Below are 72,089 nucleotides of genomic sequence, written 5' to 3' on the forward strand. Positions count from 1 at the left end.
AGAAAATAGGTGGGAAATGTGGAGGAAGATGTGAGGATTAATAATATGTAAAAAATTTTAGGTTTGATGGATGAATTTGAGGAGATCTTGAAAAAGAAGTGAGTTTGAAGGTGTAAAAATGGAGGTTTTAGAGAGAGAAAGTAATGGAGAAGAAGATGAAGTAAGAAGAAAATGAGGAAAGAAAGAAGAAGAAAATTATAAGGGACGGCCAAAAATAGGCGCGCCCGATCGGGCGGATAAATTTGAATTCCAGAATTGGAGTTGCGCGCCCGATCGGGCGAGCTCCGCCCGATCGGGCGTGAACACGAACGAAAAATTCGCCCTATGGTTCGCCCGATCGGGCGAGCTTCGCCCGACATATCTTTTCCTTCACTCGATTTACGCCCGATCAGGCAACCTCGCCCGATCGGGCGAAATTTGCTCGAGTTTGTGACTGAACTTGCGCGCCTTTTCAATATCATGTACCTCATTACCTAAATCCTCTAACTAATGTAGATAGGGAAGTAGGAAAGAGCCTTTTCAATATCCTGTACCTCATTAACCCAAATGCTTGCATTGTCGCTAGATAAATTCCCGCAGAGAACTTCCTCTAAGGGATCCTTCGCAAGAACCTGTGGCAAGCTATCATCACAAATATCGTCCATTACATCAATTATATCAATGTAACAACAATTTTCCTCTAGCATAGGCCCTTTCAAAACCTTCCCTAAATTGAATATAACATTATCGTCACCTACAGAAAGGGTTAGTTTACCATTTTTTACATCAATAATCGCTCCTGCAGTATGGAGGAAAGGCCTACCTAATATAATGGGTATTTGTGTGTCCTCTGCCATGTCTAAAACAACAAAATCAACAGGAATAAAAAATTTACCAACTCTGACAGGTACGTCCTCTAAAATACCTAAGGGGTATTTTACCGAACGATCTGCCATTTGCAAAGTTATATTAGTAACTTTTAATTCTCCCATATTTAATTTAGCGCAGACAGACGATGGCATGACACTGACACTAGCACCCAAATCACACAAAGCTTTGTCAATAAAAACATTCCCAATGTGACAAGGGATAGAAAAACTACCGGGATCCTTTAATTTAGGAGGGGATTTGTTTTGCAATAGAGCGCTACACTCCTCTGTGAAAGCTACAGTTTCTACTTCATTAAAGGCCCTTTTCCTAGTCAGAATGTCTTTCATAAATTTAGCATAAGCAGGCACTTGAGTGATTAAATCAGTGAAAGGAACTGTTACCTGCAGGTTTTTCACAACCTCTAGAAACTTACCGAATTGTTTATCAAGCTTATTCTTCAGTTGTCTATTAGGGAATGGAAGCTTGATAACTGGGCTCTGCACATCTCCTCCTTTATCCTGCGATTTACCCTGCACAGAAACATTAGTAGGGTTAGTATCTATTTGTAGCCCTGCAGGGCTAGCAGGATTAGCGTTTGGTATAGAGGAATCTAGATTAGGAACTGGTCTATCTTCCTTTGGCATAGGAGGTCCATCATAATGTGAACCACTCCGTAGAGTGATTGCGTTGGCATGATCTGTAGGATGGATAGGTTGTGCTGGTAGAGCTCCGTGCTGACAGGATTGTAGGGTAGATGAAAGTTGTGCAATTTGATTGTCCATGATTTATTATGGGCTAGGAGAGAATCAATTTGCGCATCCCTACTCTCCATGTGCTTTTGCATATTGGCAAGTATTGCTCTAATTTCTGTCATGGCAGGGTCGGAAGATGATGAGGGTGATGCTTGGCTTTTCTGGCCGGAATTAGGATGATAATATTTTTGCTGTGGTGGGGTTTGCTGTTGTGGTTGTTGTGGAGGTGGAGGATTTTGTACATTAATTGGTGCTCCGGTACGAAAGATAAGGATGATTTTTATAACCGGCATTGTAGGAATTGGAATAGGGGTTATTCTGCCTATAAGTTTGAAAGGCATTAACTTGTTCCATAGAGCTCCTACAATCTTGCTCCCAATGACCTACAATTCCACAATTTTCACAAAAAGCTTCATGGTTAGCAACAGCAGAAACATTAGCTACAGAGTTAAGAGCAGCAGTAAGATTATCTAATTTTTGACAAATAGATGTTAATTGAGCTTGTAAAAAGGATACGGAATCAACATTATGTTTTCCTTTATTGGCAAACCCTCTCGGATTCTCATATTGGGAATTGTGTATTGCCATGTCTTCGATAACCTGTCCTGCATCATCCACATTTAAATTCATAAACCTCCCACTAACTGCCGAATCTAACACTGATCTAGAAGAATTTCCAAGTCCATTATAAAATGCTTGGATCAATTGCCATTGTGCTAGATTGTGGTGGGGGCACTCTCTCTGTAGATCTTTGAACCTCTCCCAAGCCTCATATAATGTTTCATCGGCCTCTTGAGCGAAGTTCTGAATAGCACTCCTTAGCACCGCTGTTCTCTCTGCAGGATAATATTTAATATAGAAATTCAAAGCAAGAGTTTCCCAGTCAATAATACCAAGTGCAGTTCTATTCAAACCATTAAACCATAATTTTGCTTTGCCACATAATGAAAAGGGAAAAAGAATCTCCCTGATTTGGTCTTCCGTGACCCCGGCTTGTCTAATGGTGTTACAATATTGGCAGAAATCTGCGATGTGAAGATTAGGATCTTCACCCTTAGCTCCGCTGAACTGCTTCCTCTCTATCATAGTGATAAATTGGGGCTTGATCTCAAATTGAACTCCATCTAGAGCCGGAGTGGAAGTAAGGTGCGGGAAATCTGTGAGCTTTGGTTGCAAGTAGTCACTGAGTTTCTTCTGGGCCGTCATCTCTGATCCTGAATCTGAAGAAATATCTGTGTCACTAGAATCAGAGGGAGGATCGCGGTGATTATTGTTATTATCACCAGAATCCGCCAGGATTTGCTTGTAGAGATTTTTCTGTCTATGGAAGGAACGTTCGATCTCAGGATCGAATGGAATGTAACCTGATCTGGAACACCTGGGCATAAACAAAAACTAGAAGCAAATATGAGAATTGTCTCAAAGAACTAACGTTCTCTGAGGAAAACAAGGGATAATCTAGATTACAAAAATATAATCAGAAAACAAAAATAAAACCGTTTCCCCGGCAACGGCGCTAAATTTTGACAAGGTAAAGTCGTATCCCCTAATCAAAAATAATTACCTAAATCCTCTAACTAAGGTAGATAGGGAAGTAGGGTCGAACTCCACAGGGAAACAGGTCTTTTTACTCCTAATTAATTAATATAATCTAAATTATCTAAGTAACCAATATTATTATGAATAAAATCTAAACTACGGAGAATAAGGTCGAAGGAAATAAAGTAGGGAGAAATTCAAATATTAAAAGGCCTAGGGCATAGGTTTTCTAATAAACAATATTCCAGGGCAAATCATAATAAGCAATCATCAAGCATTGGTTAATCAGATTATAAAGGGCTTTCGCTACGTATTATAACCACAGAGTTAATTTACCGGTATTAAATCTCATCTGTCGAATCTCGACTTAACCATTTATAAATTAATCCGCCTATTGAAACTAAGCCTAAACATCAATTCTCATCTATCGAATCTCGAATTAATATTGCTAGACTCATACAATTAAATCTGGCCAAACCTAATTGCATAGCATTAAAACAATCAATAGGAAATCAACCAAGCATTGATAATTAACAATCACAAAATTACCCCTTCATATCATTTATTAGATCCCCATAAACCCTAGAAATTAAACTACTCACAAATCATCATGACTTAACTAATCAAGCAATTAAATAAAAGCATAATCAAGAAAACAAATAAAATAGCTGAAATTAAAAGAGAAGAAATTGTTACCAAAAATAAATCTGGAATTAAAGGAAAAATTAAGAACAAAAGTTGAGAGAGAATTTAAGAGAGAGAAAAATACTAAGTAGAGAGAGAAAGTCTAAGAAAGAAGGTAAAATAATAATTCCGTACAAAATCGTATTTAAACGTTTCCTAAAACAAGAATTAAAACTAAACTTAATCAGGTCTTCCAGAAACGCGCGCCCGATCGGGCGAAGGGCCGCCCGATCGGGCCTGCCTTTTTCTTCGCGTTCCTACCCAGCAGCATCGCCCGATCGTGCTAGGTGCTCGCACGATCGGGCGCGCCTCAGCACGCTCAGCCTAATAGTCCTGCCGCGCCCGATCGTGCTAGAGGTAGCCCGATCGGGCGGTTGCTTCTCCTTGAGGCTTGGACTTCGATTAGGCTAGATTTCTCGGCCCAATCCGGATTTCCTCTCGGGTCTCGAATACTTGGTCCAAATGCCTTGGGATCCCAATTACCGAGCCCTTAATCATCGGCTCTCACCGATCCTGGGCTCCAAAAGTGGTCGTGTCCTTCTAACTTCCGTAGTTGATCCATAAAGCCCGGGAAAATGCTCCAAGAGTGCAATTTCCTGTAAAATACAACTAAAGCTACGAAAACACTAGAACACACAAATTAGTAATAAAAGTGGCCCAAAAGAGCCAAAAACACTACTAATGACGACCAAGGGACGGGGGTAAAACACTATATAAAATGGACATATCAACCATCCCCCTTCTCACTTGCTCTCCTCTCCTTTTCCGTCTTTCTTTTCATTTTAACAATTGACTTATACGATTTTAAAAATTTTAGAATCTTTTTTGATAAAATACTCTTTATCTTTTCCTTGATTACATTATAGAAATGGTCTTCTAAAATGTTCACATCTTTCTCCTTCATTGAAGCCCCTCAACCTTTTTCTTTCTTCATTTTCATACTCCTCATTTCTCTCCATTTCCCTACTTCGTAGCCTCTTCGATTCAACAATTAAACATTATCACTCTGTTTGGATAGAGAGAAATGGAGAGAAAATAAAAGAGAAGAGAAAAGGAGGGATGCATATCCTTTGTTTGGATATATAATGCAAGGACGAAAGGGGAAGGAATTAGAAGGATCCATTTCCTTCCCTTTTTTATGAATCAAATCCTTCCATTGTTTGAGAGATTTGGAAGGAAAATGGAAGATCACCTTTTCCCTTCCTTTACCTCCCTTTTCCTTCCTCTATTACCTCAAAATTTCTCTCTCTCTCTCTCTCTCTATCTCTAGAGCATAATTAAGGAGGATGACTATGGGCCTGTTCTGATTGACTTGTAACACCTCCAAATCTCCCTCTACGAAAATACCACTATAATACGTATAATTATACCGTAGAGATAGACTTGGGCATATTACCGCCGCGTGATTACGGAAGGCTACTCAAAATACTTAACTCAATAACAAAACTTGCAGCGGAAACTCAACTTTCTTGTATTAATACTTTATAAAAATAGTAACATTGTTAAGAGTACTTAAAATAAAGACAAAACGACCAACATTCCTAAACTAGGTGATGCAAATTCCGAGACTCCCATATGCTCATTCATGACTCCACCTGAAAATAGTCAACACTACTTACCATTACGGTAAACAGGGCAAACCAAAACAAATAAGAAATACGGATTAGCAAATTATGCTAAGTACGATAAGTGCAAGATAATGTAAACTAAATTTATTTGCAAACATGCTTTAAAAACCAATTTCAATAATTAATCCAATAATTCCAAACTCATGATTCAAAACCAATTTCAATAATAATATTCAATAGTCAAAATAATAGTTGATAAAACCAATTCCTTTATTAAGAACCAATTTCTTTTAACCCAATTCCCCACCTAAGTGTGCACACCCCCCAAAGCTAGTCTCCTTATGTTACAAGGCTATTCTTGAGGAAAGACCCAGTCATACAAAGTCCAAGGCTTTATCAATAAACCAAATCCGCATAGTGGGATTACCAACATGCTTATAAAGCATTAATAATAATAATTCAAGGCAAAATTGGCCTCAACACTCTGAACTTTGGCTTGGGTGCACTCAGCACCCTGAACTAAGAAAAATAGCCAAAACACCCTGAAGTATTAGCATGGGTGCACTTAGCACCATACAAGAAATTTTCCGGCCAAAAGTGGCCGGATTCCGGCGACTTTTTTTTTATAAAAAATGTTTTTTTTATATAGAAAACGTTTTTTTTTCTTATTATTATTATCATCATCATCATCATCATCATCATCATCATCATCATCATCATCATCATCATCATCATCATCATCATTATTATTATTATTATTATTATTATTATTATTATTATTATTATTATTATTATTATTATTATTATTATTATTATTATTATTATTTTTATTACGAAAATACCTCGATTTGCGTGTTGTTATATTTTTGACGGAAATTGTTCATTTAAGGTTTCGGGGGTCATTTTTACCCTTAATGGGTCCAAATTTAGCTCAGATTTTGAAAAAAAAACGGAAATACATCGTTTTGCGTGTCGGTAAATATCTAAGTAGCTAAGACACGCAAATCGAGATATTTCTTAACACATAAAACAGGATATTTTCTTTGCAAATCCCGGGCTGAATTCGGACCCAATAAGAGTAAAAATGACCTCAAAACCAATACGCGAATCGAAATATTCCTCGACACGCAAAACGAGGTATTTCTATTATTTTTTTTGCGAATTCCGAGCTTAATTTGGATCCATTATGGGTAAAAATGACCCCGAAACCTTACCAAAACAATTTCCGTCACAAGAAATAACAATACGCAAATCGAGATATTCCTCGACATGCAAAACGAGGTATTTCCATTACTTTTTTGTAAATTCCGAGCTTAATTTGGAACAATAAAGGATAAAAATGACCCCCGAAACCTTACCCAAATAATTTCCATCACAAAAAATAACAATACGCAAATCGAGATATTCCTTGACACGCAAAACGAGGTATTTCCATTATTTTTTTGCGGATTTCGAGCTTAATTTGGACTCATTAATGGTAAAAATGACCCCCGGAACCTTAATTTCCGTAAAAAAAATAAATAACAACACGCAAATCGAGGTATTTTGTAATAATAATAATAATAATAATATTAAATAATAATGATAATAATAATAATAATAATAATAATAATAATAATTATTAATAATAATAATAACAATAATAATAATAATAATAATAATAATAAGAAAATAAAAAAACATTATTTTATTAAAAAAAAAGTCACCGGAATCCGGCCACTTTTGGCCGGAAATTTTCTTGTATGGTGCTAAGTGCACCCATGCTAATACTTCAGGGTGTTTTGGCTATTTTTCTTAGTTCAGGGTGCTGAGTGCACCCAAGCCAAAGTTTAGAGTGTTGAGGCCAATTTTGCCATAATTCAATGGTTCAATAAATTCTTTTTAATATCCAATAGTTCCACTATAATTCCAACTCCTTTTTAATAATTCCACATATTTTCAATATCAAAACCTTTTAAATAAATACTTGAGAATAAAATCTCATATTAATAACTTTTCGAACTCAATAACTCTTCCTTGAAAAACCTTTTATTTAATTTAACAAACCTTTTAAAATCAAATCCTTTATTTAAACATGATAAGTAATTCAAACCATTCAAAACATGATTTAAAAATCAATCATTCTTAATACTTTTATTAAAATCAATACCTTCAAATATAATTTATTTCAAAAACATTATTCAAATCAATTTAATTCAATAACCAATCAAATCATGTAAAACATGTTTATTCAAACCAATCACTTTCAAAGGTATCTAGCCACCTAAACGTACCTTGATCCTTGCTAGAAAGACCACACAAAAAGAACCTCAAGAACCTTGATTCCGAATATCATTCAACACTTCGCACTTTCAAAGATCAATCACGAATACACCTTGCAAATAACATAACCATAAGGTTATCACAACATAAACTCAAATCTAATGTGCATGGACTATAAAACTCTTTTAAAATAATAATTTATTATAAAATTATAGCTTTAAAGTAGGTATTTGTATTTTAGAACTAACCATGAAGAAGATAAAGGAATAAGATTAAAGAGAATTGAATTTTCGTTGGAAATAATAGGCAGAACTTGCAGAGGCCATAACATAACTCCGAATTGGGTGATTCTTGAGCCTAATCTCAAGGATTTTTCGAGAAGAACAATCTTTAGTGAAATGTTAATACCCCAAAATCTGGCCAGAAGTGCCCGAAAACTGGCTTTAAAGATAAACGGGATGATTTGTGTAAAAAGAGGAGAAGGTTTAGGGACAAGAAGAAGAAGAGAGAAGAAGAGAATTGGGTTTTTGGTGTGAAGAATATGAGAGGTATGAGGGGTATTTATAGGCTCATGAATGAGGGAATTATGGTAGGAGAATGTAAGAATCACTAGTAGAAAAATAGCAAAGGGCACCGGTTCGAACCCGGCTTAAGGCACCGGTTTGAACCGGTGCCAATGTGGGGGGTGCCAATTACCCCCTTTTTGCTACCGGTTCAAAACCGGTGCCTTAAATAGTTCCGCGAAATATTATTTTTTAGTGGTAGCTCTTTTAGGCACTGGTTAACCGGTGCCTTTTTATTATTATTTTTTTTTTCTTTTTTCTTGCAATAATAATAAAAATAATATAAAAACACCATGTAAATTGTAAAATACGGAGTACAAACTAAACATCAGCAATCGATATAACAAAAGCAATAACAATGAAATATAATCACATTATATTCAACGAGTAAATTGTTATTGTACAATACAAAAAAAAATTAAAAAATTACAATGAATTATAATGAAATTCAACTTAGAAAATGATATTGTACAACAACAAAAAAAACAAACAAAAAAAAAATTACAACATCAAAACAATATTCCAAAATCAAATTCTTGAATCCTTGTTGCATGAATTAACACCTACATCAATTAAAACCCAGAAATTATTAAAACTAAAAAATATACGAAAAACAAAAACCCAGAAAACTCATGCATGAAAGAGAAAGAGAAAAAGACGAAAACCCAAATAAATCACCCAATAAAACCCAGCAAATCTACGAACTCCAAAACTTTCGAAAATCAATCAAACCCAGCAATCAATTAAACCTAGCAAACCCAGAAAATCATTTAACCCCAAAACTTTCAAAAATCAATTAAACCCAGAAATTTCGAAAAATCAATTAAGTGCAAAAAATGACAAAATCAATTAACCCAAATAATTCCAAAATCAATTACACAAATCAATTTTGAACAATATTACAACAATCAAACCTAAAAAAATTAAGGCATATAACATAAATAATTAAACCCAGAAACCCTAACCCCGAATAATTAAACCCAGAAACATGCACTAACCTCAAATTTGACCTGAAAATAAGCGGACTTGGTGGCGGCGGTGGTTAGTGGCATCGGTGGTGGTGGGCTGAAGACAGAAGAAAGGTCGGAGATCGAAAGGACAAAGAAGATTCGCCGAGTATTTCTTTGATATTAAATGGCAAAATCAGATGATTTTTTATTTTAGAGAGAAATTGGAAAAAAGAGGACAGAGAGGGGAGAGAGGACAGAGAAGAGAGGTCGGAGAGAGAAGGAGGAGAGGAGAGGAGAGGAGAGAGAAGGAGGAGAGGCACCAAGTTCAGAGGAGAGAGAAAGAGGTTAGCTTAGGGTATATAAAGGAAAAATGCCTTTTTTTTTTTGGTGCACCGGTTCAAACCGGTGGCCTTTTTATTTTTGGCACCGGTTTGAGCTGAACCGGTGCCATTGTTCTTGGTCTAAACCCCCGCCCAATTTTAGGCCGGTTTTTTCCACTGGTTTGGCCTGAACCGGTGCCATTTGGGGTTGCCTTTTTGTATTTTTCTACTAGTAAATTATGATAAAAAGAATAAAATAATTACTTGGAGAAGTGAATAAAGAAATATGTAAACTTTTGATATTAAGGAGATTAAGAATAATAGAATTTAGGAAAGTGTGTTTGTCATGAAAATAATATGGCAAAAGAGATTACTTGGGGAATAATGAAAGATGAAATAAGGTAGGAAAATAAGATGATCAAATCTTTGTGAGATGGAAAATAAGAGATTTTAAGGAGATAATTAAAAATACAATTTACCAAAATAAATCACCCAAAATCCAACAAAGTGGCCGAAAATTTTGAGCTTCCATAGCTCCAAATTTTCAGACCATATTAGTAGTGTTTAGGAAATTATTTTGCTAGATTTAAGGCTTAAAAATAATTGTGTAAATATTTTGTATAAAATAATTAATTAGGAAAATACCAATTATTCACTATTTAATTTCACTAAAAAAATCAGATAATCTTTACCAAGAAAATTCGAAAATTCCTAGTTAATTATTTTGGAAATTCGGCTCTTTTAATTAAATAATGAATATAATCTTTTTTTAATTAAGATATCCAAAATATATATATACGTTTCAAAATACGGGGTATTATATGACTGAACTGAGGTGAACTGAACTGAAATGAACTTATTGGAGCTAAACTGAACTGAACTGAACTGAATATTTTATGAGAGAAGGAAATTAAGAACTGAACTGACTGAACTTATTGGAGCTAAATTGTAAATAATCTAAAGAGAACAAGCCCTATGTTCTCTCATACATTCTCTCTCCTTACCCAATTTTGACATCTCATACTCTCTTCCATCAACCTCATTTCCCACTATCTCTTTCGTCCTCTCTTCCATCCTCTTCTATTTGTTTTTCCCACATCAAAGGGTATTCTTTTGATATATTTTATACTATATATGGCCCCACCTACAAATTTTATCTTTGTAAAAGATTCTTTTTATTGATTCTTTTAACGACAAGGTCTAATAATAATAATAATAATAATAATAATAATAATAATAATAATAATAATAATAATAATAATAATAATAATAATAATAATAAGAAATATTTTACCAATATTTTGATAATAACACATGAAATTAGGAATAAAAACACTAATTGATACTAACGTGGCGTTTGGTTAGAGGGATAGAAATAAGAGGGATAAGAAGGAAGGATAAAGATAGGAGATTGATAGGTGGGACAAGGATAAATAATTTTTATCCCATCTTCCATAAGTATTGAAACAAATTAGGGATAAGTAATAAATTTATAAATACCCTTACTAACTTCTACCCTTTCTCCTTATCGTTTCAATTTCATTAAGGGTAATTTGGTCTTTTAAAACCCATTTCTTATCCCTTCCCCTTATACCACCCCCCTTAGTTATAGAAATGGAGAGATAAGTGATGTTTTTATCCCTATCCCTTAGGGGTGTTCAAAAAAACCCGACCTGACTACTCGAAGACCCGCAAAATACCCGACGGGTATTTTGGCAAATTTTGTCAATTTCACGGGACGGGTACCTGACCCGCTAAAATTCCAAGTTCGTGGGCCGGGACATAGGCCGTCTTGTTGGGATCGCGGGTACCCGCTTATACCCGTTTAAAAAAATACCCTTAGGTTTTTTTTTTTCTCTTTCCTCTTTTCATTCTCTTTTGTAGCCGTCACTTTCCTCCTCACTCCACTTTGTCTCTCCTCCTTCACTCTTTTTTGAGTGCTCTCTCCTTCTTCCTTCTTCTCTAGCTTATCTTTCCTTCTCACTCTTCTTCTCTCATTTAATTCCCTAACTAAGGATTTCATTCTATCAAATTTATTAGTAATTTTTGGGGTTTTCTCTTTTCAATTACCAATTTTTGTTTTCTTTGAGCTCTCTGACACCATGGCGAACGAAGATGAATTTGGTGTTGGTGATGAAGTTGTTGATGAAGATGACGATGATAAACAACTCATCTTTGTAGGATTTTCATATTAATTAATTTTAGGTTAATTACTTTGTTTCTATTACTTAATTGATTGTAATTTTTTAAGCTCTTGTTGTATTTTGAATTTTATTTGTATGTTGACAAATTCACATTCAAAATCATATATTCTTGTTTTATTATCGCGTTCTAGATGTTTGACCGATTCACCTTTTGGATGAATTTTTTTTTTACAAGGAGTTTATATAACGAAATAGTTGGTATTGTATAAATCTTGTTGTGTTAGTGTTGTTTCTATTGAATTAATTAATTAGATTATGCCTAGGTGTTTGTTTCAAATTGACAGCTTGTAACAAATTTCAGTAATTTTTTTTTAAAAAAAAACTAAAGATCCTGGTACCCTATGACCCGACCCGAAAAATCCGGGTACCCGAAATCCTGGTACCCGAGATTTTCGGGTCGGACATGGGCCAGTTTTACAACTACCCGACAATGCGGGTACCCGCATTTTCGGGTACCCGAAAACCCGGGTACCCGAATTTGAACACCTCTACTATCCCTAACCCCCTTCTAATCCCCATCCCTCTAAATAAATACTACATTTCATCTATCCCTATATTTTATCCTTGTCTTACTACCCCTTTAGTACCCCCTAAACAAACAGCCTCTAAAGTAAACCAAATACAAGAAATTAAAGACAAATAGCTAATTATCTTCTTTTTTCCTTACCGATTACTAATATGCCCAAATCTTGCCCACAAATATTCCACCAAATCTTTTTTAATTGACATATGAGTTTGTTTATCATGGAGATTTTCTGGTGTTACCATTAATGTGATTAGATTAGGATTTTGGTAGTGCGGGGTTATGGAGAAAGTTGTTGCTCTTCGGTTTGAAGTTCCCGCTAAATACTCGGGTTGTTTAGTAGCAAACTCATTAGGATCCTAGTACTTAAGATAACTAAGTAACAATCGCGCTCATCTTCCACGATCATATTGTGCATGATAATACACGCCATATTGTAGGCGTCGCTTGAAGTGCGCCTACGTTAAAGCATGTATTGAATATGCTTGGCACTCATAGGAAGTGGGAATTGACATATACGACAGGGACAACGATTAGGGACAAGGAAAGTAGGGAGCCGCCAACAAGTTTTTAAGGAACTTGTAAACCGTTCACGGATCATTTAAGGCAACCACTATTAAGGGACAATGAAGGCAACAAGTTAACAACGATTGACCTGTGAAGGTTACACCCCATTCATAATCCATGAGATTACTAACTCCATATGGTTCAGAACCACGAAAGGAGGATCGGGGATGATGGTACGAAGTGAGTCATGGAGTCACATTCGCCCGTATTGGCCTCTACTCGATTCTTATAGTGAAAAGTAATCCTGTAATCTCAAAGGCATGCAAACAAAGATTAATTTTGCTCCAAACTATTATTAAGATAAATTGGTTGAATATTAATGCACACATTATTCTAAAATATTTGTGATCACTTGATTAAATAACAAGATTAAAGGAACCTAACCGGTTGTCCAAATTATCTTATTAGGCGTGATTTTCAATCACATATTCCCTTTAAACATGCAATATGGTGATCATAAAAAAATAATAGAATAAATATTAATATTGGAAGCAATTCAACAATAAATCCAACAATATAAAATCGTTAGAAAAATAATAAAAATAAAAGGAACATAATTCCTTACTTTGATTTTGCTTGCTTGCAACTATAAAAACAATAAACGCGTTAGTAACTTCAAGGAAAATTAATAAAACAATAATTAAAATGAAATTTAATAGAGTTGATTGGGGCCAAACCCTCAAACAGTTCTACCTTTCACGCCTTGGTTTAAGGACAGAACCTCGGGTAAAGTACAAACTCCTTGGAGTGCATAAGGAAGGTATTTTGAGAGAATAGGGTAGGCTAGTGTTTAGGCTAGAGTATAGAAGAGAGAATTAGTGAATTAATTGATGCCCCCGTACATCCAAATAAGGGGGTATTTATAGGAAAAATGAGTAGAGGGAACGCACAGAACCCTAAAATGAATAAAAACCCTAAAACACCTACCGTGACACGGCAAATTCTACCGCGACACGAAAGAAAATACCGTGACACGGTAGACTTTTGTGTGACGCTGGGAATAATTAGGCAGACGGGGGATAAAACGAGTGAAGGGTTTACGCAGAAAGGACACGGAGCTGCCCCGTGTCACAGGAATAGCACCGTGACACGGGAATTCCTACCGTGACACGGTAGTATTCCTCGTGACGCGGGTGCCTTTGTTTCCATTTATCCGCCCAAAAACATTTTAACCCTAATTACTTTCAGCATTTTTAAGTGTCGCTTCATAATTTCGGGCTATTTAGGTTTATTATTTATTAGTTGGGCTAAAATAATAATGTGAAATGAATAAAAAAGGTTTGGGACAAAATAATTAAAAAAGAACTATGCTTTGACTAAACATTAGGACTGATCCATTTGACTATTTGATGAACTGAATTTGATTGAATATGAATTTTAAGCACTCCCGGGTTTAAATACTCAACCCAATCAATGATGACGGTGAAAGGTTGTTCATCGTCGGGTTTGGTTTTGAGGAGACACTTTTAGGTGTCTACAGAAGCCCCCACTTTGATTGAGTTTGTAGAAACGCCAGTTTTGAAAATGATAGTCAAAGTAGTCAATAGGGACGGAGAATGATTTAAGTGATCCTAAATCACTCTATATAAGCCGATACCTGCATAAAAATGTTAGTTCCATAGATAAAAGAGTAAAGGGATTGAATACTTATCTAACACCAGTATGTCGGTGACAAATGATGTTTGGTAGCTTCCTATGCTTGAAGGAATCCACCGGATGATGTTTCGCTGATATATTTTCCATGCTTGAGGGGAGTTGACTAATGTGTTTGGTAGCTTTATATGCCTGAAGAAATCTACCGGACGATACTTTCCATGCTTGAGGAAAGTCGACAAATGAATACTTTCCATGCTTGAGGAAAGCCGACAGATGAATTTGGCGGTTTTCTATGCTTGAAGAAATCCACCCGATAATACTTTCCATGCTTGAGGAAAGTCGACAGATGAATACTTTCCATGCTTGAGGAAAGTCGATGACGGATATAATCGTTGACTTCTTCGTGTTAAGAGGTGACAGCGATCGACAATTTTCCATGCTTGAGGAAAAACTTGTCTACTGAAATTGCAAGTCTATGTGTATCGAGAACCTTGCGCCGTGAAATATGGTGGTTTGATTGTCCCCGAACGTGGGTTGCAGATGATTCACACCTCCGAGTTGATTATTTGACCATGTTGGGTGTTTAAAATGTCGAAAATGTGACTTTGATGCTTACTAGGAGTAAAATGGTAATTTTGGTACCCTTTAAATATCAGTTAGAATTTTCCGCGTATTTTTAGTGAGAAATTAACTGTCCAAAAGCTGCGGAAACTTATTCAAACTGGTCGAAATGCCTGAAATATTCCAAGAATAAGTGTGCAGGACACGCGAGTGCGCCGCGCCACGTGGGTAACTGTTGTGACACGGTATTTAATATCGTGACACAAGTTTATTCTTGCGGATAAATATTCGTAGGAGCTTTCAGGGACGTGCAGGACAAACGCCTGGGCACCGTGTTACGTGGTGGACTACCGCGACACAGTACACTTCCCTGTCACGCGGCATAATTTCACGTGGCTTGGTATATTTTTTTCCTCTAAAATGGTCAGAGTTCTCGAATGTTACGCCCGTTGAATCATTTAAACACCGCGTCGCGTGTGGCATTCCCGTGGCACGACGCGTGTCCCCGTGTCACGCCGTTATGTACCGGGCCTCGGTGCTGTTTTTTATTTTGCTTTTAAATGCGAATTTTCCCGTCATCTTCTTCATTTTATTTTCGTTTAGTTGCTGCTTTGGCTTGAGTTCACCATTTTCTCCCTTTGCATTCTTATATTTCTTTCCTTATTCTTTTCTTTCTTTTTTTTATTTAGCTTTGCTCAGTTCACCGCTTTACGGCGTTATCCACCGTGACACGCCCTGTTTTACCATGTCACAGCAAAAACCCACGGGCCACGGTATTGAAGGTGCTGCTGTTCGAGATCTGCTGCTGCCGTTGTTGTCAGAGATTCACCGCGACACGGACAGTGATACCGTGTCACGACTTGGAGTGTCGTGCCGCGGTGGTTGTGCTACGGTTTTTCGAGCTTTTGGAGCTCAATTCTCCACCAAACTTACTCAAATTTCTTGCTATCTTCCTCATTTTCGAATCAGTACAAGGATCTATGTAAGTTTCTTGTCTTTTATCTTGAATTTTGCTTCAAATGGGTAGTTTCATGTAAAAACCCTTGAAAAATCAATTTGAGGATTTTTTTTATTTTGACCCTTTATGTTGAAATTCTTGTCATGAATTAGCTTGTATATGAATGTATGTTTGTTTGTGAGCGATTTGAAGCTAAAGTTGCATGATTTGGTGAAGAAATAAGCAAGTCACCATTTTTTGATGATACTACTTGTGTGAAATGGTGTTCTTGTTGTTCATGTCATTTCTTTGCACTTAAAATGATGACATAATTGTTGTAGATCGTACAAAATATGCTATGATATGCCGATCTATTATTTTTGTGCAATTTTGAAACATGCTCCCTGTATTTGTCTATGTACTATATTGTCATGGAGAACATAATATCATGCAATTAGGAGAACTGTAGTATTAGTTCGTCATGGAGAAACTAAGTACTAGAAATAATTTTATTATTTTGCTAATTTTTAGCGTCGAGGTAAAAATTTAGCGTATAACAGAAAATACAACTTGAGATTGTTGTTAAGCTGTTTTTGAATAAATAACCAAATAACTTAGGAAATGATGCTAATTATTTAGATTTTTATTTTGTTTGAACATAATAGCAAGCCTAGACAACGAGATCGAGACATTTATACTCGTGGCCGGCGTTAGGCCTTCCGAGAGGACACTCCCACGGTTCCCGAGGGCATGGATGACGATGTCTTGGAGACTGAGCCTCGCTCTTCTATTGGTAGGGGTAGGTGGACTCCACCTCCATGGACACCAGACCAGTTGGTTTTCTGTTGTAAGAACCATATTTCTCACCGTCCACTTATTGGCATAGTCGATGGCGTGCCTCGCCATCATAGATCAGGAGCTGGAGACTTGATTCCCCGGCTATACGGGATCATCACAGGAGATCCTGTCACCAACGCCTTGTGGGAGTCTACTGGTTTAGTAAATTTCTATTCAGCGGTTGTGGAATTTCGCAGCCCCTGAGGTTGTGGTTCGACAGTTGTTCGAGCGCTGTTGGAGTATTTTTGGGATACTACCAACACTTTCCACTTTGCTTGGGGGGAGATAACAGTGACCCTCTAGATTTCAGCATGATTAGCGGCTTGCGCTTCACCACTCGGCCCGTTGAGCAGATGCCTGATCTTACTTGGGATTCGAGTCAGGTGTTAGAGTTGTTGGGTCCTATTGTTCATCATATCAGGACTCAGCCAGTACCCCGGGGTGGTTTTCGGAGCAGGCGATCAGAGCTAGCCTCCGTCCTTGCTATTGCCTTCGACATTGCTGATACGACTCCCGAGCAATGAGTGCGGGTCTTCGTATTGATTCTCATTTCCGGGACTTTTTCTCATGACATGAGTTCTCGTACGCTTCTCTGCTTCTTGCCGTCTTTGGCCAGGATTGGTGAGATCGGGTCCTTTAGCTAGGCCAGTTTGGGGTACGCTGATCTACTTTCGTCGCTACAGCATGGTAGTCGACAGTTGACCGATCAGTCCCCTATTTCTGTCTTCGGTCTTTGGAGAGTTGTGGAGGTGATGATTTTCTTCCTTTGCGTTTTTCTCTTATCCCTTTGGCTTATGTACTTATAGATTACTCTTATTGCAGCTTTGGTTCTATGAGTACTTTCCTAGATTGGGCCCTCGAGGGCGCCGGGGAATGGTCCATGACTTTCCCATCAGTGCCAACTGGCGTGACTGGGCGAGTCTCGGGTGGAGTCAGTACCGAGCCTACGGGGATCACTACGTCGGGGCACCACTGCTATTGGCGTAAGGATAATCCTTTACGAAATATTTTTCTGATTATGATGTGACCTCACAGTATTTATTGTAACTTTATTTATGGCTTTCAGGTTCCTGTTGAGATCCAGTATCGACCTTGGGCTGGTTTGACTAACCTTTCCGAGGCTATGGAGCTCTCGACGTATCGTACTATCTTCTTTGGTACATTACGACCTGTTTGGTACCTTGGAGAGCGCGTGGTCCGTCAGCATAGCGCTGACCATTTTGTAGTACCACTGCTTTCGTAGGAGTGGATGTTGCATTCGACTCAGTTGGTGTCTCTTGTAGGCAGAGAAGAGCGATATCAGTTTCCTTGGCAAGAGCTCGTGCGCATGGATGCTGGTTATTCTGAGGACCTGCTTCCTTACTTAGCCCCTCCACCACGTCTTCCCGAGGTTTGATTATTTTTGAGAATTTTGTTGCTAGTCTCTGTTTAAATCGTTGAATAACCTGATTATTCGATCATGTTTTCAAACGACTGCTCGTCATAGGGGGAAGGTTCAGCTCCCGCCTCAGTCTGCTCGTTACTCGGGCCGATTGGTATTGTTGAGGAGCATATTGCTGATGCACTGGAGGGCTTCAGACAGACGCAGGAGTCTCTACCCGATGAGTTCGAGCCGGTAAGATTTTTTTACATGTCTTTAATCCTTTTTAATACCACCTGTTACTGATCTTTTCTTGTTTTTAGGTCACGCACTCGGACATGATGGGGTTTATGAGGTTGATTGATGCTTTGAAGCATTGTGTCATCAAGCTCCTACGTGGTGCGAGTTTTCGGAGTGGTTATGGTGATGTCCTCGAGGTATATTCACTTGTCTTCCCCTTATTTAGTATTTGTTTTATCTTGCACTATTGATACTTTGTGTCTTTCAGGAGCGACGGAGGTCTCGCTCGCGCTCGAGGCATAGAGGCTCGGACGAGGGGGAGCCTAGTCACTGCAGACGATCTCCTGATGTTTGTCGGCATTCTCAGACTCAGTGGTAGCCTTCTCGGCCGTTTCAGGAGTCTCAGTGGCAGCAGCCTCAGTTTTCTCAGCCATTCCAGCACTTTTAGGCTCAGGGGTAGCGTCCTTCCCAGCCATTCCAGTCTTCACAGTCCGAGTTTAGGCCAGTCATTACTCTCGTGGATCAGGGCTTATCTTCAGTTCCATTGTCTGGGACGTTGCCTCCTCTGGCGCAGGGCTTGTTTTCAGTTCCATTGTCTAGGACACTGCCTCCTCCGACGCTTCCTACATCATGGGGTCAGCCTACTCAGTTTACCAGCTGGACGGGTCCTGCTTTGAGCTTGTCTTCTACTGAAACTGTGGGGACCAGCAGGGACACTACTCCTCATACTCGAATGATGGAGGGACTCTTTGGTTCGCCGTTCCCATATTCGCAGACTTGCGATGACACTGATCCTAGTTCTAGATCTGAGCAGTTTTGACCGAGGGTTTTTATTGTACTTGGTTGATGACACTTGACACTATCTATGTACTGTGACTTACTCTGTATATTTTACTCACGCTTTATGTATTTTGACTTTACTCAATTAGTGTGCATGTTAGTGTGTGCTTGAGACTTATTGTGTGTGATTGTGTATTTAATAACAATGCGAAAAAATACCGTTATTTTTTTCGTAAGTGGAGGGTACCGACCTTCTCCCAAAAGAAAAAAGACAAAAAAGATAAAAATGAGAAAATTTTTACAATTTCCCCAAAAATAAAAATAAAAATAAAATGGGACAAGTTTTACAACTCCCCCAAAAATAAAAATAAAAATAAAAATAAAATGGAACAAGTTTTACAACTCCCCCAAAAATAAAAACAAAATAAAATGGGACAAGTTTTACAACTCCCCTAAAAATAAAAATAAAAATAAAAATAAAATGGAACAAGTTTTATAACTCCCCAAAAATAAAAATAAAATAAAGTAAACTAACAAGGAAAAATAAAAAAGATAAAATAAAATAAAGGGAAAATTTTATTGGGATTAAACTCTCGAAAACGGTGAAGAAAAATACAAAAATCCAGAAAAAATAGGTCAAGATAAAATTTAGAAAACGTGTGACCATCGTGACGCGTCAGGTTGTACCGCGTCACGGTATTAATTGTCGTGTCACAGTATTAAGCCCCGTGACACGATGGGAAATCCCGTGTCACGACAGACGGCAGTGAATTTTACGCGTACAACTGGATAGATTTTTCGCGTTTCTGAACCCGTTTGGCTATAAATTACGACTAGTGAATCCGTGATATGCATAATTATAAAACACAAAATAATTAGAATTTCATATTTCAAAAATAATGTCTCAGAATTTTAATAACATATTGCACGACTGGTCATATTCTTTGACTAATGCGGACAAAAGAGAGCTAAAATTATTTCATGTGAGAGGTTTACTAGCATTAAGGCATGTAGCAATTGAACATGATTTTCTGAGAGCAGCCTTAGACTATTGGAGTCCGGAAACTCATTGTTTCAAATTTGACTATGATGAACTTTGTCCTCTGCCGGAGGAATTTGGTGCTATCTTTGGCTTTCCTGCTAGGAATCTCGTTGCGATGTCTATTCTGCGCGAATATTATTACTAGGATTTTGAACGTCATCTGAATATGATAGATCCAGATTTAAACAGAATTGTGTGCGGTAATGAAGTAGATCTAGAAAAGCTTGCAAATTTATATTTTAATCGTCTCATCTGTGAGTCATATCATGTATACCGTAGAAGGGCTTATATCTTTTGTATGTTTAGCAAGCTCTTATTTGCAAACGGTAGAGTAGGACATGCTTGTTTAGCGTTTGTGTGCTTGAACATGTTGAATCTAGAAGATCCCCTATGCCTACTTGCCTTGGAGAAACTTTGCGTGGCATTGACGAAGAAAAATCTGACCGGAAAGCCATCAGGAAGGGATCTCTAGTAATGTTGCAGGTAAAAACGCGCTCTGATCAACCCCCGTGACACATACCGTGACACGGTGCAATTTTTTTTTTTTTTGTGTGCAGATTTGGTTGATGGATTAAATTGTTATTGACAGCAAATAACGGAAACACAGTTGTCAGAATCAGAATTTAACAACCAAAATCAAAAACCAGAGATCCAATAAACCAATTTCATGAAAATATATGATTTCAGCAAAACCATAATACTCCAAATTCGAAATAATCTCGAATTTCAGCAAATAAACAAATCAAAGTCGTTGAAAGCAAAAACCGAAAACCCAATAGGCAAAAACAGAATTTCAGACTTGTAGACACCTAAAAATGTCTCCCCAAAACCAAACCCGTTGATGAACACCTTTCACCGCCATTATTGGTCGAGTTGAGTATTTAATCTTTGGAGTGCTTAAATCCATGTTCTACCCAATATATTTCATGAACCAATCCAATTTCTAGCTCATTTCCCTAAACCATAACCTATTTTCCACTTTTCGTGTCCACATCGCAAAACTGAGAGAAACTGATTTTATGGCTATAAAATTTTGATCCAATTATTATTTTTTTGGATAGGACTTTAAATAAGATTTCCAACTATATATCATAAGCCCAATTCCGAGCTATAACGAAAAAGATATGAGCAAAACACTAAACTCGGCGTAAAACCAACACCCTTCCACTAAAACGGCCATATCTTAAAATCTACATATCATTTTGACTTTATTCTAATTGAGTTGAAAAGTAGACTTGATAAGCTTTCCAATGATATATTATATGCCTTATTCCGAGTTACGGATCAAAAGTTATGATTATTTTAAAAACGGGTAAAAAACTGAAATTACCGCGCAGCAGCAAAAATGCCGCGATGCGGCAAAAGCTAACGTGTCACGGGCTTATTCCCGTGACACGATGCCCATATTTTTAATTCTGCACAATTTTCCCCCGTGTCACGGGATTTTGCACCGTGTCACGGTGCAATTTCCCGTGTCACGGTACCCATTCCGTGACACGGGAATATTCCGTGTAATTTCCGCGTACTTTTTACACCGTGACACGGCATACTGCACTGTGCCACGGTGGACAATGCCATGTCACGGCATTTCTTACCGTGTCACGGTGCACATCCCGTGCCACGAGATTGCTCCGTGTTTTCTCCGCGTAATCCCTAAACGCGTTTTCACTTCCCGTAACCTAAATATTTCCCGTGTCACGCAAATTTGTACCGTGTCACGGGAAAGTTTCCCGTCTGACGGTGGGATTTCCCGTGTCATGGTACACTTTGCCGTGTTGCGGGATACTTTTTTAGGGTTTTTATCATTTTAGGGTTCCGTGTGCTCCCTCAGCACATTTTCCCTATAAATAGGACCCCCCTTTCTGCAGTTCGGGGCACCAATAATCATTCTCTCTCACCTTACACCAAAAATCATTCTCTTCTCCCTCTTTAACCTAATTTCTAGCCTCCTTATTCTTCCATAACAATTCCCATAAGCACTCCAAGGAGTCTATACTTAACCCGATGTTCTGTCCTTAAACCAAGGCGTGAAAGGTACAAATAACCGAGGGTTTGGACCAAATCAACTCTACTATTTATTTAATTTAATTTTCATTTGATTTATATTTTAATTGAAGTTACTAACAGTTTATTAATGATGTAGCAATTTAAAGGAACGCGCAGAATGCGAGTAATTAATTAATTTAATTGCTCTTATTTTAATTTTAATATTGCTAGTATCATGATTAGGTTATTTTATATTTGATTTGACTAACACTATTATTGTTAAATTGCTTCCAATATTGTTGTTATTCTATTATTATTTTGATCACCATATTGCATGTTTAAAGGGAATATGTAATTGAAAATAACACCTAATAAGATAATTTGGACAACCGGTTTAAGTTCCTTTTTAATCTTGTTGTTTAATTCAAGTGATCACAAATTTTATAGAATTATGTGTTTTTATTAATATTCAACCAATTTAGCCTAATAATAGTTTGGAGCAAATTGAATCTATGTTTGTATGCCTTTGAGATCGCAGGAATCACTTTTCACTATAAGAATCGAGTAGAGGCCAATACGGGCGAATGTGACTCCATGACTCACTTTGTACCATCATCCCCGATCCTCCTTTCGTGGTTCCGAACCATATGGAGTTAGTAATCTCATGGATTATGAATGGGGTGTAACCTTCACGGGTCAATCGTTGTTGCCTATCGTTGTCCTTTATTCGTGGTTGCCTTTTATGATCCGTGAACGGTTTACAAGTTCCTTAAAAACTTGTTGGCGGCTCCCTACTTTGCTTTGTCCCTAATCGTATTATGTCAATTCCTACTTCCTATGAGTGCCAAGCATATTCACAACATGCTTTAAACGTAGGCGCACTTCGAACGACACCTACAAGAACCAAAATTAAAAACCCAGAGATCCCATCAACTAATCTCACGAAAATACGTGATTTGGGCGCAAGTTGAATACTCCAAATTCAACATAATTTCGATTTCCAGCAAATAGAAAATTAAAAAAAAAAACCCCAAAAACGAATTATCAAAATTCAAAATATATATCAATCAAACCCATAATTACAAAGCTTGCATGCAAATTAAACAGCTAATTGAACACTATTTTAAAACCGAGAATAAATACTTATCGATAATACTTCACATTAATGCGTGAACAGCAAATTCACGAACCGCAAAATTAAATTCAGATGAAAAAAAAAACAAGAATCAAAGCTGGACCAAAAATGAAAGGTGGACCAAAAATGAAAGCTAGAACAAGTAAAAAGGGAGTGAAAAATTATAAGAATGAAAGCTCGAGCAGGAAAAAAGGAAGTGAGAAATTATATTTAGATGATAGAGAAAGAATAGCTGATAAAGTGAACGTTGGAGCAAGAAAAAGACTAAAAGAAAGACTTGTTGTAAGGGCATTTTCGAAAATCTGAAAAATAAAAGGGGGCATTTTCGGTACACCACTATTCCTTTTCAAGTTACTATTCACTCTCAAAGTTTTGCCAAAACTCTTAATCACTCTCAACTTCCCATTTTTAAAGGGTTGTAGATACGATCATACGAAGTAGAAACTAAAAAGGGAGTGCCTATCGGATATCTAATCGGGTACTCACCGTATAGACGGTAGAGTCAACAGCTAGAAGCCTAGAATACATTAGCTGACAATGCTTTCATTTACGCGAGCGCTGAATTTCTCCTGTTTCCAACGTTCAATTCTCACTCTTTCTCCTAATCTTCTTCTCTTCAAATTTCAGCACTGTGTATCTCCTCACAGCTTCAAGGTTCGTCATCTCTTTCTTCCAATTATCTTTTCTGCTTACAATTTCCAGATTTCAATCTGAATAATCAACACATAATTTTTCCGAATTTTGAAATTTACAATTTGATAGGTTTCGAGGTGTAGAGACGAAGATTGCGATGATTTTATGCCATGGTTGGAGAAAAAAGCTGGAGTTCAGATTTCTCAATTTCTTTCGATTGGAAATTCTGATTTTGGAAGGTTCATTTTTCTTCCTTTCAATTTTTTCATGCCTGATTTTTGTAAAATTAAGTATATGTTATGATTTGAATTTGTTGTGAATTTGATATAAATGCTGTGAAAATCTTGTTTGGGAGACGAAAGTAGTAATCATTAATATGAAGTAGTTTTCGAGAAATGGTTGAATTGTTTTGTTAATTGTTTAGGAAAATGAGTTGATGGTAGTGGAATTTCCGAATTCTTCTTGTTTAACTGTAATTATTACTGATGGAAATCGGAAAATGATGAAGAAGAGTTCGGATTTTAGGTTCATAGGCGGTGCCGCTTGTCTTAAAATTTGTTCATTAGTTGTAGGAAAAATAGGATTAAGAGCAAAATCGATTTTTTTGGGGGTGAGAATACTTATACTGGCATATACTACTTATAGTAACTGAAAAGAATTTAAAACAAATGCAGCTCATCTTTTGTGCATCGGGTGCACAATGATAATTATCTGCACCGTGTATATATAAGGTATTCTTTCTATGAGTTTTGATTTGTAAAGATAGTTTTAATCTGTTAAAATGAGTTCCACATTAACATACTTCGTATTATACTTCAGTGAAGATATACTGAACAATTAGTAAAAATAGATGCCAATTAGTAAAAAGTAAGTAATTATTACTCTCTCTGTTCTTTTTTACTTGACCTGTTTCTTTTATCACGCTTGTCGATGCAAAACTTTAACGGTCAATAACTTTAATTCTCCATAATTACAAAATATAAAAGTTATATATTATGATAGTACTTATTTAGTCAAATTCAAAATGATCAAACATGAATATGTTAGTCATATTATTCACAAAACACGGCCAAAGAAGGGGTGATGAATAGTGTAAAAGTCAAAGCGGGTCAAGTAAAAAAAAACAGAGGAAGTAGTAAATAATCAGTTGCAATCAATTCAAATCTACTCCATACTGTGCAAAAGATTTTCTCTCCAGTAAAAATTTTGATGGAGAGGACATGACGTTAAAGTTACTATTTTAAGTATCCAAGCAACCACCGCCTTTTACAACAAAATTATTAACTTGTGCAATATTGGGTCTTGTGCACCCTGTATATGTTAGTATGCTATCATGTTAGATTTACTCTTTTATATATTGTGCACATGAAATTTTGTAAAATTCATAATTTCATATCAACACTAAGCTATCTTAACAAGTATAATTTTGAGCCCTAACAAGGGGATACGTGTCGTAGGAGTGGGTTGCATGCTACCTACTGCTGCTTTAACTGAATTCCAAACTTCAAAATGACGTATTTTGAAGTGCGGGCTTCCAAAACTCGTTATTTGACTCATCTTCATTGTGAAATATAAAAGAATTTTCGGCACAAGCTTCACAACAAGCCCACTTCCACACAGACCAGGGAGCAATTCATAATTTCATACCATGGATTGCTAGAATTTCATTTATAAATACAATGGGATGTTTTAATTTTATTCCATGAGTGTGGTTAATGGAATTAAGTTCTTTTTCCAGAATTTCAAAAAAATGGTGTAAATCTGCACAATGGATGTGGTTGCTAGCTGTCAAGTTAAATAAAAACAAATCATGCGGTTCAACTTAGGGGATGATAAGGCTGATTGAAACTTTATTCTGTCCAGTAGGAAATACTATTCACATTGTAATCGTTTTTTTCCCCCCTTATAGGTCGTTGTTTGCTTGTAAGAGCATACAAGCTGGAGACTGCCTTTTGAAAGTTCCTTTTATAGTGGTAAATGTTGTGGAGGAAGTTGTATTACGTCCAGGATACTATTAACTAAATTTTCTCAAGATCCTGTCACTTTTGAACTGACAGCAAATATCTCCTGATGATATCCTTCCTGAAATTAAGCCCTTGGTTGCTGATACAGTAGGGACTGTTGCAAAACTTGCAGTAGTTATTCTAGCTGAGCAGAAAAAAGGTCAGGTATGGCTTAATATCCAACTAATGAGTTCAGGGATGAAGAATTATCTTTAATGTTTTAAAAGTTAGTTAATGCAATTAGTTAAGAATAGATGAAGTGCATATATATAGATAGATAGATAAAAAGACTCATTATATTTATTTTGGAATCTTAATTAAGTTGGTGTTTGATATGATATTTTTCTGTTTTTTTTTTTTTTCCTGGTAGAGCTCTGAATGGGCTCCTTACATCTCTAGTCTTCCTCAGCACGGTGAGCTGAATAGTACGGTAATTTCATTTCTTTCTCTTGCATTTGTTATTTCTTATAAATGGGTTGTGTGCCGTTGTAAAGAGCACTTTATTGTTGATTCCACCTTGAAATTTGTTTCCCTGTTCTTTTGCATCTTTTTCATATTTCATATAATTTGTTGCACCATTTGACAAAGAAATATGGTGTATTGTATTATGTACATTCATTACTTGACAACTAATCTTGTAGGAGCGTTTTCTCGTGATTATGTACTTTGTTATCATCCAACAGGGGTAGTTCTGTTGTTTACTAGTTAATTGTGTTTTTTTGTGTATATATAACAATTGGATTGGGTTTGTTGTATTAGCAGGGATTGAAAATTTTGGCATTATTAGTTCACCTTAAATTTTATGTGAATAATTTTATTTTTTTTTTATTTTTTATTTTTTTTAAAACCAACCTATTTTGGTATATGTGATTGTTGGAGGTGTGTCCATTATTGTCTGACAATATCACCTTATTTTAAAGTTGAGCAACTACAAAGTAACGTGGTCCAATTAATTACATTACTGAAATTGATGCCTTGATGCGCAACAAGCCAATGTTTACATTAAGTTAGGTAGTTGGTTATGATCCGGATGATATTTGTTTTTTTGTTTTTTGTTTTTTTTTTTCTTTTTCTTTTTCCTGAGGCATTGTGTTTGGGCTTCATTCTTTTTTTTTTTAATAAATTTCTTCGTGAGACCCGTAAGTATGTTGAATCTTATTCTTGTTTTCAAGAAATATCTTTTGTCAATCAGCTTCTAAAGCTCTGCCTTTTCAAATCAAATTTTAAATAAAATGAATAATGTAAAAATAGGATTCCTTATTTCCTTATATCAGCATCTGCCATCCCCTAAAACCACTAATTTAATGCTCGTAAGTGTTCTTCCTGCCTTTGACCTCGATTTCTTCTCTTAGGCATATGTTTGAGGGCTAATCTATACCACATGAGTTTTATAAGAGAACTAAGAATCAAATTTAAGAAAGATTTAAAGGAGTGGTAAAAATGTTGTTGTAAAAACATTAAGGTTGGGAAAACTTTAGCAGAGGAAATCAATATACTCGTAGTTCATAAAACACGAATGGAGTAAAATAATCAAAGTAAATACAAAGATAAATTTTAAAAAGTATATACAATCATGACACATTGTTAATGTGAATTTCTCCCTTCACGCCGCCCTATCCAACTACATATTCTCCTCAATCCCCAAAGCACTCATATCACTCTCAATCATCTCTTCCAAGTTTTCTTAGTTGTTCTCCTACCTCTCGCAATCCCAACACTTTGCAACTCTTCAAGCCTCCTTACCGGAGCCTCACTTTGTCTCCTTATATAACCAAACCATCTTAAGCGATTCTCCCTCATTTTGTACTCAATCAATGTAACCCCTACTTTCTTCCTAATTATCTCGTTCCGCAAACGATCCTTTCTTGTATGGCCACACATCGATCGCAAAGTACGCATCTCGCCACATTCATCTTATGCATGTGACAATGCTTTACGGCCTAACATTTGGTATCATATAACAAAGCAGGCTTGACTCAGTTGTATTTAAATATTTATTTTACTTTTGTCTATAAACATGTACATAAATTCTTGTATCTTTGTGGCTCTTGTTAATCTTATGTTGTATTCAGTTGAAAAGATCTAAAAAATTCCAAAAAAAAAAAAAAAAAAAAAAAAACAATTTGGATTATCTTAGTTAGACTTAGCTTAATTCATTGGCTTGCCTGACTCGGTTCATTTGCATCCCTAAAGAGCATATTTTTAGTGTAGATAAAGGATTTGTTAAGTGGGCTATCAATTTGGATTGCTCAATAGCTACCCATAGAAAAGAACCGGCAATTATGCGCTACTTAAAAAATGGTGACTTCATTTAGCAATCAAATTTTGTAGTATTGCTACAATGCTCCTCCATCTTTCTAAATATACATATGTGTGTGTGTGTGTGTTTAAGGTTATGTGAAAGTACATAATTGATTACTTCCTAGGTTGGCCATGTTGTATAGTACATCTTCCCCCCACCCTATGGATGATCGGTGTCATAGTGAATGCAGAATGTAAAATTTATTTATTTATTTATTTTTTTCATTTTGTAGATATTTTGGAGTGAAACAGAACTAGAGATGATACGACAAAGTTCAGTGTACCAGGAGACAATTAACCATGATGCTCAAATTAAACAAGACTATTTGGTCATCAAACCAGTAAGCTTTTTATTTTTTATTATTACTTTTATGAATGGTTTCTACGCTAGTAGGCTTTAGATTGGTCACCAATCAGGATTTAATTGAAGATTATAGTATGTTTTGCAATTTACAAGACCATTTACAGTTTGGCAAATTACTGCCTTAGGGAGACGAGTATATTTGATACTTATTAATATTAATATAGGACTTATAATACCTTCGTTTTTTACTCTACTCTGTTATAATTATCGGTACATAAAAGAATTAAGAAACATCGAAAATTGTGAGTGGGTATAAGAAAATAAGTGTAGAGCAATGTATAAAAAAGCTTAAGGCGCGCTGAGGCGATAAGGGTTATGCAGCACCTAGGCGCGCCTCATTGAAGTGAGGCGCACTATATAAACAGTAAAAAAAATTGGCAGAAATTTGCTTCAGGTGCGCCTAATTAAAACGCCTCGCCGAGGCCAAAATAAGCGCTTACCCCCTATCACCTTGCGCCTCAGCGCCCGCACTTTTTTCAAACACTGGTGTAGACTGTAGAGTATGAGAGATGGAATAAAAAAGGTGGGTTGGTGTAAGAAAGGTGTAGATGTTGTGGGGTAAGAGGGGTAAATAGTAAAGGGAGTTTTTAAAAATGGAATAAAGTAGATGCGAGTACATAAATAATTAGACCTAAATGGAAAGTGACTAGAACACAAAAACGAAGGTGATTTAATGTTTGCATTGGATGATATTACCTGTGTCCGTGGCATATTCTCCATATTTGCTTTTATTCTGTCAATTTGCATCACATATGACCCATTATTAGGGAAGGATTTATTTTATATATATACGTTTCAGGTTTTTGACCGCTTTCCTGATGCATTTGAGGATGTTCAATTTGACAGCTTTAAACATGCCTACGGTATAGGTATGTGGATATATTCAAATAAATTACTGCTTGCCTTATATCTCTCTTTGCTGTGATTAACAGATAAATTGATAATAGCACTGTTGCGTAGTTTTGTGAAAATAATGTATCACTCAGTTTTACTGTAGACACTATCATGTTAAAAATTTATTACAAGGTATAAAGTATGTTGCAGAATTCATTGTTTAAAGTCCAACAAAATAAAAATTGATAGTCATTTAGTTAGATGTTTATGTAGCAATAATGTATCCTTTGGCAATGCATTATGCATGTGGCGGTTGAACAGCTTGAAAAAGCCACAAAGATCTGCATGGTCCTATTATTGATGCCATTTTTGTAAATTGCAAACTTTCAGTTGCATCTCGAGCTTGGGAAAGTATGAAGGGACAATCGCTGGTATAGTCACTCAAGTAATTCAGGATTCAAGTACTTGTGCAAATTATATGTATGTATCATCCGTCTTAGTCTTGATATCATCTCTCAAAATTACTAAAGAGTTTCTGCAGATTCCATTTGCAGACTTTTTAAATCATGACGGAACCTCCGACTCCGTTGTATTATGTGATGTAAAAGATAGATCATCAGAGGTAGGACTTTTTAAATTTACCTAGAGATGACTTCTTGTTTGCTTGCTTGCCCAATTTAAGATTATGCTTTATATAGTAATCACACAGTTGCAACTGGCGCTGTTGTCCAGCTTGTCCTATTTAGATCTCATATGCTCTCTTGATTCCTTAAGGCGGTCCTTCATTGGGCATATACTTCTTTTCAATTTAAACATTAAGATTTTTTTTTTTTTTTTTTAAAATGTAATAATGTAGTTTCTTTCTGATCTCCACCTCTGATATTCCTTTAGGTTACTGGTTGATAATTTTTCTTTCCTTTTTTAATCTTTATATCAATTTCTATTTGTGACACATTCTTTGTTTGTTTTACTATCAGTAGACTGGTGAATGAACTCATGCGAAAGAAATAATATAAGTGAAGTGAAATTAGATAGATATTTTGCTGTTCTTTATCCCCAAAAAGTATTAAGTTGTCACTGTTAGCTGCTTTTGGAGTTTTGAAGGGCCCTTTATTTGGTAGTCTACTGTCTTATGTAAGTTAACTACTGAGCTTAGTATTCTAATGAGTCAATAAAGTTTCAAAAAAGATTTTGATTATTGAACGAACTCTGTTCCTCATTCATTAAAGTTTGGATAGAGAGAAATGTTATTTTTATATGGCTGATGAGTAATGTGTGTGTAGCCTGCAAAAATGGAAATTATCGACAAGTTTAGCTGTACCTTCATGGATGTACTTCCTCCGTTCACTTTTAGTTGCAACACTTAACTTTTCACGCTTGCCAATGCATAGTTTTAACCCTTTGTATCTTGAAATATAGATGACTAAAATGATATAAAAATTAGATATTGTGAAAATATAAATTGAGACAAATATAACAAGATCCCACATGACTATATTTTGCCCAACATATTAATCAATAAAGAAGGTTAATTGTTAGTGTGAATAGTGTAAATTTTCAAATGTTCCAACTAAATGAATGGAGGAAGCACATTTTATCTCATAGAGTCGGCATTTGAATGTTTGATGTGCAGACGGAAGTCCAACCACGTGTAATTTTTTTAATTCTCATGGCTGGAACAGTTTGTGGATTTTTAGGGATTATGCAATGGATAGGTCATATAGTATAAATTGCAAATGAGCAATTGAGCAAACCTTTAGTTTCAATATTATAAGCCTTCCATTACTTGAGTATTCCATTATTCATAATCCCTAAATGTTTTATTATGCTTCTCCTCAAAGATATTTCCTATTCTTACTTTTTGATTAATTTTGATCTTTCAGGTCATTGCTGATCGAGATTATGCTCCAGATGAAGAGGTGAAGGAATCTCTTTATTAGTTCATATTACGTCAATATGTCTTGTCTTTCTTGAGCAGTCCTGTCTGCAACTATGCATAATTATCTGTTGCATAGTGCCTCCCTCAAAGTGGCTTTTTTTGAGGCTTCATTGGGATCTTTAGCCTTGTAAATATTAAGATTACTGAATGCCATTATGCAACAGTAGTGGTAGAATTATATTTCCTTTTTAACTTAGGTTTCTAATTCATGTTCAAAAAGATGTCATGAAGAGAGAGAGATTCAGGTCTGGGTTGGACTCTATGTTCAGAGAGAGAGAGAGAGAGAGAGAGAGAGAGAGAGAGAGATTCAGGTCTGGGTTGGACTCTATGCTGCCTCCAAATCTAACCTGCTTCCCATTTGAATTCAGATATTTTTCGTCGGATTTGTACTCGTACTTTTATCGTACGATTCCTTATGACGATTCATGTTAGCCCACCCCAAAACTTTTTGGGACTAAGCCTTTGTTGTTGTCGTTGTTGTTGTACTTGTACTTTTATAGTTTTATATATTGGTTTCAGATAGGAATATTCTTGCTTTGGATCAAGCTAGTGAATACGTATCCTCTGCTTTCTTTGTTGCTTTCTTACTCTCCAAACCATGAATTTTCTGCTGCTATCTTTTTTTTTTTTTTTTTTTTTTTCTTTTTTCCTTTTCTCAATAGTGATAGTCCTAATATATTTTGAACTTTTACAAATTGTTTTCAACACTTTTCCAACTCATCCAATAATTCTTGCATCCGCTTCTACTAGTCTGTCACTCTGTCCATTAACCGATTAATTTTATGCATATCTTTAAATTCCCCACTTCCACCAAGACTTGAACTCTTGAAGTGATTGATGTTTTGGCTTCCTCATAGGGTGACACTTGTTTTATCTTGTAAGCTCGTAACATGACATATTGGGTGTAACAAGTTTTTGTAAAAAACTATTGAAAAGGACATTATTCCTTTGCTCCACTTTCTGAATCTCTGTGGTTCATAGAATGTTTGTGAGCTAATAAATTACAATATGTCCCAATTTTTTTAGGTTTTGATACGGTATGGAAGGTTTCCGAACTCAACACTTCTGTTAGACTTTGGTTTTACAGTTCCATTCAACTTGTATGACCAGGTTAGTTTTCAGATTTGATTAGAGATAGAAGCCTATGTCTTTTACTGCACTTCATCTCAGTAATTTTACTAGGAATTAACCTAGTTGTTGATGCTGATGCTTCTTTATATTGTAATTACTTTGTTTTGCAACTTGTTTAACGCTGTCTTTTTATGTCAGTATGTCACCGAAACTCTCAGTTGTAGACCTGCGTTGGATTCAAATTTATGTATTGACATATTTCAAGGCTTTCCTCTCCAACCCATAGAACAAGGCTAACAGTTTGGCTGAATCTCATTGATACATTCTGTGCTTGTTTCTTTTGTCTGGTGTGTTCAGTTAAAAACTGTGAATTTTTTCCTTGCTTAAAACAATGATCCGGAGTGGCTTTCCTTTATTAGATTAAGATACATTATGTGTAATGAGAGGAAGTATATTGGATGGCTGATTGGTATGTGCTAATCTGCCACCTTGTCAAATCTAATGACATGTCCATGTTGTACTAGAGGACAGAGAAATAAAGAATATGAGTAGCAAGGTTGGAAAATGACGGTCATTTTATATAATCCCTCCCTACTGTTAAAAAAATTCATCATCCAACTTGCATGCAATCTTTGAAATCTCAAATCCAAGGTCTGGATATTGCTGATGATAAGACCAAGGCCCCAAGGTTGTGTTTCTTATTCACTTGAGAAGCCCTTTTATTTTTATCATATCCTCACTGATAAACATGCCACCTCGGCACCCCTAGATTTTAAAGTAGTTTTGGAGCTAAAGTTACAAAACATGTTTTAAACAACGAGGATAAGGATGTTTTGGACTTTTGGTAGAGTGCCTTTTTATTTAATGTTTGATTAATTTTTAATCTTTGATTAATTCTCACCATAATTGTTATGCGGAGATGTATAAGGCATAGTCCGAGTCAATAATGGTTTATTATCAATATCCAAAATAGGGGGAAATGGATGCATTGAAGTTTGAAGTCCCAGTTCTATGGATTATGGACTATCTTTTACCAAGCTCATTAGCTCAAGTGTGTTACTCACTTGGAAATTGTATTTCCAGAATCTATTGAATTGTATACCCTCTTCCTTGATTACCAACCCTGTTTTAGGAAGTCCTTGTAAAATTTATGAGAGTGGCTAATTGCTACCCTTTCACAACTTATATATGATGATGCAGTACTATTGTTCATACGTCATGGAACATAAAGTTATTGTTCCATTTCACACCTTAACTTGTGATTGCTGAGGGTTTGATTGAACATAGTAATATTTGCATTGGAGTCTAGAGATCCCATTGTTCATAACATCTTTTTTCAGCAATTTTAAACTTCTATTACCCCTTGTTGTCAAGAGCCATTCTTTCTACCTTTATAATGCAGGGATACACAAGAGAATGTGTAAGGTGGTCAAGTGTCAGGGTGAAGAGGGGCAGTTGAGTAGTTGACACAAAAAAAATTCAATGTCACATATGTGCATCAATTGAAGCAATTGCATGGAACAATAAAAATCAGGAACTCATGTTAGAAACATCCCTAGATCCAACCATAGTTTTTTTTTTTTTTTTTTTTTTTTTTTTTTTTTTTTTTTTTTTTGGGGGGGGGGGGGGGGGGGTGGGGGTGGGGTGGGGTGTATATAAAACATCCTTAGGGATACTTGCTTTTTACTACAATAGTATAATGAATACATGTTTGACAGAACAACCATATTTAGGTACTAGTCAAATAAATAAAACATTCGCTTTTACCCTTGTTTTGTTCTCCATCCGCTTTCTTTTGCTCTTTTTGTATTGACTGTGCAGTGTGCACGTTTGTCAATGCACATATTTGATTATTAATATCTCTAATAATGTGTTGATAAAAAAAATATAGTATTCATTGAAACGAATCAAACAAGACCCCACTTGACTATGTATTCAATATTCATCATGTATATTGGGAATTAAAAAATTCTTTCAAATTGTCAATAGTGTCAGGATCTAACAAGAAGATCAAAAGAAAACGGAGGGAGTATAGTTAGTGCCTGTGATCACATACTACTTGGAAATTAATTGCAGCAACTGTAAAGGTTTGAATATAGAATGCAGACATTTAAAGCATCCTATATAAGTAATGTCCAACAAACATTATTGAATAAAGGTTGTGTATTCATATTAATATAACTTTGACACAATAGGGGATGCTTGTCTGTAATTGCATGTGTTTAAATTTCTGACTGCCTGAGAGGGATTTTACTTTTCAACCCTAGTTTCCTGTTACTAAAGTTTTAAATTTTCCCTTATTCTGTACCAACCCCTCCCAACCTCCTTCCTACTTCTGAATCAAAAAACAAAAAAAAAAAAAACACTCCAAAAGTCCAAAACTTCTAACTTGGAGCTATGAACAACATATCTGAGATTATAGAGCAAGGGCTTTAATGCAGTGACATTTTCGGCATTGCTAGAAATAGATGAACGGTGTATCATTTCCTGCCTTTGACCGGTTCTTGTTAGGATCTTGGTTTCCATTGAGGGCTTCAAAGGCTTCTTCATCTGTTCTTTGTCTTCTTACTCTCTGAATACCAGTTAAATGCTTATCTCTCTCCTTGTATTATACTGTTGTCACCCAGTGCAGTATCAATTTGTGCCTCTAATATGTCAATTGTTCTTTGTAAATATTTGAACTGTGTAATCTCCTAGTTTATGTTGATGCATTTGTGGCTTGCACCTTAGATTTATGTAGAAAGTAATGATTACTTGCCCAGATATTATCATGGTGTTGCATAAATTTGGACTAATATTGTAATGCTTAACTGCAAGGATGCTGTCAAGTGAAATTTACACTTGTGTAACACCTATTATTTTCAGGTTATCATTCACCTTGATATACCTTACAATGATCATCTACGAGGAATGAAGTTGGATATTCTGCAAAAGCATTGTTTGTCAAAAGTCAAGGATGCAAACTTCAGTCCTTCTGGGGCGTCTTTTGTGATAAAGTAAGTATAATCTTTTGGTCCTTTCTTATTTATGTGTCATTAACTTTTCAATTTCCAATCAACTACTTATGACTGTAATAAGCTAGAGTTCTAGAAGAGAAGTCTAGTTGGATAGCTGAAGTAATGGTCTAGATTTAGTAGATTATAAACATTTTTTATTTTACACTGATAGTTTTACAAGTACCATTGACATTTTTGACATTGTATATAAAAGTGTATAGCTTGGTATCATGTTTTAAAATTATCTCATTGCTCTTATTGAGATTCCCAATTGGCCAATTATATACAACACGTTTTCTGACCAAGCTTGATGAAAACCCTGCTGAGCTCTCAGTTTTCCAATATTGATCTGGGTTCTGTACTATCATGTGGACTGCTTATTGAACTATATATTATTGTCGCTTATCTGCATTTCCCCTGTAACTCATTATGTTACAGGGAAGTAAGGTCGTCTAGAGGAAAAGGGAAGGGAATTCCACAATCACTTCGTGCATTTGCTCGTATTTTGTGTTGTACCTGTTCTCAAGGTATCGTACATATCTACTTTCTAAGTGTTCATGCCTGACAAAATTGTAAATTATATTATTCTGTCCTTCAGACACTTTCTGATCAGTGGTTGACATGCAGAATTAAATGACTTGGTTGTCGAAGCTGCTCAACATGATGGCCGGCTAGCACGGCGTCCTTTGGGTAATAGGACCTTGGAGATACGAGCACATGAGATTTTGCTCTCGCTAATCAATAAGTTGATTGAGGAATATGATGTGTCAATTAAGGTAAGAACAAGATGACTGAAAATTACAAAGGCTTACCAGATTGATACAAGTCCTTCAATTAACGTGAATTCTCAATTAGGCATCATTTTCTGGTTGTCATTCTATCATCCCCTTCTGCAACATAATTCTTAATTGAGCATTATTTTCTGGTTGACAATCTATCTCCTTTTCTTCCTCTAACGATTCACATCCTTGCCTAGGTAAAGTTATCTTTAACAATTTGTGAAACATCTTATATGTTGATCACTGTTATATACTTATATTTAATACTTCTGCATTTGCTATTTTCTTATCTCTTCTGCATCAGGCTTAATTTAACGTGGTAGGTAGATATTGAACAACTATTTTGCTAAATGGTAAGCACCAATCATTAGTTTTTCAACGCTCAAGTTAAAATTGATTTTTTTCTGTTTGTAAAGGTCAATTTTATTTGGCTTTAGCAATACACTGGGGTAGTTGCAATGGTATTGCAGCATGCTGTCTTTTCACGTATTATGGGTCTCCTGGAATTATTAACAAAAATTGTGTGGCCAAAGCAGGGCTAATTTGTTTAAATTGCTGATAGGAATGGATGATATTTTAGAAAAATAAAAAGATGGCATATGCATTCTGATATAAGTTTTTTGATCTATTCTTCTTTCATTGTCCTTGTTTGATTGAGGATGTTTATATCGTACCTACAGTCACTGCATATGCTAGAACCCAGAAACTGTAGGAAGTTTGCTATCAGACAAAAAATGGCACAAGATCTTCTCGCTGGGGAGGTTCGTGTCCTGAGATCTGTGTCTGCATGGTTGAAGAACTACTGTCAGTCGTATCCAGAGCAAGGAAAAACATCATAAATCCTTTATGAGTACAGCCACAAGTTGAGTGACCCAAATTATCCTTCAGGTTCCAATTAATATCAAACCAACCTGTTCGATGGAGATTGATGAGAAAAATTTTGTACATCTCTACTTCCCTTCTGGTCCGTGCTCATCCCTGTTTCAGGGTAGGGGTCCTGTTTTTGTTAGAGGTTTGTATCCCCCCCCCCCCCCCAACAAAGTGTAGCTATGTATGTATTTGATAGGGACTAGAATATTAATTTTGTTTAATTATCTGGTAATAGAGGTGGTATTGTTTTATTGATTTTCACTAAATTGTACTCCCTTCATCCCCGCATACCTACGATGTTTTTAACTAACATAATAAAAACATAATTTATCATAAAATATGTTGTTAGATAGGTATTAATGTGAAGTTTCATAATATAATTTTTATAATAATTTTCATTAATGTTTAATTATGTAAAAATAAAATCAAACTAGTGCATTGGCACGTGTGCAATGTTGATTCAGTCAATTCTGAGACGACGGGAATATTCTTACAACTTTCCTCCTTTCCTACTGCTACATCACTTCGCACTATCTTGGGCCATTAATATAGTTTTATTTATTTATTTATTTATTATTATTTTTTTTTGATTATTTATTATTTATTTATTTATTTATTTATTTTTTACAAAGGTGAACCTCTTCACGAACTCCGCCACTATCTCTTACCTCGTTGGCTTATCCACATCCACTATTTATTCTCTCATAACATTATTCCTTAAGTGATTTTTATTATATAATTTGTTTAATTTATCAAACTAATGAGATTTACTTAAAGTATTTATATAACCAATAGAGGCTTTGGTATCTAGATTGTATCTAGATTACCATCCATTGGAAAATAGATTTTAGAAGGTAGAAGAGAAAGGTAAAAAATTAAGTGGGTAAAACCATACGAGTATAAACAATATTATAACAATGTTGTTGGTAGTTGCCCCTTTTTCTCTCTTCTCTCTCCTCTCTCCTCTCTTTTCTAGGGTTTTAATTTTCTTGGTCGTTTAGGCCGGAAATAGTCTAATTTCTTCGGAAATTAGACTATTTCCGACCCTTTTTCTTTGATTCAATTTAGTTTTTTGTTTTGTTTTACGTTTTGGTTTATTTGTTTTGTTTTGTTCTCTCCATCTGTGAGAGTCTGTCCCAATTTTCTGGGATTTTGATTCTCATCTATGGATGAGAATTTTATTTTTAGGGTTCTTATAATAATTGGGAAGGTGATTTGGATTCCTATGGGTCTGGGATTTGTCATCAACTGGTCGATCAAAACATCAGCGCAGATTGCGAAGGTCTTAACTTGGAAAGATGCAAAGACATCGAAAATCATTGTTCGCGTTAAGCTTGAAGCGGTGGAGTATGAGCTATGCCAAATATGCAAATTAGTTATGATTTTGATTGTAAAAGTTATGATATTTTCTCTAAATTTGTGGTTTACAGATCCTTATTATTGTAGATGCCGTATGGCTTTTATTTAATGATATTATTCTTCCCGTTCCAAAAAAAAAAAAAACAACGTTGTTGGTATGTTTTTTTTTTCTTCTTATTTTGCTAAAACAACTTTTTATTTTTATCGTGACAATGTATTGGTTGTAATATTGCTCTAGAAATTCCACCAAAGAAAATAGTCGTTATTTAAAAGAGGCAAAAAATTGTGGCTCAATGCCAACAAACAATTGTTCCTTCTAGCTTGGACATGGGTTGTAATTTCAATTAATCACACCTTTAAAATCATGTCCCATGTGCTAACCTTTTTTTTTTTCTTTGACATCCAAAGGGTGTCATTTACCTTAAATAGGCAAAACAATATTTTAAAACACTAGCTTAGAGCACTCACATCAGTGAGCATTTTTTTGCTCATGAGCAAAAATGGTGAACAAATTTGTTAAAAATGGTTCCCCATCAATGAGCATATTGAAAAATGCTCATGAGCATTTCTGATTTTGCTCATCCTGTGAGCAAATTTGAGGATGAATAGTAACTAAGTGGGGCCCAGCAACTCTCCAATGTCCCTGTCAGCTTCTTCCTCCAATCAGCAAATATTACCGTTTTTAAACGGTAATTAATTTAAAACGGCTATTTTGGCCGATTTATAATTAAAAAAAAAAATAAAATTCATCAACAGTTATAAATTTTTTTTCTCTACAAATAGAGATCCATTTTGACATATTTTGGTACGATTTCAAAAATCACAAAAACACTCTATATTATTCTTACTCCCATTTCTAGTGAGATTTATAATTTATAATTGTTTAGCGATTAAAATTCAATATTATTAATTAATATTTAATAATTGTATTAAGTTAAATAATAGTATAATTGTAATTAGTAGCACTAAAACTTCATTTAACCAAAAACATAATTAATAATAATATGGTGATGTGTAAGAGAGAGAAATGTTGGTGGGGTATGTGAAAAAGTAGGAGAGAGATTGATGAGCAATTTTTTTTTTTTTTGCTCACTAGTGGGATAAAATTTGCTCACAAAAAATGATCATGGTTAGCAAGAGAGAGAAAGTGGCTAGAGAGAGCAAATTTTTTTTTGCTCACTAGTGTGAGTGCTCTTAGCTTAGCTTGTGTGGATCTTCTTCTAATTTGACCTTAGCTTAGCTTGTGAATTGAGGCATCATTGACTAATAGAGAGAAGTGTCTAATAGAGCCGGCAATCCTGACTCGACCCGAATGACCCGTTCCGTGATCTGAAATTGACCCGAAAGCATAAATCCGAAATTAACTCGAACACACAGCTGACCCGACTTGACCTATACCCGACTTAAAGTGGAGTTAACCCGAACTTGACCAGATACCCACATTGACCCGACTCGAAGTTTACCCGATACCCGAATTGACCCGAATCGAAATTGACCTGACCTGACCCGAAGTGACTTGAAATCCAAAGTGACCCAACTGGATTTTGACCCGAACGGATTCGAAACCCGAATCGACCTGAACTATACTCGAAATGATCCGACCCAAAATTAAAAAATAGTCAAAATGATCTAACTGATTTAGAGCTTAATTACTTTACCAAAATAAACACTTATCGAAAATAACCTAAATTAAACATTATAGTATTGTGTGTATTATACTATTGATATGTGCATGTAATTTACTATCTGTAATTCATAAAGAGTTCTATTTGATTGGGAACATTGTTGTTGTTATTATTACTCTTAGCTTCTTCTTTTAAGTGTTATATTGAATTTTTTTTCCACTAGTGACTTTATATATGAAACAATACAGTCTTGTGTATATAATACTGTTGGAATCGTCTAATGAATATATTATTAATATTCAATTATTATACTTTATACTTATTGATAATTATAATATACTTAACCTATTTCATTTATCACGCTTGTCAATGCATAATTTTAATCATCAATAACTAAAATTCTCCACAAGTAAAAATTATAAAAGTTATATATTATGATAGTACTTATTGAGACGATTCTAACTAGACTTCACATGAATATGTTTTTCCTTGAAAAAAATTCATAAGAGACAGTCAAATAATGGGTGGTGAATAGTGTAAAAGTCAAAGTGGGTCAAGTAAAAAAGAATGGAGGAAGTATTATTGGTCAAATCTCTACATCGACATAGACGAAGATTGATCTGACCCAAATTGACCGGACCCGAAGACTAACTCGTCCCGAAATGACCCGACCCGAACTCGACCCGAGCCAAACTCAACCCGACCCAAAGTGTTGACTCGATACCTGACCCGACCCAAATCACCATTAACCCAAAACTTACCTGAAACCCAAATTGACCCGACCCGAATGACTCGTTTGCCAGGTCTAGTGTCTCATATATCAAGGCCAGGGTATTAAAGTTTGTGTCATAAGAGACATCACTATATTAAAGATTCAGAACTATAAAGAAGAGCATTTTGGCAATGGAAAGTAGAATAGTCAGATAATGAAAGTAAAAAAGGCATTGAAATGAATGAAATATTAGAAAGTTATTGACCCTAGTGTCCCTATGGAGGTTTAAAGGGAAGTTTAGTATTGAATGGCTAATATACTTGTTTAACAAGGTTTGGATAACAAACAAGATTATTAGAGGGATAGAACTGTAGTACCGGTTTATAAGAACAAAGGGGAGGCTCAAGATTGGTCAAACAATCCGAGGTATAAACCTAATGTGCAACACCATGAAACTATGGATAGAATGATAGACCTTAGACCATGGAAGTTATAAGTGTGACAAAATCGTAGTTCATATAGTTGAAGGTTGAACAAATCTTTAGTATTAAGGATTTAATTGTTTAGTGCTAGTTGTTGTTGTTTTCTCAATGAAAAACATAAGTAAAATCAAATTAAGTTATTAAAGTTCATGAATTTATACTAAATAGTTATTGAAAAGTTAAGAATGTAAGAAGTGAGGTATAATTAAGGGGAAAAAACAGAATGTAGACTTAAGAGGAAAGAGACATTATATTACGAAGTACAAAATTTAGGCCCCGTTCTTTACAGCTTTTCTACTCTGCTCTGCTCAAAAGAAATCTGCTCGGCTCGGCTCTGCTTAATTTTCAAATAATAATTAATAATAACAACAATAATAATTAATATTCAATAATAATAATTAAAATTGTATTGATGATAATAATTTAATATTTTGAATAATTATAATAATTATTTATATTAAAAATAATTTTAATAATAATAATAATAGTAATAATAATAATAATAGCAATAATAACGATAATAACAATAACAATAATAATAATAATAACAACATTAATAATAGTATTAATAATAACAACATGACCTCAAAAAAAATAATAAATAATAACAACATTGATAATAATAACATTAATAATAGTATTAATAATAACAACATTAATAATAATAACATTAATGATAGTATTAATAATAATGTTGAAATCTGCTCTGCTCGGCTCTGCTCTGCTATCCTGAAATCTGCTCTGCTCTACTCTGCTGACCCCTACTCTGCTCTGCTCTTCCCAGAAGCTCAAAAGAACAGAGCCTTAGTACATTATTAATTTATTATACACGTATAGTCATCGTATGTATAAAGTATAAAAAGCAAGCAATTTTGCATACTATAGTACTTGAGCACAACAAGGAATACAAGATCTTCAAATTGAAGGGGACAACCTCCTAGTTGTCAACGCATTGAATGGTATTTGGTCGACCCCGTGGCAGATTGATCACATTATAGCAGATATCAAGATCCTACTTCGCAGATTCCCCCATTGGGAAATTCGGCATGACAGAGAAGCAAACACAGCAGCAAATTGGATTGCAAATGTTGGCCATTTTGTCACCGACAAATTGGATATTTCTTTTTGTACTTCTTCAGCTTTGTACCCCATTCTCACCTCAGATGCTTTAGGATCACCCCTCGTGAGGAGGGGGTCCTAACTCTTTCCTTTTTTCTTACCTAAAAAAAAATGTTCGTAGATAAGTTCAATACAATTTGATAAATAGGTAGACATATAAGTAGTTATGGGCAATAATGATCCAGATGGAAATTTCATTTAAATTTTGTTTTGGACTAGAACTATTATAATTTTTGTAAATGCATGCATTGAACTTTGCTTTAAAGACTTTCTTAATATAAGTCTTTCTGCTCACCCTCCTATTTCCTTTCCTCTTATAGTATTTACAAACAAGAAAATTAATATTAGTCTTCAAATATAAGCATATATATATTGATCACAAATGCTACTTCAAGTCCACTCAAATAAAAAAAAGTGTACCATTAAAAATATATAGTAAGTTGATATTAAATACTCAAGTCATCTTAAATACTCAGTTATTGATCTAAATAGGCATGGAGGATTATAGGCGTCAATTCAAGCGTGCCTATTTTAACATGTGTGAATATGTTTGACAATCTTTGAAAGTTGAACCTAACTAATACAACAGGGACAAGGAATAAAGTTTTAAGAAACTTGTAAATCGTTAATGGATTTTACCGAAAGGGACAAGATAACCACAAATTTTGATCCAGAAAGGTTACACCCCGTTCATAATCAATGAGATTACTAATTCTATATGGTCAATAATCACGACAGAAGATACATGGATGAATTAAAGATACAAAATTAAAATAGAAAAAAAAAATCAATATAAATCAAAATACAATAAAGACTTAAGGATTAGTTGATAAAATGGATACATATAATTCTAGTTTCTTTCTCAATATAGTATATGAGACCGGTTTGATCATATATTGTAGATTTTATTTTGTTACAATGTTAAGAACTTAAACTTTTCAGGAAAATCTTGTGAAAAGATGAATGATTTCTTGAATCACTTTGGATTATGTACAAAATGTCAAGCCAATCTGATACAGTTCACAAATTAGATAAAGTATCTATGTGATCCATGTACAAGAGTTAGATTATTTGTCATATAGTTAATTAATTTTGGTTATGAAGTCTAATTAATAAATCTTGATAGATGCAATGCAAGGCTGATAACAACTACAAAATATATTATTCTGGAGTGTAATATAAAATCAAATCAACATACTTTTTATTTTAAATCAATCGTATCACGTCGGATTCTGTTTCTCAAGGCCATCTAGATTTTGTGCTTAACACTTATTTCAATATAAAAGCAATAAAAAAGACCAAGTATGCTTCTATTCAATTCATCGGCAAAGAGGTATTCTTAAATATCTTTCTTCAAAAGTCCCCCTTCCCCTATAGTTAGATAGTGTCATTTATTTTATTTTATTTTTTTTAAAAAAGGAAGAGTTAATCTCTAATCAATGTCATTATTATTAACTTAAGATAATTAATATGTAATACAAGCTAGCAATGAATGTGTTAAAGCTAGAAAGTGAATTTTTATATATTTTAAAATTTAGTCATTTTCATGTGATAAATGTATTATACTTTGTATAGGCTATACCCTCTAATAATTCTCCTATACTTATTTGATTGTTGTTGTAAATAATATTTTGATTATGTGTGTTTTTCAGACATGTCTAAAACGGTTGGAGATAGTAGCATGAATGATGCAAAAAAGTTTACTGCTTTAGTTGTAGACGATACTGCTATCATTAGAAAGATTGAAGAAATGTTGCTTAACATTAAAGGGTTTAAGACCAAGGTCGTGGAAAATGGTCAAGAAGCCGTAAACACTTTCATTGAAGGCAATTCTTTTGACGTTATTATCATGGATATGGAAATGCCAATAATGGATGGGATTCAGGTAATATTTTTTGTATTATCTTAATGGCTTTCTTAGTGTTACATATAACATATGTTGATGTTAACAACATATCTTTAAATGATATAAGGTTATTAATAAAACAATTATAATTAATATAGCATTTTGGCATAATTATGACTTAGATAAAGTACTAATTGGCTGATAGTATGAATAAGATAATTAAATTTGAGTCATTATATACAAGATAAATTATATTATATGTATTTATCCCTAATATTAATTATCATTCTATAAAAATAATCTTTATATTTAAGATTTTTTTTTATTTTTTTTTATATATATAATCGCATTCTGGTTCATTCCTCATTTTTCAAATTAAAAAAAATTAATGTTTGACCATCTATACTTAGTATTTAAAAACTATAACCAATAAAGACACATGTCTCTATCCTATTACACTTCTCTATCTTCTTCTCCCTTTAACCCAAGTGCCACATGTCTTTTTACATATTATTAATTTTTTATTACACTATTTTTCTTTAATTCTTTCATTAAATTTAAACTTCATTTTCCATGCACACTTCATCTTCATCTCTCCTCTTCAATTTACCCTTTTCCTTTTCTCTCTTTAATTTTAGCCCTCCACCTTCTTTATTTAATCCTCATTTTCAATCAAAGTTCCAAAAATTAAATTTCTTTAATCATGTTTTCGATTACACATTATAAATATAACGACATATTGATATTTCCTCGTTCATCGTTCAATGCAATTTTTTTATGAATAAACCGTGCATTGCATGGGCCAGAAGGCTAGTTTCAATTAGAGTAATGAACTATAATTTCAAAGGGTAAAATTATCACCCTTGCACTATTACTTAATTATGAATACTAATTTTTTAATATTTATATTAATTTTAAAACTAATTCTTTTACGTGAAGGCAACTAAAGAGTTGCGAGCTATGGGCGTTAAGTGCTTAATATTTGGCGTGACAAGTTCTGAATCCAAGTCAGATATTCAAGCATTTGTAGAAGCTGGTTTAGATGAATACTTTCCAAAACCACTGGACTTTGTGAAGATTGATAACATACTCAAGCGCCTCGAAAATTGATACTAAAAGAAATTTGCATTGGCACTACAAAATGAAATAAGTAAATTATGTTTAGTAATTTAATATTTAAATATTGTACTCCTAGTTTTGATATGTTTTTTTTAGCTTTCAATCAACACACTTATGATTAAACAATACACATTTTCATATATTGAAGGGTACACATTATTAACCTATATGCCCATATCAATATATCCTTAAAATGTTTATTTACCTATATATCCTTACAAATATTGATGTTTGTTCACCTAGTGTGAAGACAATTATATCTTTAAAATGTTTGTTTACCTATATTCCCCTATTAATATGATGTTAATTGCATCTAAACCTTTCCTTGTTTATTAATTAAACAATTATTTTAATGATAATAAACAATATTAAAAAAAACACGACATATTTAATTAAGGGTTCGTTTGACATCACTGTGGTTTTCTGTTTTTGGTTTTTTGTTTTTTTAAAATTATATGATATATGTCGTATAATGAATTTAAAATTAGTCAAACTTATTAAAATCATGATAATTTTGAAAACTGACAACAGAAAAGTGGAAACGCTTTTTTCTTGCAACGGAGAATACTGATCAAGTTTGGAAAGTGTATGTAGACGGGAGCTCTACCATGAACGACTGTGGTGCAGGCGTTATCTGTCAGTCCCCTGAGAGGGACAAGTATGAGTATGCACTACGGTTCAAGGTACAGGCCTCAAAGAATTAGGCAAAGTATGAAGCACTGCTAGCCGACATCTGTATGTGTAAGGCGGCAAGGGCAACAAATATTGATGCCTGCTCTGATTCACAGTTGGTCGTTAGCCAATACCATGGTGACTATGAGGCCACCCATCCGGCTATGATCAAATACCTTAAGATGGATGCACTGTCAAAATTAGCATCCTCCGCTTTTTTTGATACGCCTCGGTCGGTCTTTTAGGCAGTAATGGAGAAATAAATTATTATTGAAAAAGATCCCATTGGAGTACTTGACCGAAGCTTTACCTGGATGGATGACATCCAGGCATATCTGCAAGACAGCGTGCCGCCTGATTCACCATAGGAAGCGACTTTTATGAAAAAGCGAGCTACAAACTTCAAGATGAGAAACGGATAACTCTTCAAAACCGGTTTCTTGAAGCCGCTATTGAAGTGTGTTACCCTATGAAAAGGGGCAGGAAGTTCTCGAAGAGTTACATGTAGGATATTGCGCCTCCCACATAGGCGGCAGATCCCTGGCTGTTAGGACCAGGCGGCAGGGTTATTTCTGGCCAACTCTTGAGTCAGACACCATGGAGATGGTTAAAAAATGTGACAAGTGCCAAGGTTTGGCAAGCTCAAACATCAACCAGCCACTGACCTGATGACAATCCATAGCCCAGTCCCATTTGCTAATTGGGGATGGACATCCTGGGTCCGTATACGCCTGCACCAGTCGGAAAATAGTACATCCTCGTAGCTGTTGATTACTTCACCAACTGGGTGGAGGCGGAGGCGGTCAAAAACATCAAGACAAAGGATGTAATCTCTTTCATTTGGAAGAATATCATCACCCGGCTTGGGGTACCTATGTCTATGGTTTTTGACAATGGCCCTTAGTTTGAGATGCCTCAGTTCTAGAATTGGTTGAGAGATCAAGAGATCTCACATTTTTTTGTATCAGCCGGCCAACCCCTAGCAAATGGCTAAGTTGAAGCCTTCAACAAACCCATCTCAGACGACATCAAAAAGAAGATTGAAAGGGCCGGTGGTTTATGGGCAGAAGAATTAATTCATGTCCTATGGGCCATCCGGACAACTCAAAAAGGGGCAAACAGTGAGACTCCGTTCCTCATGGTTTACGGTGCTGAAGCCGTCCTTCCCATCGAGCATTATGAGTCGACTCTACGGGTCATGCTATACGTTGACGAGGCAAACTGGGAGGCAATGCGGCTAACATTGGACTCACTCCCGAAACACATGGACAATGTCCCCTTGCATCATGAGATTTATCGTCTGAGAATGACTCGTGCCTACAACAAAAGAGTACTCAAACAACCCTTGAAAGTTGGTGATTTTGTGTTATGCAAAATGGAGGCAATCGGTAGGGCCAATAAGCAAGTAAAGGTAACTCCTAGTTGGGAAGGTCCCAAACGGATCTATGAATAAGTAAGAGATGGAACCTACCGCCTGGAAATTCCAGACGGTAGGCGGCTGCCCAAAACTTGGAATGTAGACAACTTAAAAAAGTACTACCTCTAAGAGTTGTAAATTTTTGCAAATAAAAAGCCTATAAATGAAAAGTTGCCTTATGTTTTCAATTCTGTTATTTATTGCTTTATATACATGTGTGATATGACTGAAGAGCCGCTTGTACAATGTACAGGCATCCTACTCTTATGATAATATAAGCTAAGTTAAAAACTTATTAGTGGATAAATGAACGTCTTGAGAAGGCATGAGGCTAATGGCCGGATGATATTAAAATTTATAAATTCGTCTACTCCAATAAGAGTATGATATGGCGTTCGGCGATGCCCATCTGGGTGAATTCGTCGCAGAGAACATCTCCTATTTGAGTGGCACATTGCTTTATAAACGCATACAGACGGCCGAAATTGAACGGCGTAATTCGCCAACTCATAGTCGTCTAACCAAAGTAATCTAAAAGGAACAACCAAGTTTACGAGCCAGTGACCGAGCGTAATTCTAACTTAGATTATTTTCCGAAGTTATGCAAGTCCTCCCTATGAGGAAAATTAACATAGAGTATAATTGGATTGCAAACACCCTAAACGGTGGAAAAATAGTTCAATATAACTGTATAGGGTAGCTCCCGCTGACCTATCATCCGGCTCCCAGGGTGCACACTCATCGCTAGAAGAACAACTAGAGGGGCTCACCATCCCGATAGAGTTAGCCCGTAGGATTGACATAGTGAGACCCTCCACAAAAGAGATCGTACAACTATAAATAGAAGACAAAGTACAACGAAAAAGAGGCTAGACACACAAGTTATTACACTCTCTCTATCTCTCTAAGTACACTTTCTCTCTCTATAAACACATCCTAACTTGAGCTTCGGAGGGGGGGTTCCTCGAGCTACCCCCGAGGGCAGTTTACGAGTGCTGCCTTGCGCAAGTCGTCGACGGGACTCGATCCATACCAGCAGAACCCTTGGATCCATACCTGGAACAATTGGCGCTAGAAGGAGCAAGGGACTAGTTGACAGACCGCCATGGCCCGAAAGGAAGCTACGCAAACACCGATCTCTAAGATTAGTGACGCTAACCAAACACCACAAAAAAAGCATCAATAACCCTCGATCCGAAAGGATCAGCCGAAAAACCCAAATCTGGCATTTCCCAAAAATATAACCCTGTTGGATCGACGCATGTTGCAGCCAAAGCGGCGACGAAACCAGCAAATCCGGCAGGGTATTATTCTTCTTTTAAGTTCGGAATGCCACCAACAGGCACGAACAATGAACCCATCATTTTAACACCAGTAACCCAGAAATCACAGCCCGTCAACATGCCAACCATCCTGCAGAATCTCACTAAGTGCAATAAGGAGCAACTAACAACAATGACAACATTCTTCACTAACTTTGGCAAAGGAACAGGTGCCTCGCCAGTAGCCACAGCCGCAGAGTCGGCCATGAGGAAGGCGACACCCATGACTCTCACCTTGGAGCAAGTAGAGTTGGTCCAGCTGAGGAAGAAGGTACTAGAGATGGATGCCAGAATCCTGAATCGAGAGTAGAGTGTAGATGAGGCAGCCCAGGATAAGAGAAGCCCGGAAGTTCGAATTGCTCGCGGCAGGTTGCCGGCCTCTGAGCGAGGGCCAAGCCTAGACAGGGAGAAACGAGCGTGAATCCAGTTTATTCTGAATGATTCCCCATTTTGCAGGGAGATTCTAGAAGAACCGATGGAGAAGATAAAGATGCCCAGCTGCAAGTATAACGGAACCACCACACCTAAGAACCATGTGTCAGCGTTTGAAAACCACATGGTGCTGTGCATCATGACGGAATCAGTCTAGTGTAAGGCATTTCTCCCTACCTTAGAAGGATTGGCAGCTGAGTGGTATGGCGAAATCCAAAAAGGTTCTGTGTACTCTTACAACCAGCTGAAGAGGATGTTCATGGAACACTTCGTTACCCTGGTGGATTGTACCAAAATGACCACCAAGCTGATGTCGTTGGTTCAAGGAAAAGATGAACCCCTAAGAGATTACATCACCCGGTTCAACAAGGAAGCGACAACTATCCCAAACATGAGTCAAGAGGTAGCGTTGCCTAGGTAAAGTTTTCTTTAACAATTTGTGAAACATCTTATATGTTGATGACACTTGTCTATTTATTTTCTTTGAAATATCCATCACTGTTATATACTTATATTTAATTGTTCATTTGCTATTTTCTTAGCTCTTCTACATCAGGCTTAATTTAACTTGGTAGGTAGATATTGAACAACTATTTTTCTAAATGGAAAGCACCAATCATTAGTTTTTCAACGCTCAAGTCAAAATTGATGCTTTTCTATTCGTAAAGGTAATTTTATTTGGCTTTAGCAATACAATGGGGTAGTTGTCATACACTTAAGCATGGTGGTGTCTAAAGGGAAGGAAGCTAGAGTAAAAGAGTCGCCAAAAAGTTTTAGGAATTTGTAAACCGTTCACAGGTTGAAGGTTACACCCTTTCACGATCCATGAGATCGCTAACTCCATAGTGGTCTGGAACCATGACTAGATATTCGGGGATGAAGGTACAAATCCAACCTAAAAGAGATTGAACCTGCCCTAATAATAGGCCTCTACTTTATTCTTCTCATATTCATGTGCGCTTTCTGACTAACATACAATCAATAGGTTAACCCTAAACCTGTTTAATCTATGTTGGTTGAATATTAATGCACAAACAAATCTATTATTGGCGATCACTTGAATTATAATCATATTAGCCTAAAAAAGATTATTAATTATCTTATTAAGAGTGATTACAAGTACAAATTCCCTTTAAACATGCATAAAAGGTGTGATCAAACAATAACAATAACATCAAGCAACATAATAACAATCATCACAATAAAGCATAATAATAGCAAGATCCTAGGCATGATACTAACAAGATTAATAACAAACCCTTGCATGTCACTAAACATTAAAGATCAAAGCTTTAACCCTAACATGACAGTAACATGATATTAGGAAAGAATAGGAAGCATCATATAAACATACATGATATTAGAAATATTAGTTAACACCCTAAACATGATGCTAGGAATCATAAAGACATCCTAACATGATACTTAGAATTAAAATAATTAAAGCATGATTTCTATATCAAAATAATAATTAAATTACTTACTTGGATGCCTCTTATCTCAATCTAATAACAAAATACACATGTTAGTAACTTCAAGGAAAATAATAAATCAAACAATTAAATTAAATAATTAAACTAGGGATTTGGGACCAAACCCTTAGAAATTATCAACCTTTCATGTCTAGGGCGAAGGCAACTTCGAACTTAGTTAGGTGTGTCTAGAACTCATGAATGTGGAATTTTGTAAGAGGGAAAGGTTTAGAAAAAGAATAGAGAGAGAATAGAATTAGATAATTCTGGGTGAATGAAAACGGGGAAATACGACCCCTATTTATAGAAAAATAGTCCGAAAACGATAGAAAATACTTCAAGTTATATATGGAATAAAACAGGCATCTGTCGCCCAGGCGACGGGATTAGCACAAGGCGACGACATTAGCGCACAGGGACAGACATTAGCGCCCGGCGACAGACATTAGCCTCAGGCAACAGACTCTGTCGTTTGGCAACAAACTCTGTCATTTAGCGCTAATTAAAAGATAAGATGCGCTTTGTACGCGGAATCCTCTTCTTAATATGATTAAGCAGCTCATTCCGCGTTGATCAGATTAAAATCAGGTTCGTGATAAATTACTTATTTTATTCTAAATAAAACTCTTTAAAATATAATTATCAATCCTAATCTCATTAGAATTTAAAAGAACCTTGTACATTATTCTAGAAGATTAAAATCAATCCTAATAACTTTAGGAATAATAATTAATAGGCCCTCCTCTAGATCAATGGGCCACATATAAAATTCATTTTAAGCCCAATTTAGTATTTAGGTCATAAATTCCTCATTATTCATCGGAATTGGGCTTATAATATATCATTGGAAAGCTGTTTTCGAACCCAATCCAACTACATTATTATTGGACCCTAATCATGGACCAAACTAAATTGGACTGCCTATTTTCATAAATAGAGTATATTTTCAAAAACAGAAAGAGGGATGTTTTAATACGAACAACCACATCATTAAACTTTTCACACCTTCCCTTTGTTCGATAATCAAATGACGTGAAAGGTATTCATCACTGGGTTTGGTTTTGGGGAGACACATTTGGGTGTCTACACTGTCTTTTCACGTATTATGGGTCTCCTGGAATTATTAACAAAAATTGTGTGGCCAAAGCAGGGCTAATTTGTTTAAAGTGCTGATAGGAATTGATGATATTTTAGAAAAATAAATAGATGGCATATGCATTATGATATAAGTTTTTTTTATCTATTCTTCTTTCATTATATTGTCCTTGTTTGATTGAGGATGTTTATATCTTACCTACAGTCACTGCATATGCTAGAACCCAGAAACTGTAAGAAGTTTGCTATCAGACAAAAAATGGTGCAAGATCTTCTCGCTAGGGAGGTTTGTGTCCTGAGATCTGCGTCTGCATGGTTGAAGAACTACTGTCAGTTGTATCTAGAGCAAGGAAAAACATAATAAATCCTTTATGAGTACAACCTATAGGCGTCGTTCGAAGTACGCCTATGTTAAAGCATGTGTGAATATGCTTGGCACTCTTAGGAAGTGGGAATTGACGTATAAGATTAGGGACAAGGAAAGTAGGGAGCCGCCAACAAGTTTTTAAGGCAAGTGTCTACGTTAAATCGGAAAAGGGGTGATATGACCTCTATTTATAGAGAAAAAAAGAAGGGTCGAAGAATTAAGATAAGATCATTAAATCGGAATAAAACTCGATAGAATGCAGTTTTTGCGGTTTTTGTTTTTATCATATCTTTTGATCTAGAAATCGGAATAAGATGAATAAGATATAGTTGGAAAGCTTTTGAAGTCTACTTTCTAAACCAATCAGAATCAGATTAAAATATTTTATTAAATAAAATATATGTCTGAAATAGTGAAACAGTGTCAGTTTTGGATAAAGTTTGACATTTTATTCATATCTTTTCTGCTATAGCTCGGAATTGATATTATAATATATCATTGGAAAGAGAATTTCAAGGGCTATCCAACCATATAAAATTTGGATAAAAAATATGAGGCACGAAAATAATATCTGTCTATCTTTGAATGTCTTTCAATTCGAATAAAATTAGGACTTTAAAAAAAAGGAGTTTTATTCAATTTCAAACTCTTTAATCTTATCTTTTCAAAAAGGATAATTAAGATCTTTTAGAAACTGATAGAAGATTCCAATTAATCATAATTGGTTTAGGAATGGGATTAAATAATTTGGACCCTCCACATGATCATTGGGTCGTAGGTAAGGTGGGCTTAGGTTCGGTTTGGGCTCAGTTTAATATTTTGGCCATAACTTATTCGTTATAACTCGGATTTTGGCTTATAATATATTGTTAGAAAGCTCTTTTAAAGACCTATCCAACTATTCAATCATTGAACCCAGATAATGGACCAAAATAAACTGGAATAAACGTTTTTATAAAAAGGACACGAAATGAATGATTTTAAAGGACACGAAATGAATTTTTTTGGGTTTAAAGGCACGAAAAGAGGAAAATAAGTTATGGTTTGGGGAAATGGGCTAGGATTTGGGTTGGTTTATGAAATGGAAATATGGATAGAACATGGATTTAAGCACTCCAAGATTAAATACTCAATCCGACCAATAATGGCGGTGAAAGATTGTTCATCATCGGGTTTGGTTTTGGGGAGACATTTTTAGGTGTCCACACAACCATAAGTTGAGTGACCCAAATTATCCTTCAGGTTTTGTAACACCTAAAAATGTCTCCCCTAAACCAAACCCGATGATGAACAATCTTTCACCGCCGTTATTGGTCGGGTTCAGTATTTAATCCCGAAAGTGCTTAAAAATTGTATTTAATCAAAATCAGTATTTAATAATCCATGGATCAGTCTTGATGTTTAGTCAAAGCATAGTTTATTTTTAATTTTAACCCAAACCTTTTTTCATTTTATTTTTAATTTTAGCCCAAACCTTTTTATTTTATTTTATTTATTATTTTGGCTCAAACCTTTTTATTTTATTTATTTTATTATTTTGGCTCAAACCTTTTTATTTTATTTATTTTATTATTTTGGCCCAATTAATAAATAATAAATCAGAAATGGCCCGAAATTATCAATCAACACTTAAAAAGGCTGAACGAAATTAGGGTAAAAAATGAATTTAGACGGAAAAACTGACTACAGATTCCCGCGTCACGGCAGTAAGCACCGTGTCACGGGATCCAATGCCGCGCCACGGTGGGATTCCCCGTGACACGGTGCCTATGCTGTGAGACGAGGCATCTCTGTGTCCTTTTCGCGTAAACCCTTCACGCGTTTTATCCTCCGTACCCTAATAATTTCTCGCGTCACAGTGTTGTCCACCGTGTCACGGGATTGTCCACTGTCTGACGATGCCTGGCACCGTGTCACGGTGTAATTTGCTGTGTCGTGGTGCTATTATGTAGGGGTTTTATCTTTTTAGGGTTTCGTGTGTTCCCTCTACTCATTTTTTTATAAATACCCCCTCATTTCTGCCATATGGGGCATCAATTAATTCTCTCTTTTTCTCTCTTCTATACTCTAGCCTAAACACTAGCCTACCCTTCTTCTTTCAAAATTTCATCTTCAAGCACTTCAAGGAGTCCATACTTTACATCGTGGTTCTGTCCTTAAGCTAAGGCGTGAAAGGTAGAACTTTTTAAGGGTTTGGCCCCAAATCAACTCTATTTAATTTAATTTAATTTAACTTAATTACTGTTTTATTATTTTTCCTTGAAGTTACTAACTCGTTTATTATTTTATAGTTGCAAGCAAATAGAATCAAAGTAAGAACTATGTTCCTTTTATTTCTATTATTTTTCTAACGATTTTATATTGTTGGATTTATTTTTAAATTGCTTCCAATATCAATGCTAATTTTATTACTATGATCACCATATTGCATGTTTTAAGGGAATATGTAATTGAAAATCACGCCTAATAAGATAATTTGGACAACCGGTTTAGGATCCTTTTTAATCTTGTTGTTAAATCAACTGATCACGATATTTTAGAATTATATGTTGCATTAATATTCAACCAATTTAGCTTAATAATAATTTGGAGCAAATTGAATATTTTGTTTGTATACCTTTGAGATCGCAGGAATCTTTTCACTATAAGAATCGAGTAAAGGCCAATACGGGCGAATGTGACTCCATGACTCACTTCGTACCATCATCCCCGATCCTCCTTTTGTGGTTTCGAACCATATGGAGTTAGTAATCTCATGGATTATGAATGGGGTGTAACCTTCACGGGTCAATCGTTGTTGCCTATCGTTGTCCCTTTCTCGTGGTTGCCTTATAATAATCCGTGAACGGTTTACAAGTTCCTTAAAAACTTGTTGGCGGCTCCCTACTTTCCTTGTCCCTAATCGTATCATGTCAATTCCCACTTCCTATGAGTGCCAAGCATATTCACCACATGCTTTAAGGTAGAACTGTTTGAGGCTTATCCAGTTAGTCTATTTTGGTCTTTGTGCGTGCTTATGTGGTTCGTATGTTTGGTTTGGTGTCCTATCTAGTTGTACGGTCATAATACGTGTCCATAACCTCACTTAATCACTCACATGTCGTGTCAAGTTCACACACTTCTCCGTTAGTCGTGCACCATTTCATGACCGTACTTTAGGGTGGTCTTGTGTCGTCTTTTTTGTTTCGTTATTTTTGAAGTAATTTGGATGGTATCCTCCCATACATTTTTTTTTAAAAAAAATAAAGCAAATTTTAAAAAAAAATTTCCGGATGGGTCAAGGTTAAGTTTAGTCATTAAAGGTGTGTTTGTTTCGATGTCACAGCACTTGGTCAAAAAGCAGTGGTAGATTGTTACGCTTCAAGTCAATACCTCAACAACCTCTTATACCAAAGAGGCGTACAAGGAAACCACCACAATCATCTCCACTAAGTCCGTCTCCAGTCTACTTTCAACCAATGTCTATCGAGAACATCAACAAGACCATTGAGATGTTGTCTAACATGATGCAAACACTCACCACTATAGTCAACACGGTAGAGCAAGACAATCAAAACAATGTCATTGTCGCTTGGACAAGATCAAAGAACAGATGAGTAAGATCTATGAAGAGTTCACTTATGTGGAGCAACCTGTCACCTCTTCGTCCATAAGGGACAAACTTCCTGAAAAGTTTTCCACTGCTGACATTCCCAAGTTCAAGCCTACTGATAATCCGCTGTTCCACTTGAAGGCTTTTTCTGCGACCATGGCTCTTACGGAATTAGAATTCACACTCTTCCCTACTGTGTTCCCTATTTTCTTGGAGCATACCTGTTAACAGTGGTTCTATTCTCTGGAATCCAAACATGTTGCGACCTGGGAGGATGTTACTAAAAGCTTTATGAACCGTTACAAGTGTAACATTCAAGTTAAGACTTCTGAACGTGAACTCTCCATTCTCAAACAGAAGGAGAATGTAGGCTTCACTACTTATCTAAGCAAGTGGAGAGAAACAGCTGCACTTTTAGTGGATCCTCCCAAGGAGAAAGAGATGGTTCATCTGGTTATTGCAAATCTGACTCATAAGTACAAGCATCACTTGAAGTTTCTTCCCTTGAATACGTTCGAAGCTGTGTACGATATTAGGATCAATATCGAAGATGAACTGAAGAAGACTGCTAGTAGCAACAATAATAACAACAACACTTGGAAAAACAAGAAGAACGACACTTCTTCTTCTTCATCTTCCAAGCCCAATAATGCTACCAACAATGTCAATATCAATGACGTGCTAGCTCTTAATGCTCCCCCTCAAATATTCCAAAGGCAAAGGAGGGTTTACACGCCTTTGGGAATGACTTACGATGCTGCTTTTGATCGCTTGCATGGTCAAGGACTGATTATGCCAATTGGACCTTTTCCAGAACCTTGACCAGAAAACAGAACTTCTAGCTATGACCCCAATGATCATTGCAAGTTTTATCAAGGCAAAGGTCATACTACCGAGAAGTGTTGGAGGTTGAAAGATGCAATCCAAGACCTGATTGACACTAATCAACTTCCTGTCCCTCCAGGGGCAAGAAGCCCAATATTCAAACATGTCCCATTTCTGATGCTTTGGCTATCATGGGAAATGAAGTCTCCTTTGATCCGTCAATACTCATTCAACCTGTGAATGAACCTCTGCCAGAAATTGTATTCGTTTCAAACTGTGAAGAAGTGAATGAAATTTGGGATAGTGACGATGAAGACATCTATCTCAAAGATATAGCTTGTTCATCTCTTAGCACAAGTTAAGATGTTTGGGGAGACCTTGAAGTCAAGGTTCTCACCAAAAGTGGACGGTTGGAACACTAGCCTAGTCCACCTCCACCTCCACCGCAATCACAACCAATAGTTGATCCCATCGACCCTATGAACAACGATGTGGTCAAACAATTACAAAAGACTAAGGTGGAAATGAATGTATAGAAGCTTTTGGCCACCTCTCACGAGCATCGAACGACTGTGATGAATGCTCCGGAGAAAATAGGAGTTGATAATGATATGACTACTCAAGGACTGGTCAACTTTCTCACTACTGAATTGCCGAGTACTAGCAATCTGATTTCCTTATCTAACAAGGATCTGCCCCCGGAAGGGGACCAACATAACAAGGCCTTACACCTCACTGTAGTGTGTAGGCAGATGAATGTTCTTATGAGCCTGGTTGATAATGGCTCTGAAATCAATGTATGCCCACTCTGCACTGCAAAGAAGTTGGGCATAAAAAATGAAGAATTGATTCTCTCTACTCAAGGGATTCGTGCTTGCGATAATACTCGTCGTCAAGCCGTGGGTAATATCATGCTAAACATAACTAATGGAGCCATTAGACGTCGCACCAAGTTTCAGGTGGTGGACATTAAGGCTTCTTTCAATCTGCTGTTAGGTCGTCCTTGGCTTCATGAGCTAAAGGTGATCCTATCGTCGTTGCACCAAAAGGTGAAAGCTATAGTTGGAGGGGTTCCAGTTACCATTGATGCCTCCCCCATGCGCATTCAAGTTATCGATACTCCCATCGTCCATGTCGAACATGACGAGGAAGATGAAGATCTCTGGGGGTTTTCGTTGTATGACGTTCTAATGATCAAAGAAGAGGAGAAGTGTTACCTCGACTTTAATCCTTATTCAAATACCAATGTCAATGCCATTATGAAGAAGTAAGGGCATTTCCCTAGAATGACCCTTGGACTCAAAAAGAAAATAGCTGAACTTTGGGGCCATCCTGGTGCACCTAAGAAGGATACTTTTGGCTTGGGATTCAAGCCAACAAAAGAAGATATGAAACAGGCTCTCCTGAAAATGAAGGCTTGCAATAATGCTTGAACCATGAAGACGGAAATGGCCATGGATCCATATCCTTTCACTCTCAATGGCCAGTACATCAAAGAAGGGGAAAACTTCCCATGCTATGAATTCCCTGAGCCTTTTGTCCACGATGGGAAGCTTGAGTCAGGTTTCGAGATATTCCTTGATTGTGAATTCTTTAATGAAGGCGATGAGTTCTTCACAACTGAGAAACCAGCTAGTCCAAGCTTTGATAATATGAACATTAATCTTCTTTTTCGACTAGAAAAGAAGGAACCCAAGCCTGTTTACAATGATGATTCTGAGCTCATTCAAGCCGTCATATCAAGCAAAGATTTTGACCCCTCTGAGTTAATCGTCCCGACTGATAAGGGATGGCGCAAGACGGTGAAGATCATTACGCCAAGTGAAGAGAAGTTGGAAGTGACCGCTAGCGAAGGTCCTATGTTTAATGAATCTGAGTCGTCTGGGTCTGAGTCCAAGTCTGAGTCTAAGTCTGTAGACGAGTCTTTAGGATCTGAGGTCGACCCCCTTTCTGCTATAGAGTCTAATGTAGTTCCCCTTAATGCTGAGTCTCTTGTTGAGTCTCCCCTTTCTATCCCAAATAATTCCGGTGAGGTCGTAGCTAACCTTGCCCTCCTTGATGTAATGACCAATGAATTCAATTAAATGAGTACCTTTGCTTACGATGCATGTCATTCCCCTAACCCTAATCAATATTGCTTTGCTAATGATAAAAATGACAAAGAAATAATAAAAGCAATGGAAGAACAGGAAAATAACACAGCAATCATTGAAGATACAAAAACAGTTAATATTTCCAATGATACGACTATTAAAGAAGTAAAAATTAGATTAACACTAAGTCAAGACGAACGCAAAGCGCTAATTAACTTGCTTAGTGAATTTGTTGATGTATTTGCTTGGTCATACCAAGATATGCCAGGAATTGACAAGGATATAGCTCAGCATACAATACCGCTCATTCCAGGTATGAAGCTTGTCAAACAAAAGCTGCGCCGTATGAAACTAGATGTGGCTCTCAAAATTAAAAAAGAAATCAGAAAGCATTTGGTTGTAGGTTTCATCAAAGTTTCCAAGTATCCAGAATGGATAGCTAATGTGGTTCCAGTTCCAAAGAAGGATGGAAGGGTCAGAATGTGTGTTGATTACAGGGATCTCAACAAGGAAAGCTCGAAAGATGAGTTCCCTCTACCTCACATTGACATTCTGGTCGATAACATAGCAAACCATGCACTCCTATCATTCATGGACGGCTACGCCGGATATAATCAAGTATTAATGGTCGAGGAAGACATGGAGAAAACCACATTCATCACACAATGGGGTTCATATTGCTATACGGTAATGTCATTCGGGTTGAAAAACGCGGGTGCCACCTACCAAAGAGTAGCCACATCATTGTTACATGATATGATGCACAAATAGGTGGAGGTCTATGTTGATGATATGATTGCCAAGTTAAAGGACCGCTCAAGCCACATCATTGCACTTCGCAAGTTCTTTAAAAGACTCCGCAAGTACAACATGAGATTAAATCCGGCAAAGTGTGCATTCGGAGTTACGTCAGACAAACTACTTGTATATGTGATCAGTTCTCAAGGGATTAAAATAGATCCCACAAAAGTCAAAGCAATCATGGCCATGCCACCACCCAAAACTGAGAAAGAAATTTGAGGCTTCATTGGAAGGCTGCAATATATAAGTAGGTTCATATCAAAACTCACGGCGATATGTGAACCTATATTCAAGAAGCTTAAGAAAAATGTTTCAGTCACATGGGTTGATGAATGCCAAAAAGCTTTCGACAAAATCAAAGAGTACCTGGCAAACCCACCCGTGCTAGCGCCAGCAATTCCTGACTTTCCTCTTCGACTCTACCTTACGGTCACAAAAGAAACGATGGGGGCATTTCTAGCACAAGAGATCGAAAGCAAGGAGAATGCAATTTACTATTTGAGCAAGAAGCTTCAAGGATATGAGACGCGATACACAACACTTGAAAAGTTGTGTCTCGCACTCGTGTGGGCCACGCAAAAATTAAGACATTACATGCTCACTCATACAGTGCATGTCGTGTCCAAGATGGATCCTCTCAAGTACTTGTTCGAAAAAGCAACACTCAATGGCAGATTATCAAGGTGGATAGTCAACCTTGCTCAGTTTGACTTGAAATTTGTACCATAAAAAGCTATCAAAGGTTTTGTGGTTTCTGATTTCTTAGCAGATTTTCCACTAGAAGAAGTTGAGAAAGAAGAAGATGAGTATGATTTCCCTGACGAAGATTTACTCATGATCGAAGATGATAGCTAGACACTCTATTTCGACGGAGCCTTGAACTAAAAGGGTTGTGTTGTAGGAGTCTTGCTCGTATCACCCAATGAAGAGCATATCCCAATTTCCATGAAGCTTGACTTTGATGTCACCAATAATGCCGCAGAGTACGAGGCATGCATCTTGGGATTAGAAACAGTTGTGGCCTTGGGAATTAAGAAGCTCAGAATCTACGGTGATTCGTCACTAATCATTAACCAGATCTCTAAGATATGGAAGGTGAGAAGTGAAAGTCTCGCTACGTATCAAGCTCATCTGGAAACTCTCACGGAGCAACTAGATGAAGTGGAATATACGTACTTGCCTAGAGAAGAAAATCAGTTTGCCAATGCGCTGGCTAAGTTAGCATCAATGGTGCGAATTCCAACAGACACAATCAGAATGCCATTGACTATATTACGTTCATGCACTTAATGACGAACAAGAATCACAAGAAGAAGATGAAGAGCCATGGTATACGGATATCCTTAACTACGTGAGCAAGGGAGAATACCCTCCTAATACTGATAAAAGGGCACGCCGTGCTTTGAGGCTCCTGGCCTCACAGTATGTGCTCATCAGGGGAGAACTCCACAAAAGGACTACACTAGGGAGAAATCTCTTATGCATAGTTGTAGACACCCATTTGTGTCTCCCCAAAACCAAACCCGGTGATGAGTACTTTTCACGTCAAATCATAATCGAATGAAGTGAAAGTGTGGAAAGTCTAGTGTTGCGGATAGTTTTAATTTCTTTTCTTTTCTCTATGTTTTTGAAAACCTATTTTAAGAAAACAGCCAATCCAGTTTAGTTTGGTTCATGTCAAGGGTCCAATAATGGTGTAGTTGGATGGGGCTTGAAAAGAGCTTTCCAACGATATATTATAAGCCAAATTCCGATGAATATGAGGAAGTTATGGCCAAATTACTAAACTGGGCCCGGTTTGAGCCTTATATGCGGCCCAATGATCCAGAGGAGGGCCTAATATGGATTTATCATTCCTAATGCAATTAGGAATGGTTTTAGTCTTCTAGATTCTTCTAGAAGGTTCTTTTCATTCCTAATTCAATTAGCATTGATAAATTGACTTTTGTTGACTTTTTTAGAGTTTTAATCAGAATAAAAGAGTGTTTTTAAGGAAAATACGATTTTTCCCTCTGTACGGTCAAATTTTATCTAAACTTAGAAAACGCGTGAAAAATTTGATTAGCGCCTAACGCCAGTCATTAGCGCCTGGCGCTAGCGTTAGCGCTTGGCGCTAACTTCGTTTTTTCACATCGAAACTCTGATTTGTTTAATTTTTTTTTTATTTTTTTTTTATTTTTTTATTTATCTTTTTGGCTGATTTTCTCTATAAATAGCCTCCTAAAAACTCCTTTTTCAATCATCTACAATCATAAATTCTCAAGAATTCTCTAATTCTCTTCTCCCTCGAAGCTAAAGATCTCTTTCTCTCTCTTTCTAAACCAACCTTTATACAAAATTCCATATTCACAAGATAAAGAAACACCTAGCATTATTCGAAGTTGCCTTCGCCTTAGACGTGAAAGGTTTTAATTTCTGAGGGTTTGGTCCCAAATCTCTCTTTCAATTATTTAATTTAATTCTTTTGATTATTATTTTCCTTGAAGTTACTAACGCGTGTATTTTGTTATTAGAAAGAGTTATGAGGCATCCAAGTAAGTGCTTTAATGGTTTTATTGATATTATAATGTAGAAATCATGCTTAGGTTGTTATTATGATTCCTAGTGTCATGTTAGGGTATTTTGATTTTCCTAGTATCATGTTTAGGGTAACAACTAAAAAATGCTAATATCAAGTATGATTAAAAGTATGATGCCTTTTATATTCTTCCTAATATTTATGATTGTTAGTATCATGTTAGGAACAAAGCTTTGATTTTTATTGCTTAGTAACATGCTAGGGTTTGTTATTAATCTTGTTAGTATCATGCCTAGGATCTTTCTATTATTATTATGCTTTAACATGAACATGATTACTTCTATGATTTATAATTATTTTGATGATGATTATTTTTTTTTATTATTATTATAATTGTTATTATTTTTATTATGATGATTTATTATGTTGCTTGATGATATATTATTATTGTTATTGCTTGATCACACCTTTTATGCATGTTTAAAGGGAATTGGTACTTATAATCACGCTTAATAAGATAATTAATAATCTTGTTTAGGGTTAATATGATTATAATTCAAGTGATCGCCAATAATAGTTTATTTGTGCATTAATATTCAACCAACATAGATAAACAGGTTTAGGGTTAAACCTATTGATTGCATGTTAGTCAGAAAGCGCACATGAATACGATCAGAATAAAGTAGAGGCCTATTATTAGGGCAGGTTCAATCTCATTTAGGTTGGATTTGTACCTTCATCCCCGAACTACCAGTCATTGTTCTAGACCTATTGGACTTGAAGATCTCCTGGATCATTAAGGGGTGTAACCTGAAGGAGTTATGTCTTCGATAAGTGCAATTACTAGATATATCAAGGAGTTATGTCTTCGATAAGTTCAATCCCATGTAACATGGCACATTGCTTATGATTCAATACTTTGAAAAAGGTTGATGAAATTAAGGTCTTGAGTGATGATCCTTATGCAGTTTGCAAAGGATGCATCATGCATGTCATGGACTATACTCGTCTATTTGATTCACATGTTTTAAGAACAAGTGATGATAGATTTCAATTGAAATCCAATGTTACATTGGAATACAAATTAGAAATTTTTAAGTTCCTTGTGAAAGGACGAAGGAAAATTCTTAGTGTATGGAGATGAAAATGATTATAAGATTTAGAAATTGCAAAATTCATATTTATGAGAATGTCTCATGAACTCTACTTACTAAACCCCTTCCATTTCCAAAGCATGAGAAACATGCTAATGAAACTGGATTGTGGCAAATGATGTAATTAGAAGTTGTATTTGTTTTTGGGGAAAAACAAGTTACATGTGTAATACATTCATTTACAGAATTATGTTTATCAATTGAAACAAAGTTTCAATCTTATTTAATCGTGGTTTCAAGATTAAATAAAATGTCCAAAATAATTATGAATTGTTGGGCTCATCAGGTTGATGACCTGGTGAATGAAACCCCACAAGTGAACTAAATTCATACATTATTTAAGTTCCTAGTTCGAAATCATTAAAGTGGACATATATGATTTCAATTAATGGACTAGCATGTAAGATTGATTGGATAGTGCAGTTTCATGGGCTATAGGAGCATAGTGATGATGCTCGGTCAATCACATGGATATGCATGAATGATGCATGATCGAACTATTGACCTACTTTGAAGTTCAAGTATAAAACTTCCGGATATATTAGTGGATTCCTTTGACATGAGTGGAACATTGATTTTATTCAATGGATGTTATGGCTGTGGTACACTCAAACGTCTGCCCGTAACTGGAGATTATAAAGGGTGTTTCCCGGTTATTTCAGAAGTTGAGTGGGAGCTTTGGTTGCCACAAGATTGGATAGAGTCTACCTATTTAATTAGGAATGTGTCTTGGCCCCTTGAAGAGGGAGAATTCAGAAAATGCATGGCCGTGCTCAAATGGATTACATAGTAACCATTTGTTTTGTAATTCTCACTCAGTTTTCAAGAAAATATTTGTAGACTAATATGATCTAGACATGAGATGCAATCATATTATCAAATCGACAGACATTGACTTAAGGAATTTGAATATTGCGCACTTGTCTCAGACAAGTGGGAGATTGAAGGAGTTATGTCTTCGATAAGTGCAATTACTAGATATATCAAGGATCACTATTATGGAGATAATAAGTTCATTCTATAGGGTCGTCAATGTTTGGTGCTAGATATGACAATTGATCTTTGAGCTAGCTTAATAGCCCAAAGCCTTATAGAATGGATCCTACAAGGTCACACATAAGAGTACTGGGTTAAACAAGTTAGAGGCCCATTATTGGGCCTCATGAGTTCATGACATACTATGTTGATGATTGGGCTTAGATAGTTAGAAGAGTCTGATGGGTTTTGGACTTGACATGGTTTTATTTCTAGATATGATCTATAAATATAAACCATGCCTAGGGTTGCATGACACAACAATTGACATACAGTGAATTGTCACACAAGCAACCAGTTTTCCTAAAATCCCTAACTCTCTCTCTCTACTCGACCCTCTCTCTCTCCTCCCTGTCCGTACGGCCCTCCTCCCCGGGTGGCGCGTGTGGTGGTACGTGGGTGGTGTTGTGGTGTGTTCGTGGCTCAAATCTCCGTTGAAGGTTGATTGAAGTGTTCAGTCACAACTAACTAGCATTAGTGGAGGTTTAATCCATGCTCGTGGACTAAGTAGAGGAATCACGCTTGGGGTTCTTTATCTCCCATTGTTCTTGCTCGATCGCACGTGGAATCACGCTTAAAGGTACGATTATATGTTCTTTATGTGTTATGCATTATATCTTGGGATTAGGTACTGTATGAATATGATTCATGTTTTTCCGCTGCGTAGTACCTATAAACCCCCACATAACCTTCACCTCGTGAACGGTTTACAAGTTCCTAAACTTGTTGGCGACTCTTTTGCTCTATCTTCTTTCCCTTTGGACGCCACCGTACTTTAGTGTATGATCACAGTGGGGTTCGAGATAGGGGTAATGCTTGAAATATTCCCTACAGTTTTTGGCGACTCCACTGGGGAGGATTTCTATTTTAATTCCTGAAATTTATTTCGGCAATGATTTAGAATGAGTGGATGAGACTCGAAATGTTCTAAGTATTTCATGTGCGTAATTCTGATTAACATTATTGTCATATGCATAAAAAAGATCTCATTGGAAAGACCATCCGTAATGAGTTAAAACATAGGATTTTTACACGTAAGAAATTTGAGGAATATCTTTCACAACTAGGATCGAAATAATGCTGCACGAAACTGGAAAATTTTATCGAGCACAAAAAGATACCGAGGCATGTAGGAACTAGCGTCAGCGAACAAAGACTAGCGCCAACATTTTGATATTAGCGCAGGGTGACAGCTTCTGTCGCCAGGCGCTAAAGCCAAAAGGTGGCGCTGGACTCTGTTTGCTGGCGCCAAGTTCTTCCAATACCGAGCTAGAAATATGCGTTCTAATTTCGACCAATTTTTAGCACTGTTTGCTAAATCCTACTTCCTGATTGAGTTTTTCTCACTTTTCTGAAACCCATATGTGTTCTACATATGGACATAACCCCCCTGGGAATTCATGCTCCATCTACCTGATTAAACGCTCTGAGCAACAAAGTGTACATCCGAGAATGTTGAATTCACCAAACCATGGAAGCGAGTTTTTCTAAATTCGCGGTGTCCCATCCACTCGCGCCAACCCTTCACGGTTAGGCTTCCACGCGGTGCATCCGGACAATTAACCATGGACCCTCTATTGACTAACCCATATCCCGAACTTTAGAGAACTAGAACCATGGTTAGGTTGCAAACTCATTGCATCATATCGTGCATACTTGACTAATTGTGCATTATTTGTTGTGCATACTCTATGTGTTTTTCCTAACTGTTTGTTTGAATTTTGCTAAGCTTAAATAAATTTATGACTAAAAGAACTTTTCCTAATTAATTAATTAATTTGAGTAAATAAAGTTTAATAATTTAATCAGAGTTGACTTAGTACGACTTTAGGCATACCTTGTAGAGTAATAATACCGAAAGCATTTCCAGATCGACGTTCCAGCAATGGTGCCAAGATTTAAACTGTAGTGCCACTCTGTGGAGCGTATCGCCTGGCGATATTCCTATCGTCTGGCGCTACACTGCAAAGAGAGGCGCCAGTCCTGTCGTTTTGGCGACAATTCGGTTTATTGCTCGAGTCATCACCTTATGTCTAATTGAGCAGTTTTCTAGTCGATTCAGTTGATTTTTACTGGTAATAATACCTTGTTAAGTCATTAATCAAGTCCAAGAACTAAGTCCCATGGTCTTACACAAGAGTCAAAGCATGTCACTTACACTCACCACATAAAGCACACACTAATGTACACTTTGACCATGTTTAAGGGAGTCTTGTATGCGCGTATTTTGCGTCATTTTTTTAGGGGGGGGGGGGTGAGTCGGATATTAATCCTCCAATTAAACCACTTATTTGAACCCTATAATATATACCTTATTTTTGCCAAAAATATGCACCTATTTTTGCCTTTTCTTTTTCAAACCGTAAAGTCAAGGTCAATTTGAGTCAAGTAATTAAAACAAAAATGGTTTAATTTACAGCGCGTGGTCAAGAAAGGAAGGGCGTTTGATCAAAGACAACCTTTTTATTCTAGTCCAACTTTTTGATAAACCCATTGCTTGTAAAAGGAAAGCTAAGACAATAATGGCAACTCAAGAGGAAGTCAATGAGCTCAGGAACCAACTGATTACTGTGACTGAGGCGTTAAAGGTTCCAACCCTCAAGATTGATGATCCTGTGAAACAACAACAGATGGACCTCATTCAAGAGAGTCTGAGCAAACTGTCTAGTGACTATAAGTTTCAAGGAATTAGCTCACAAGGGGTCTCGGTGGACAAGGATCTTCTTCCGCAGAAGTTCAATGCTAATGACATCCCGAAATTCAAAGCGACTGACAACCCTTACTTTCATTTAAGAGCCTTCGAAACAATAATGAGTATTAAGGGTATTGACAAAAAAGTGTTTCCCTCCTTGTTCTCATTATCTCTCGAAACCGTTTGCCAACAATGGTTCTTTTCTCTTGAGAAAGAAAGAAACTCTACTTGGAAGTCCATAGTAAACGCTTTCATTGATAGATACAAGTGCAATATTCAAGTTGAGACTGACTATAGAGAACTTGAAATCCTCAAGCAGAAAGAGAATGAAGGTTTCACCTCTTTCTCCAACAAATGGAGAGAGACCTCTGCTAAGATGATTGAGGTGCCAAGTGAAAAAGAATCTATGAGGTTTGTAGGGAATAATTTCAAGCCTTTAAAATCCCACTAGCTTGAACCCCACTGTGATCATACACTAAAGTACGGTGGCGTCCAAAAGGGAAGAAGATAGAGCAAAAGAGTCGCCAACAAGTTTTTAAGGAACTTGTAAACTGTTCACGAGGTGAAGGTTACACCCCTTAACGATCCAAGAGATCGTCAACTCCATAAGGTCATGAACCAAATAAGGGTTCGGGGATGATGGTACAAATCCAACCTAAAAGAGATTGAATCAGCCCTAATAATAGGCCTCTACTTTATTCTGCTCGTATTCATGTGCGCTTTCTGACTAACATACAATCAATAGGATTAACCCTAAACCTGTTTAATCTATGTTTGTTGAATTTAATGCACAAATAAACTATTATTGGCGATCACTTGAATTATAATCACAATTAACCCTAAACAAGATTATTAATATCTTATTAAGCGTGATTACAAGTACCAAATTCCCTTTAACATTCATAAAAGGTGATCAAGCAATAAAGAATAAAAATAATGTACCAAGCAACATAATAATAATAATCATGAATAATAATTATAATCATCATAATCATGTTAAAGCATAGCAAGATCCTAGGCATGATACTAACAAGATTAATAACAAACCCTAGCATGTCACTAAACAATAAAAATCAAATCTTTAACCCTAACATGATACTAACAATCATAAATATTAGAAAGAACATAGGAAGCATCACAACAATCATATTTAATATTAAAAAGATCCTAGACATGATACTAGGAATCATAATAACAATATAAACATGATGTCTACATCATAAATCAATTAAACCAATAAAAGTACTTACTTGGATGCTTCGTACCTCTTTCTAATAACAAATACACACGTTAGTAACTTCAAGGAAAATAATAAACAAACAATTAAATTAAATAATTGAAATAGAGATTTGGGACCAAACCCTCAGAAATTAAAACCTTTCACGTCTAGGGCGAAGGCAACTTCGAATATGGCTAGGTGTTTCTAAGTCTTGTGAATGCGGAATTTTGTATTTAAAAAGCAAAGTTTAGAAAAGAATGAATGAAAGAGATGAAAGTTGAATGAAAAGAGATGAATGAAAGAAATTGAATGAAAAGAATTGATGAATAATTCGATTGTAGAATGATTTGTGAATGAATGAAGAAGAGAATTGAAGATTCTTGGTGAATGAAAACGGAGTTTTTGATACGATATTTATAGAGATAATCATCCAAAAAAGATAACTTATCAAAACAGAGTCTGAAGACCGCAAAACCATCTTTGCGCCAGCCCTGGCTAATTAGCGCCGGGACCAGTGGCTGGCGCCAGGCGCCAATGGCTGGCGTCTGGCGCCAATCCTGGTTCCAGGCGCCAAGGCCTGGGGTTGGACGCCAAACTGACTTTTAACACGTTTTCGAAAATCTGATAAATTTCCCGTACTGGAAGATAAAATAATATAATTTCAATCGAAAATGCTATTTGATCTTGATTAAAACTCTGAAGAGTCCTAATTGAATTAAGAATGATAAGACCTTCTAGAATTTTCTAGAAGACTAAAACCATTCCTAATTACATTAGGAATGATAAACTATATTAGGCCCTCCCCTAGATCATGGGGCCGTACTTAAAGCTCAAACCGGGCCCAGTTTAGTAAATTGGCCATAAATTCCTCAATATTCATCGGAATCGGGCTTATAATATATCGTTGGAAAGGTCTTTGCAAGCCCCATCCAACTACACCACTATTGGACCCATATCATGGACCAACCAAACTGGATTGGCTGTTTTCTTAAAAATAAAGTTTTCAAAAACAGGGAGAAGAGAAAAAGAAATAAAACTTTCCGCAACACTAGACCTTTCCACACTTCGTTTCATTCGATTATGATTCGACGTGAAAGGTACTCATCACTGGGTTTGGCTTTGGGGAGACACAAATGGGTGTCTACAGAAGCCCCAACTTTGACCGAGTTTGGAGAAACGCGAGTTTCGAAAACGAAAGTCAAAGTATTGATAGGGACGGAGAATGATTCAGAACGTTCTGCGATCCTAAATCAATCTTGTAACGCCGATACCTGCAAAACTAGCGTTAGTTAAACAGATAAAAGAGTTAAGAAACGCGTATCTTGCACTGTCGAGCACACGTCTCTGAAAGTAACCGATGGTTGCTGCTTTACTGTTGTTTTAACGACCTCCTGCAAGCTAGAGAATGCCATCCCGCTTGAAAACCGCTACGCCTTGTAACTGCTTCCAAATTAGAAGATTGTTTCGCCTGAAACTATCCTCCCCGCTATGATAACATTCCACGTCCAAGGGAACATCATCAAAGATTATTTCTCTCGAAATAATCCCCATCCGCATTGATAATATCCCACGTCCAAGGGAACACTATTGAAAATTATTTCTCTCGAAATAATTCTCATCCGCATTATGATCATCTTCCATGCCTAAGGGAATATGATCGAAGACAACTTCGCCCGAAATTACCTTCAGTTGTTTGTGACAACTTTCCGCAAGCTAGGGAATGCCACCTTGCTGCTTTGACGTTCTGAACAAAGAGCTTCTTTTTCTTGTTGTGATAGTCTTCGAAAAGATCACTGCTTTTTAATATTTGCTATGCCAGTACGTCGGCGCTTTGCTGCTTGTGAACCAGTATGTCGGTGCTTTTGCTGTGATGACAATCCTCTTTTCTTTGGGAATAGTTGCCAACATAACTCTTGTATGATGTATGACAATCCGATTTAGGGAAAGTTGTCAATGCTTCGTAGCAATCCATCCTAGGAAATGTTGCCACGATGAAGCGACAATCCGCACCTCGGAAAATTTGCCAAAATCCAATCTTTGGAAAAGTTGCCATTGCTTCGTAACAATTTTTCATAAGAACTTTGCTACGATCGACAATCCACATCTTGGAACATAACTCTTGAAAGAAATCCACCTTGGAAATTTGCCAACGCTATGCGACAATCCTTTTGGGAAAATATTGCCACTATTGACAATCCGCGTCTTGGAACATTTGCAAAAAAGAGTCGATCGACAATCCACTTCGGGAAAATTTGCCACTTATTGAAATGAATGACAATCCATGTTGAGGAACTTTGCCGGAATTTATGATGAATAGAAACCTACAACAATCCTTTGGGAAATTTTGCTATAGGGAACTGGGTGCAGGACAATCCAATCTCGGAAAACTTGCCAACGAGCCGATGAATGTATGACAATCCGAACTTGGAAAAACTTGCCAATAAAAGAAGGAGCACGACAATCCACGCTTGGAAACTTTGCCAGAGATGACAATCCAATCTTGGAAAAATTGTCGTTTGAAGAAGATGCACGACAATCCATTTTTGGAAATATTGTCAGTTGGGGATGACAATCCAATTTTTGGAAAACCTTGTCGTTTAATAAGAATACGCGACAATCCATATTTGGAAGTATTGTCGTTTAAGTGTTTGCTTTTGAACCGATGCTTTGGTGCTTGTAATGAGCCAATACTTAGGCGCTTAAGCTAAGTGAGACGATCTTTCGTCAGGTCAATCACTTATTGCAATTGTAATCAAGCCGACTACTAATCATGTCAAATTGCTTATAGGGGCTAACTGGCGTACCAAGGAACCCGAAATTGCTGCATGAGGTCGAAATCACCTTTCTGGGAGGCTTCGAGCTCTGTCGTTGCTGAGATATCTCTGGCGCCAAGAATTGGAGTAGGGTCTTCCCTATTCTGCTGCACATGTATTTATTTTTGACTATAGAACTTTGCCAATCTTTTTTATTATCTTGACCTAAGGCTTAATGTTGCTTGACTCAATAACTTGACACGACTCAAGGCATAAACTTGACTCGATGTGATCGACTGACTCGAGGTTGACTCGACTCAAAGTGAAATGACACGTGTGACTCATGACTCGTGTGTGCATTGTAATGTGATCGTGCGACTCGAAAATGCAGAAAGCAAAAGCAAAACATTTCCGTCATTTTTGTGGAGGGTACCGACTTTCTCCCGAAAAAGAAAGACGTGAAAAAGAAAATCAAAAGTTTGAAGATGCATGTTGAATGAGCTTAGTCAAATGTTATTTGATACTATCTCTCAAGGTGCAAGGATTAATCCATCCTAGGCTATCTCAACTGTTGACTCAATGATGAAAGCATTTAGGTAACTTAGGCACGGAGGCTAAGCACTTCATGACAATTATAAGTGATGAGTGATGTCACAAGGCATGCTTCAGCGTTGTGTTAAGATTTCATGACAAAGGATTCCTAAGGGAAGTATATTTGGTCATGTATGCGTGATGTGTGTGATAGTGACACTAAAGTTAGGCCGCAAGAGCTAAGTGTGTGGGAAAATATTATTTTTAGAAGAGTCAAATGATGGTGACTCTTAGGCTAGGTAGGCTAATGATGTAGGGATCAAGCCCCCAAGTCTAGCTCTAAGTAAATAGGGATGAGCGTAGGATATCCTTTAATATGATCATGGTGCATGTGTGTGAATGTGAATATGAATGCATGTTTATTACGGCCGCACCTCGATGTGAGGTTTCCTACGTATCCGTTAGGAATCAGGCCGAACGTAGCTCTAGCCAAACCTCGCACAAGTGTGTATACCTCAAAAAGATCTTTTTAAGGGTTGTAACGTGGTTAGGCTAAAGGATTGAAAAAGAAGGGGATAAAAAGGCTCAAGACCCTAGATAAGCCCCCAAGGTGTGCAACCTCACTTTTAAATCTTTATATTTTTATGCTTGAGTTTCTACTCTTTTTTAGCTCTCTTTTATCTTTTGCTTTAGCATTTATTTTATTTTTATAAGCGTGGGCAATCCCGATCATGCGGTCTATCACTCACTTGGCATTCATGTTTCTCAGGCACGGTACCGAGCACTCGATAA

At 36.3% G+C, this 72,089-nt stretch overlaps 1 protein-coding gene and 1 pseudogene across 3 annotated transcripts; both read left to right on the forward strand.

The window, feature by feature from the left end:
* Nucleotides 1-23,667: 23,667 nt before the first annotated feature.
* Nucleotides 23,668-37,337, forward strand: LOC145641902 (ribulose-1,5 bisphosphate carboxylase/oxygenase large subunit N-methyltransferase, chloroplastic-like). 3 transcript variants are annotated; one of them, XM_081692932.1, is made up of 15 exons: nucleotides 23,668-23,909; nucleotides 24,018-24,127; nucleotides 25,798-25,861; nucleotides 25,946-26,056; nucleotides 26,262-26,321; nucleotides 28,426-28,533; nucleotides 29,356-29,425; nucleotides 29,781-29,821; nucleotides 29,932-30,012; nucleotides 31,274-31,309; nucleotides 32,356-32,439; nucleotides 35,266-35,396; nucleotides 35,835-35,923; nucleotides 36,024-36,172; nucleotides 36,480-36,827. In XM_081692932.1, exons 1-15 carry the CDS (start codon nucleotides 23,793-23,795, stop codon nucleotides 36,483-36,485), a joined length of 1,257 nt encoding a protein of 418 aa, XP_081549058.1. In that variant the 5' UTR covers nucleotides 23,668-23,792; the 3' UTR covers nucleotides 36,486-36,827. The 3 variants fall into 3 exon arrangements, with proteins under 3 accessions (XP_081549058.1, XP_081549057.1, XP_081549056.1); XM_081692930.1 differs by lacking the exon at nucleotides 36,480-36,827 and adding an exon at nucleotides 36,856-37,336 and having other exon boundaries at nucleotides 23,673-23,909; XM_081692931.1 differs by lacking the exons at nucleotides 32,356-32,439; nucleotides 36,480-36,827 and adding an exon at nucleotides 36,856-37,337 and having other exon boundaries at nucleotides 23,672-23,909.
* A 6,659-nt stretch (nucleotides 37,338-43,996) lies between these two features.
* LOC145643089 (two-component response regulator 24 pseudogene) lies at nucleotides 43,997-45,298 on the forward strand (annotated as a pseudogene).
* Nucleotides 45,299-72,089: the final 26,791 nt, after the last annotated feature.

This window comes from Chenopodium album, chromosome 8 (genome assembly GCF_948465745.1).
Source record: "Chenopodium album chromosome 8, dcCheAlbu1.1, whole genome shotgun sequence".
In the NCBI taxonomy this organism is placed as follows: domain Eukaryota; kingdom Viridiplantae; phylum Streptophyta; class Magnoliopsida; order Caryophyllales; family Amaranthaceae; genus Chenopodium; species Chenopodium album.

Excerpts from the sequence above, each read along its gene's own strand:
- LOC145641902 (XM_081692930.1), top strand. The coding sequence starts at position 23,793 with ATGCTTTCATTTACGCGAGCGCTGAATTTCTCCTGTTTCCAACGTTCA. Across the intron at positions 26,057-26,261 it reads CTGAGCAGAAAAAAGGTCAG|AGCTCTGAATGGGCTCCTTA; the intron begins GTATGGCTTAAT and ends TTTTCCTGGTAG. Across the intron at positions 30,013-31,273 it reads TAAAAGATAGATCATCAGAG|GTCATTGCTGATCGAGATTA; the intron begins GTAGGACTTTTT and ends TTGATCTTTCAG.